The sequence below is a fragment of the Boleophthalmus pectinirostris genome, unplaced genomic scaffold (genome assembly GCF_026225935.1).
Source record: "Boleophthalmus pectinirostris isolate CB_2022bp ecotype Guang Dong unplaced genomic scaffold, ASM2622593v1 HiC_scaffold_17, whole genome shotgun sequence".
NCBI classification, from domain to species: Eukaryota; Metazoa; Chordata; class Actinopteri; order Gobiiformes; family Gobiidae; genus Boleophthalmus; species Boleophthalmus pectinirostris.
Window position 1 is genome coordinate 15,858,520 of NW_026571115.1, and position 72,089 is coordinate 15,930,608.

At 37.5% G+C, this 72,089-nt stretch overlaps 1 protein-coding gene across 1 annotated transcript; it reads left to right on the forward strand.

Moving 5' to 3' along the window:
- The first annotated feature begins 4,472 nt into the window (after positions 1–4,472).
- hs3st2 (heparan sulfate (glucosamine) 3-O-sulfotransferase 2) lies at positions 4,473–35,831 on the forward strand. Its single transcript, XM_020934701.1, has 2 exons — positions 4,473–4,957; positions 35,213–35,831. The coding sequence occupies exons 1-2, from the start codon at positions 4,473–4,475 to the stop codon at positions 35,829–35,831; spliced, it is 1,104 nt and encodes a 367-aa protein (XP_020790360.1).
- Positions 35,832–72,089: the final 36,258 nt, after the last annotated feature.

The following is a 72,089-nucleotide window of genomic DNA, read 5'->3' on the forward strand; positions in this document are numbered from 1 at the left end:
CACCACAGTCGTCTGAGAGAGAGGTCTCACGCTGATCCTGGCCTTTACCCCAGTGTCTGCTTTTGTTTGGCTGTATTCTGTACGCTGTGAATCAGATACGAAAACAAGAGGAGGGGGGAGAGGACATGTTCTTGTTTAGAGTGTCTGAAGTGTCGCCTCGAACCAAGATGTGGATATGTATTTCTCACTTGTGGAGAGCTTGGAGTGGAGCTGCTACTCCACAATTTGATGCGTCGTGCAAAGTTTTAAAATTTTCTAGTTGTCTCCTTTTTGTGGAAGTTGCAGCTTTGAAATGAAAAAGGTGAATAGGGTATTAAAATTTTTGAACTGAAAGCTAAAATACATTTAAAGATCATATATTACGCTAAATTTACTGCTGTGAAATTTAAGCCATATTATAATGATGTTAGCTCCTTACAAACATACCTGGAGTTGTGTTTTGTTTCATTCACACATGTCTAATTAATCCTTTATCTGTTTGTGTGACAGTCTACATCTCCAAAGCACAAAATGCTGTGTTCCACCTTGTGATATAAGTCCAGATCTTGAGATACCCTATGATTTATAACATGAAGAGAGTGAGTTGTGACCATGTAAATTTCCACCTCGCATAATTTCAAATGCCATTTTTTCACATCTTATCCACCACACAAATTAATCAGTTACTCAAATGTCAACTTTTGCATATGTGAACAAACTCAGGGAACTTCATGTCTTGACCCTACATCCTGCTCCCATGATGTGTAAATGGAAAAGTTCTATGTATGCACCAGAATCAAAAGAAGAATCGTAGGTGTTTCATTACTCAGACGACCACATGTGAGTTTGCTTATTCGGCCAGGTTTTGATCGGCTTAAAAAGTGAACAAGATCTGAATCCCTGAGGCCAACAGTGTGTGATGGGCGAGTGGGGCGAGCCAGACTGCAGCTGCCAGTTCTGCTGTGCTTAATACATGGGCAAACAGATAAAACGCTGGTTAATTGGCACAAAGCAGCAAGTGGCCAATCTGAGTCAACAACACCGAGCGAGATGTGATGCGTGTTTGATAGGAGTCTAATTTGACACGGAAAAGGTTCAGTGGGAGGTGTTTCCGTCAAAAGAAAAAAATGTAATAGTTTTCTAAGTAATACCTCCAGAAATACAGGCAACAAGCTGTATAATGTTGTGTTTTATTGTTATTACTCGGAGTTGCTCTTTCAAGTTGAAAGAGGGGAGAGCTGTGACCTGTAATCAGTAGGTAGAATTATGTAACGATATTGAAAAATGTAATTTAAATGTATTTCACATTTTGCACTGGCCAAGCATATGCCCATCTGGATCACCAGTGGTCAGAAATATACACAAGAGTATATATTATTTTTTATTAATGGTACACTATGTAACTTTTTTGCTGGAGCTCTGTCACCTGCTTGTTTATGGATATGTCATTGCTCTAAAAAGTTACACAATGCACATTTACACATTATGGTCATTTATACCATAGTCTGTCTTTTTGATCGTAGTGAATAGATATGAGAATGTTTACATAAATATGTGAGTCTTATGCAACCAAACTGCATGGGAGGAGCAGTGCAGTACTAACAGGTAATACATGCAGATAGGCCTTTGTACAATCCTATGAAATTTCATGTTACTAAAACTGTGGCAGAAATTGAGTGAAATTAATAAGAAAGGATCAGATCACATATAAAGATCTAAAACATAAAATCAGCTATTGTCAGTTCAAAAGAAAACTTCTTTTAATGTCCCAAAGTCCTCAACACGGCATCCACAGCCAAGTGAAACCATACACGACTGCATTTTATAAGTACTATTCATCATGATCCAAAGATGGACAATGTACTTTTGAGTGTATGCTTTAATTATGAATGCTGAGTGTTGTTTGCTCTTTGTCCTGAGTGTTTGAAAGTATACTTGTGCATGTAGGTCTGGTATAGCAATCGGTGTGAGCTCTCTGCGGTAGTGTTTCCCTATTGAAGAAGTCGCTGTTTGTTCAGAGTGAAAAGGATGCGAGGGAGACAGATGAACACAAATGTAAGTGTGATTCACAGCATGAGCACGTCTGTCGATCTGTGTGAGCCGACTGAAGCAAAGCCTTCTCACTGCATAAGGAGCTAACAAGAGCCTGTGTGGAATATATAGAACAACATACAGTAAATTTAAAGGAGACAACCGAAGCCATACATGACCCAAATGTTAACGTTACTAAGGGGGTTTCACGCCCATGTTACAACATTTTCAGATTTATGTTGTTTTCTCATCACAAACATGCCTGGATATGTGTTTTGTTTTATTCACATGTTTAATACACAAATCCTGCATATTTAGACTGAGTTCGTCTCTCAGATAGAAAACACTTCATTTTGTGATGCCATGTGGTAAACCAGTAGCCAGGCTGGTGCCACCTAGTGCTTCCGCTCAGTTTCATTGCTCCCCAACAATTAGGTCAGGAATCAGAATACACTAGATGGTTTGCAAAAACCCCAGAAGTGCGAGTTCGGGCACCAGCCAATCAGCGACGAGTCATACATTCTGGGTTGGCAACGATTCCCAAGATCGAGGATTTAAAGCCGGAACAAAGAAAATGTTTGGCAAAGTTTATCAAGGGGAAAGACGTTATTGCCCTTCTTCCTACGGAATTTGGGAAAAGCTCAATATATACCAGTTAGCCCCATTAGCGGTGCATTACATTCTTCACATGTGACCAAATAGCAGTAATTGGTTAAATGAAAAAAAAGTACTCGCCTCCCATCAAGCAAACGAATCCTAATGCTGCAATGTCAAACAGTTTCTGCGAAGTGAAAGCCTGATGAATCAGGCTAGTATGTCAGGAAGAGCTCCACTGTTTATTTATTTATTTATTTTTTTATTCCATACATACTTCACTAGAATTATTTTGATCATTTCAGCCCTGTAATTTTAGTTGCTATTAATTAAAAGGTAAATGGTACTGAAAAATTTGTGAATGAAACATGTTTTTGATGAGGTAGAAACATTCTAACATAAAAGCTCACAAGAATCCATATGGACCTTTAATATACATGCGGGATGTAAATAATCCAATACAAGGCAAATGCATTTTAGCCCTGCAACAGTATCTAAAACAAACCCAGTTACATTTTGTTATAAAAACTGATCAGATGAGTTTGATGAAGCTTAAAATAGGTTATATTTTATTGCCCCCGAAGGGAAATTCATCACCACAGCAAAAACGATTTCTAAAAATGTACTTTCAGAAAGGTACTTCTTATGCTAACCACATATGTAACAGTGCACATAATCTTACATTGTATAATACACGTAAATGTTAACGAGAAAAAATACATTCTTTTCTGTGTCCTGTGCTCTTGAAATCCCTTGTGAACTACTCATTCACTACAACTACAATGGGTGTCCTTGCAGTCCAGTGCCCACTTCCCAGTGTCCACAAAGAACCATGCATAGCAACCACAAAATCATTAGTTGTGTAGTCTGGATGTTAATAGCTTTTGAAAGTAATACACATAATATTAAATTACATAATATCATTTTTATGACATTAACACAAATAGCTGTGCATCCATCATTGCATATTTAGTTTTATGTTATTTTTACAATTGATTATAGATATTGGTGGAAAAAAATTATAAAATAATATAAAAATCCATCAAGTAGTTCTACCAAAATTAATACTTTTGGTATATTTCACTCTGAATAGAACTGCAGTCTATTATTAGAATACATTCCTTACTATTCCTTAAACATCCCACATTTCCACCTTTCCATAACATTTTATTTTCTATAATTGTTAATTTTTGTTTATTTCCTCAATTACTTTAAAGTTTGTTTTTATTTTTACTATACACTCGGAGAGCTTGTATGTCTCGTCAACACTCAAGAGTCATTTCATATTTCTGAAGGAAAACTCAGATCCTCTCTGTCTATTGCGCGTAAAACATATTCCAGCAGTGACGCAGAAATCCCCCCAAACCTTCAGAATCTGTTTGGTACGTGAGATATTATATAACAGATAGTCCAAGAGTCATGACATTTGGAGGTCTTGGGGCTTTGAAAACCTTGGCTTGTCTACATACATTTGCAAAAGCGCAGATCTGCTCGTTTAAATCCAATTTATTCTGTCGAGTGTGAAATATTCAAGATGCCCTTTAAAATAGAATTTGCAGAAAAGATTATGAAATATGACGTCAGTAACGATACTGTTGCAGGCAAGCGTCTTTTTATGACTTTATAATCGTGCGCTGTTTGGATCATGTGTTTTGGAGCAATATTTTGAGTCTAAATACGATTCATCTATAGGGTCTGGATGCAGTTTGAAGTTTATAATGTTATAGAGGAATTACGCGCGCGCTTCCCCACTTCACCAATGTGTGTGACTTGAGCGCCTTTATCATTGGCAGACCGTAACCAGAGCAGAGCACAGAGCAGCGCGCGCTCCGATGGAACAACATGCAGCACTTTGAACCAATGGAGACATGGCACATAGGCTCCTCACCTCTCCAAACAGATTCAGCGCCAGATTTGTCTTCATTTTCACGATTTCGCTCTCTTGCACATATTTATGCTACAGTGTCATCTTCTGTCGCGGAACAATCATGACCAACCAGGCTTACGAGGACAAGCGGTGCGTAACGAGCAAGAACGCGGGAGGCAAGAAACTTCTTGGGAAAGTGGAGGAGGGCTGCACCTCGGCTTTCGTGGATGTTAAAGAGGCGCAGCGAGACGCGGCTGGAACTAGCTCTACCGGGAGTCACTGGAGCGAAGGGAAGTTGAATAAAAACATAAGCATGGCGCAAAAGTACGGGAATAAGAAGCTGCCGAACGCGCTCATAGTCGGCGTGAAGAAAGGGGGCACGAGAGCGGTGCTGGAGTTTATCCGGATCCACCCAGATGTGCGCGCGCTGGGCACAGAGCCACACTTCTTTGACCGGAACTATGACCGAGGACTGGACTGGTACAGGTGAGCACAGAACACGCACGGGGCTGTTACTGTCTCTTTTTGAACGCATGATTAGCCCCAAACCCGTGCAAGAGGTATCCGTGTTACTTCTTATTGTAGTGATTTCATATAGGCTGAAGATACATTTAAAGGAAATACTATGGCTGCTATTAATCCCTACTGCTGCTTAAAACTTTTTTAGAAACAATAATGAGCAATATAAGAGCAGCAGCAATAACAAGATAACCCAATAATTAGATCTGACTTTTTGGCCTGCACAAAAGAAACCTGATTATCAAAAACACCTGACAAGAGCAGTTAAATCAACAGATTTTTATAGCAACTGTTGTATTTAAAAGGCAAATTATATTAAATATTCTCTTTCATGTGTATCTTTGGTGAATTAGATTGCTCTTTTTGCATAATTTTCCTTGACAAAACCAACACAGGGGTGATCTATCAGGAAAAGAAAAAAAAAACTACTCCTTTTACTATTCACATCAGATGTAACTGTACTAATGATCCAATATTTCATGTGCATGTTAACATATTCACTGTCCCTTTGAAACTAAAGTCACAAATGAAGTACAATGAAATGCTGGTATTAGGCACGTCTCACAGTAAAAGTCAGTGAGTTCACCTGTTTCTCTACAGCAGAAGGTGCAGACCACTGAAAACATCACACAGATGCAAACTAATGGTTAGAGTCGCATGGCATTTCTTACTCTGCATTTTAATATTTTTAGCATTTGTGGCATAAATACTGTAACTAGGCAGCTGTACTCATCCCCATGAAGCATGCTGTAATGACATACATACACATTCATGTATGCAAAGTTTGTCATGTTTCAGATAAAAGCTGTGAGCAGAGCTTTGTGGTGCTGAACAGACAGCTCTTACACAATCAGACTCAGTGCACAGTGGCTATAGTGAATATTAGCATTTTATAGACCATATCACAGACTGGCTTGTTGCTGCCTGTATTTTAGGCACATGGCGCTATAATGTTGGCTTAGACATAGGTCCGAGTCTAAGTTTTAAGGCCCTATATTATGTACAATTGATTCTTGTGAGCTTTAAGTCATGTTAGAATGTTGTTACCTCGTCAAAAACATACCTGGAGTTGTGTTGTGCTTAATTTCATTCACACATGTTTGAGTAAGCCTTTATTATTAGTCTCTCTACTTCTTGCTCAGAGCAATCTGTTCAACCTTGTGATGTCATGAAGCAGTAGCTTTCAAGTCAACAGCTGTCTTTTATCTTTAGTTTTGTAGAGATCGGCAATTCCAGGGCTGAAAGTATCCAAATGATTCTAGTGAAAGTGCATGAAGTTAAAAACACAGTGGAGCACTTCCACATGACATCATCATCAAGTGGAACAGTGTGTTTTATGCTTCAGAGAGGAACTCAGCCTAAATATGCAAGATCTGTGTGTTAATCATGTGTGAATGAAACAAAACACAACTTCAGGAATGATGAGGTAAACAATGTAATATAAATCAGAAAATAACATAATATGGACCCTTTAAAACTGTAACTACAGGTTTAAAGTGGTGATGTTTCTTGTTTTAAGTTTTTATGATCATGGTCCAGGTTTGGTTCAAGTTTTAGCTATGGTCCAGCCTCATTAGGTTTAGGCTTTTCATGCCCACTAATTTGGTATTTGATGTGAGAAGTTTTATTCTCACTTTACACAAATAACAAAGGATTGGTATATAACAATTAGATCAATTGTTCTTTTTCAGAGTGTTAGCCTTTTAATTTGTATATTTGCTCCATTCCCCAAGATGGTAAAAATCTGTTTAAAGGGTCCATATTATGCTATTTTCTAATCTACTACATGTTATATAATGTTGTTTCGTCATCAAAAACATTCCTGGAGTTGTGTTTTGTTTAATGCACACACATTTAACACAAAAAAACTGCATGTTTAGGCTGTGTTCTTCTCTCAAACAAAAAAATGCTCTGTTCCACCTTGTGATGCCATGTAGTAATACAGGAAGTGCTCCACTGTGTTTTTAAACTCCATACACCTTTGTAGAATAAACTGTGAATGAACCAAAACACAACTCCAGGCATGTTAAATGTACATGATGTAGGACCTTTAAACAGTTTTAATCTAAATCAGTCACTTGGCATAAGCATAAGAACACGCCATAATAGTTTTCCATGGTCCATCTTTTGCAAAAAATAGTTTCCGTACCATATTTTGCACTTTACTGTATGTTCATCATAATATAATACAAGAAAGATTACTCACTTTTATAGATGATATTTCCAGTCTAACTTTCACTCCAACTTTGGTGCGGGGGCCATTACATTGTTAGCACTGACACTGAGCGGAGCACTAGTCAACGCCCTGAGAAACAAGAGGAAGTGATGAAGTCCAGTCTAGACCCTCAGCATATATAATGAATAGCATTTGTCAGTCATTTCATATTGAATGTAGAAATGAATAGAAATGGCATCAAATGACTTTTTGTATATCCCAAGGCACAAAAAAAAAAAAAAAAAATTATGATCGGTAAAAGGGGCATAAGGGGTCAGAACTGAATCAGCCAATTTCACAGTTTGTACAATTTGCCTTAAATGGGGTGTTTTTTTAAATACACAATTCCTGTAAAATATGTAAATGCACTTAGGTCAGCTATGGTTTTATTGGGTAATAGAAATAAGGTTTATTGATTGGAACATATTGTGGAATTTTACACAAACATAAAATTTTACACAAATATATGTAAAATAAATCTAATAAAAATAACTCAAATATGAAATAAATAGTAAATTGCACTGTCTAATCCTCATTGCGATTCATTAATCCCACTCTTCTCTTGCATCCCCAGTGCTTCCTTTGTTACAGATGCACCAGTGAGAGTTGCTTAATTGAATTGTAGAGCTTCCAAAGCGGCCATTTTACAAACAGTTGTTCCTTATTATACTGTTCTCAGCACAGATTTAATTAAATGAGATGAACCATATCAACAAACAAGGGCACACTTGTTTTTAAGCTCAGAGCTAAAGCCAGTCATTAAACTACTTCTGCAGCTCATAAAGAGATCTGAAAAATGCACTGGGAATTCTTATTTAGTGCTCTGATTAGTGAGTGCAAGTACAGGACCATAAGCAGCTGTAGTGTTGGGCGTACAAAATCAATATCGCTTCTTATTAGGACTGGGCGGTATGATTGGAAAGAGACTTTTTTCCCTTGTGGTGATCAGTCACAATTTCTGATTTGGTTTTATTTCATTTAGTTATTCATTTTAGTTATTTCTCTTTAACGGTGCAGTATGTAACTTCTAAAGTAGAGGCAAAGGAGAAATTCTAAAGTGGAGGGTCCGCTACTTGTTTGTCTCCATGGAGATGTTGTTTCTTTGCCTGGAATGTTCCACAGTAGGGCAGCAGTAGCTCAGTTGGTAGAGCATTCATCCACTGATCTGAAGACTGGCGATATGAATTTCACTCTTGACATAAACATCATGGGTGTTGAGCGGTCAGAGCCACTGATCCACAGGTTGGCTGGTGTGATTCCAGCTCCCACAGATAAATGCTGTTGTTGTGTCCTTGGGCAAGACACTTAACCCACCTTCCACACCACTGTCTGCGTTCACTAATGTGCTGTCTAGTGGTTCCTTATTGGAAAAGTGGAAAAGTGAAGGTGGAAAAGCGCTATGGAAAAATGTGACCATTAAACATGTCTCTCTTGTATTTGTTCAATTAGAGATGTTTTATAGCTCAAAAATACATTAAAAACATGAATTCTTACCAGGTGCTTTCTTTTCCATAGATCTGACCATTAACCTGTCTCCATTGTAATGTTTATTTCCATACTGTGGAATAATCATGGCAAAACAATAATATCTTATATGGACAAGCAGGTGGCAGACCCTCTACCAGAAAAGTTACACAGTGCACCTTTAAATGAGTCAAGAACATAAACAGTACAGCCTTTTAGTCAGTCAAACACACACACAAAAAAATATCAAAATTTGTTCTTCCAAAATCTGTTCTCCTCTCCATATCCTTTACTTTTACTGTAACAAATTTGGCTGATAAGACCATATGAACTAAAAAGCCACAAGCAGTTAGACTGTGATTCTGTAAAACTTGATTAACAAAAAGAAAATTCATCTACAGTCATTGTGATTACAGTTTTTTTTTTTTACAGATTTGTATCACCTTTTTTTTTGGGCGGGGTGCATCTTTCAAAGGAAAATGATCAGCAAAATGATTCTGGTGAAATTGTCCTTACTTAACAGTCAGAATATCTCCAAAACAACTGCATTTCTTGTGGGTGTTAGTGTTGGTCAGTATCTTGTGAAATGTGTGATAAAAATGTGTCAGAATATACAATACAACATCCCACAGGTGGTGATCCTGCTATGTTTTACATAATAGGTTTACAATGCTGGCTGTTCTCAGACAGTTGATTGAGTGATGTTGGTTATGTAAGTGTGGGCCTCTGTATTATTTGTCACAATGTTTGGACACCTGCCGCGTACCAGATAACAACTGTCCATAGAGATTAAATGTGAATATTTGGCTCTATCAGTGTGTGGCAATGCTTCAGCGAGAAATGAGAAACTGCTTGAAGAAGATTTCATTTCAATCTAATCAAAAAAGCACTCTCTAAAACTCAAGTGGTAACCTCAAGAAAAATGGACTTAAACACATTTTCAGGAGTCTGTCATCAGTATGTTCATGGTCCTCTTTAGGAGTTTGATTTTCAACAAAAACGTGAGAGGGACAAACTGAAAAACTGTTGGCTAATGCAGGTTTCTGGTTGTAAAATAATTTGAGAGGGGCTTGTTTAACAGTAAAAATCAACTCATCTGTTGTAATTCCAGCTAAGTCAGATTGTGTTAAAGTCTGTCTTGAGTAACAGAGCTTCAAGATGGGGGAGAGCCTACAGTTAGCATCACAGCCCCAGGGAGTGTTGATGACGTCAGCTGCAGAGTATCAGTTGAATACTGGAAGCAGCCAAGAGGTGGCACACGTCCTCAGCATGTTCACTGACCAGAGCTGAGCGAGAATTCAGTCACACTGTCCCGAGACTCTCTTGAGAAATTCAGAATAAGAAAAAAAAGCATTAGAATACATTATGCATTTTCTGTTCAACAGCCCTCTCTGACCACATTTAAAACACTCTTTTCTCTGAAATCAACCTCAAGCAGGTCACAGAGCCACGCTAATGTGTTTGTGTTTGCAAACACAAAAACCCAATTCACCCCTGAGTATGATAAATATGAGTTATGTCACTTTTTCTGCAGGGTGTGTCACCTGCTGGTTTCCATAGAAATATTATAGATTTGCCTAAAATGTGTCATTATATGGGAAAAAATGTGAACAGTTACAAGTCATATCTGTGGAGAGACAGCCACTCACAGCAAGAATGTGTGTGTTTTAATGTATGAGCAATAAAACACATATAATTTAATAGGAAAGTTTAATGCCATACTGTGAAACATTCCAGCAACTTTTCTGTGGCAGCCCTCAACTAGCTAGACCTGATTGTATGTAAATGCATTGCCTAGAATGTTCCACATTATGGCATTACACATATCATGTATTTATTCAGTTACAGGTGTTTATAGTGCAGAAATACATTAAAAACACACACATTACAGTGAGTGGAGTTGGCTCTTCACATACAAAGCAATAACATCTTCATGGAGACAAACTGGTGGTGGACCCGGCACCAGAAAAGTTACTCGCACCTTTAAATTAACTGTTTATTATTATAGCTTACAACATTCAAGGTAGCATCCAAATTTCACTAGTAGAAGTGGTAATAGTTAAGACTAAGAGGTAGGATTAACATACACACATATATATTTTGTACAATAGTCACGAAGTAAAAAATATTATGATCTGCATGTACTTTTGACAGTGCCGTCTCCTTTTTTTCTATGAACTTTCATATGCACACACGGTAAGCCCAGAGTTTTTAATCAGCAGGCAAGTTCACAAGTGAAAAGGTGTCTGGACTCCTGCTGAGTGGACTGTATATGAGAAATATCAAAGCAACAAGCGTTTTGACAGAGCTAGAGGTTAGACGCAGTATTCTGTACTATACTGCTAGGCCCATAGCTCACTTTAGATCAGGCCACAAGTTAAAAGAGGAGGAAGAGAGGCCTTCACTGCATCACAAACTTCTTCCTCATGCATAATTCATTCACTGAACTCCTCAACAGCATGTAATGAGCAACAGAGCCTCGTGTGGTGGTCACCGTGATAAACGACTTAAAACATTAATCGACTACGCACATTATTTCCTGTTAATTGAGTAATTAATTTCAGCAGCAGGCTTTATTATATTAACCTTGGGAATTAAATCATGGGACAGAATGGTATTACGTCCCAGAAAATTGCTCTTGTGTTTTTGACTATCAATGAAGTGCACATGCTGGATACAGGGTCACATTTTCTTGTTTATATTTGTATAGAGAATTCTGTATTCGTGCTGCTACATCTATTAGTAGCACAGAAGTTATGCTTTAGTGAAATTTTTACTGTGACTGATTTGTTTAAAACATGTGCAAGTTGAAGTACACGGAGAGCACACCACCAAAACACTGACTTGTTAAAAACTGACCTTTTGTACTACAGGTACACTGTGTAATTTTTCTCCTAGGGGTCTGCTACATGTCTGAAGAAGTCATTGCTTGGCCTGGAATATTCCAGAGTATAGCTTTCAACATCCTATCTACCCTGCATTTATTCAGTTGCAGGTGTTGCTGAAAGGCCCTATATTATGCTGAATTTATTCTTGTGTGCTTTAAAGGGACAGTCTGGAATTTTGGACATAGGACCTCATTTCCTAGTGACCCAGAGTGTTGGAGACGTGTGGAGACACTTTTTAAAATATTCCATCCAGTCCTTGTATTTGCAGAGGTCACTGGTGCTAGGCTAGCGCATGTCAACAGTCATAGTTAGCCTGCTACTAAAAACACCCTCTTACTCACTCCATAAAACACCCAAAGCAAATCTATTATTACACCAGACTATCGATGTAAATGTCTGTGTTGATAGAATAATGTTTGAAAAAAAAAACTAATCTTGTATCGCATGAATTGTCTCATGTTGAGGGACTATTTTCTCCGCAGCAGCAGAATTTTACTTTGCCAGTAAGATAGGTGCTGTCCGCCCCTGCCAAGCTTTCTATCAGGAAGTACAACTCACTGCTGCTGCTATGCAGACATAAATCCTTCAAATGCAAGATTGGTTTTACTTCTAAACTTATTCTATCAACACAGAGATTCACATGGACACTCTGAAGTAATAATAAATTTGCCTCGGGTGCTTTGTGGCGTGGGTAAGACTGTTTTTAGTGGCAGGCTAACAGTGGCCATTGACATGCGCTAGCCTAGCACCAGTGACCTCTGCAGATACAAGGACTAGATGGAATACTTAAAAACTCTGAGGTCCTATGTCAAAATTTGCAGACTGTCTCTTTAGGTCATGCTAGAATATTGTTACCTCATCAAAAACATACCTGGAGTTTTTTTTTTTTTTTTTTCATTGACTCATGTTTGAGTAACCCTGCATTATTAGTCCATCTACATCTCCAAAGTTCAAAATGCTCTGTTCCACCTTGTTATGTCATGTAGTGGTAGTTTTCAAGTTAACAGCTACTTTTTACTTTTAGTTTAGTAAAATCATCCAAATGTTGCGTATGGACAAAACACATTGGAGCACTTCCTGTATTACCACATGACATCCATAAGAGTGTGTTAAGTTTGACAAAAAATAACTCAGCCTACATATGCAGGGACTGTGTGTTTAACATGTGTGAATGAAACAAAACGCAACTCCAGGTCTGTTTGTGATGAGGAAACAACATGACAACATAGATCAGAATCATAATATGGGCCGTTTAACATTCATTGAAAAACAATTTTTACTGTAAGACGGGCCACCTCCTGTCCTGTTAGTGTCATCTGTTTGTTTCCATGGAGACAGGTTAGTTTTTTGTCATACTATGAAACACACAGATAAGGAGGTGGCAGAATCTCTACCAGAAAAATTACGCAAAGCAACTTTAATGACTTTGGCGAACCAATGATCCTTACAATATTTTTCCTAATATAAACATCATATATCTTTGTAACTGAATAAAATGTATTTAAAATTAAAGCAAAAAACCCCTCAACCTCTTTTTGCACCAGGCCAACCAAATCTTAGCGTGACCATTGCCCTGCTCTGTTACATTACACATATGGCACATCATTTAGACCAGAAGAAAATGGTTCATTACTGCCCCTTCTATCCCCTCTCATCTTCCCTTTTATTCTCCATGTCAAAGCCAAACTGTTTTCCTCCCATTCCACCAAATCATGCAGATCAAACAAAACCATGTCTCTGCTACACACCATCAAGACTTTAAAGGGCATCGCTCCTCTATTGATTTCACATATGTCAGGAACACTTCCCGTTGAAGCCTTGTGAGCAGTGTTGAAATTGTTTGAGAATATGCCTCTCCTCTGCTCTACATTAATTGGCTTTGGGAGGCAGGGAGCTCAGGAACAGTATCATCAGAATAAAAGGTTGATGAGGACGAAAAGTTGGAAGAGAAAAGTGCACATTACAGCGCCAGACACGACCCGGGCCTTATACTCTGAAATATTAATGAGCTGTCTTCACTGCACTGCTGCTTCAAGACATGTTAACATTAATTACCAAACAACTCTCTCTTCTCTCCCTGTGAAATCGGCTCTTTTATCATGGTTAGGGCTCATATTATGCAAAATTGACTGTTATGAGCTGTTATATTGTTGTTCCCTAATCAAATACATACCTGGAGTTGTATTTTGCTACATTCGTGCTTGTTTTATTAACTCATGAATCTGAAGTTGTCTTCTCGGAGCACTCAAAAATGCTCCATTCGCATTTTGCTCAGATTGTTGCATCACAGGTAAAATTCCTGTGCAGTTTTTAATACACAAATGTAATTTCTGGACTCACATTGCAGACACTGAAGGAGCTCCAATGCCTGTGTTTTCCAAATATAGACATTATTTTAAGTTAAAAAAATATACTAAAAACTACCTAAGGCGAGCAAAGGCATGTTTAAAAGTTAATTAAATCCATGAAAATCTATAATATTGTATTCTTTAAAGTACAATATGCAAGTTTTATTTTTGATGGTCTGCTACATGCTTGTCTCCACGATGATGCTTTGCCAAGAATGTTCCACATCTTAGCATTAAACATATCTATCTCCATGCAGTCAAGAATATGGTGCCAGCAAGTCATGTTACAGGTCTGATCTGTGGAGAGGCAGCTCCCAGTACAAATGCATGTTTTTAAGGTATTTTTGGCAGCCAAACACATGCGATTTAATAAATACAGGATAAATTTCACGATATAATATTCAAAGAAAAGCAGTAATTTCTCAATATAGAGACAAGTAGCAGACTTCCACTAGAAAGGGTTGAGAGTATACCTTAAAATCTTACATTACAAAACTGTAAAATGATAATAAGATTTACCCAAACCGGTTGCAAAGTTTGTGATGATGACTTAAATGGCCAGGAATTATATGTCACCTTTTTAGTGTCAAGATTCTCATTGTGATTCAGGAAATAGCCTGTAGCCAGCGAGCCTTAGCGCACATTTAGAGATTGTCAGCTTGTTAACTTCCTCCCCAAGTGAACCCTTGTATCCCCGCTGACCGTAGATCAAATGCTGTCTGAGTTTCTCCTCCCACTCTCCCCCCATTAAAGTCCTTTTGTAGTTTTTGTCAAGTTTGAGTCCAGAAGTGGAACTGCTGGTGTGTGGGCTGTCCCGAGTTCGACTGTCCTTAGCTGTCACTGAAGTTTAAGATTAACAGAAAAGACTGTTTGTGCCTACTGAAAGCTGAAGGCTGCCCACTGCAATACTCATTGTGGGTCAGTTTATGAATCAGTTTATGTTCATTCTTTATTAAAGGACCCATATTACTCTATTTACTGATCTATGTTGTAATGTTTCTTCATCAAAAATATACCCAAAGTTGTGTTTTGTTTCATTCACACATGATTAAGACACAATCAGTTCTTCTCTCAAAAGGAAAACACTCTGTCCCACTGTGTTTTTAAACTCCATACACCTTCACTAGAATCGTTTGGATATTTTCAGTCCTGGATTTGCCGATCTCTCCCAAACAGAACATAAAAGATAGCTGTCAACTTGAAAAGTACCGCATCTTGACATCATAAGGAGGAGCATTTTTTGAGCTTTGGAGATGTAGACAAACTAACAAAACACAACTCCAGGTATGTTTTTGAGGAGGTAACAACATCATAACACTGCTAAAAGCTTAAAAGAGCTCATTTTGCATAATATAGTATGTTTAAAGTGCAGTTATCATAAAGTGGTACCTACATTTTTAAGCTTTCTGTCAAAAAGCTCTCTTATATGTGGCTCTACAGACATGTTGTCTTTTGAACAATATTAGAAACACAGAGGCAGAGCTGTAGCATTGATGGTGTGACAGCAGCTCAGATGTGTGAAGACACGCAACTGCAGACACTGTTGTGTTTTGAAAAAGGAATACAAGATAAATATATTTTCACCAGCAAAATAGTATCAAAAATCTCACCTTTAGTTGAATTTCTAAGGTCTTTATATGTGGTTTTTGATTGTTCTGAGTGTAGTTAGGCTTCAAGCTGCCATACTTGGAAAAGAAAGGGACATTTAAATCAAATATTTCAACATGATTCTTATTGTCTTATTGGCCAAATACAAGCCCAGCTACAAACATGCGAAACATATCACTGAGTTTTCCTTAATCACCAGTAGAGTTTTGCAGATCCGGACCTTTGTGAATGGAGATTTTAAGAAGCTAAATACTAAACTGATTCTATTTTGACACTATAATGTAATGTTTTACTCATACTCACTCAGGATCTTATCAGGATGTTGCACAACTCTCATGTTTAAATTTTATATTGCTCTTTGGAATGGACTGTATCTCTTTAGAAGTTTTGTACATCTGACCACAACATTAAAGTGCCTATGACAGGGCTGCATGATTCTCAAATGTTTTATTTATTAATTTGGTGGGATTATGTATATAAATTAGAGCTTCATACCAATGAAGTAAGCAACTTGAAAAATATGTTGAAAATGACTCAAAGTAGAAAGTTCTAAAACATACTGGTGGTACTTTGGAGAATTCTGTCCAAAGTTTGGCATAATTTACATGTAAGAAACACACAATTATTTCAACAAAATAAAGAAATTTATATTTGTCAGATAGTAATGTGTTGCTAAGGAACAGTCATGGAATTTCTTAGTTTGATGTTACCATTTTTAACCAGGAAGTAACATTTTAAACCTAAAAAATGGCCATATTGGGAAAATTAGTGTGAAGGTTTTTTTTTTTGTTTTTTTTTGTTTGTTTGTTTGTTTTTCAAAAATCTTAAATATAATGATCTTATCTGTGTTCTAGTAAAATGAGTACTCTAACCTGTCATAGGCACTTTACATTTTTGATGTTCAGTCCCAAGATCAGTACATCAGTTTATGCAACTCCCCTTTTCTATTACCATTATAGCTTTCCTCTCCTCAAATGTAACTGTAAATGTCTGTATATTATGTAGATGTCATCTAAACAGTAAAAGACCATCATCATATTTCAGATACATCAGCATGTTGTAAATAAATGACTCCGGGGGCAGCTAAAAGTAGCGATTAGCTTCATGTACGTCCTGTGCATTGTTCAAAAGCCTGAGCTCATTATATCTGTTCTAATGGCACAGTGGGAGGTGACAGCGGTATGCTAAGTCTCATGGCCCCAGCACTTATACTTTTCATAGTGACTGTGGTTGGAAATCAGACCAATATGCTCCCTGCCTGTTCTCTCTATTGTCAAAGCCATTTAGTGCTAATTTGATTAAACACAGTGTAATATGTGATAATTAGAAGGTCGAGTGGTTCATTTCTTGTTTAGTGCACTAATAGAACCAATAGTTTTCATGAGCATCGTTTAAAATTTCAGTACAATTTTATTCAATGTGATTAAATCTGGTTTTATTGGATACTTCCATGTTTTCTCCCCCCACGCTTTTTAATTACGTAGTTCCCAATCTTGTATCATTCTTACAGGCTCCTATTACACTATTTGCAGATCTATGTTATAATGTTAGTTCCTCATCACAGACTTACCTGGAGTTGTGTTTTGTTCATGCATGTTTAACACACAAACCTTGTATATTTAGGATCTCTCAAACACAAAACACAATGTCATGCATTAATACAGGAAGTGCTCCTCTGTGTTTTTAAACTTCACACCCCTTTACTAGAATCATTTTGATGATTTCAGTCCTGCAAGTTTCAATCTCAACTGAACATTACATCAAAGGTAGATGTTAACTTGATAATTACAGCTTTGTGACATCACAAGGTGGAACAGAGCATTTTTAGCCTTGGAGACATAGACAGCCTAATAATGCGGTGTTACTCAACATGTGTAAATGAAGCAAAACACAACTCCAGGTATGTTTTTGATGAGGTAAAAGCATCATAACATGGCTCAAAGTTCACGAAAGTCAATTTTACACATTATAGGGACTTTAATCAGCAATTCATTTTTCATGCTTTATTAAGGCTAGTGAGTATAAAGTGGTACAGATAAATCTTACAGAAAAAGTGGCAAATCTAGCACTAGTGGCAGTTATGTATTGTTGATGGCTTAGGACAGGGCCTGTTCTGTTAAAAGTGATTTGTAAAATAAATAGGCAGCAGCAGCAGTAGCCCATGCATTTAAACCATGTAAATTACCACCACCTGGGAACATGTTTTGGATAATTTCTCATCATAAACATTGTAGTCGGATGAATGCATGCAGTTTATGTAATGGGCCCTCCACTGGAACACATAAGTTAGTCATTTTCACACAATATAAGCAGTGGCACATTTTGTTCATTGTAACAGGTATTGTGTGGATTTAAGCATAACTCTGAGTTGGGAAATGGTCCGAGAGAGATTCATTATAAGCTCTGCATGATTAACGCCTGGTAGGTAAAGCAGCTCCACAGTTCACATATTAAAGCCTGTATGGGGCAGGCAGCACCATGATTATAATGAACGAAAAGGCAGGGATGATAATGACAACGTGAGTTAGAAAAGAACATTTTCAGGCATGGAATGGGTAAGGAAAACTTTGTGAAAATCAACTTCAGAAATACTGCTGTAGCTTCTTGTTCAGTACCCAATTACTCCTAAGTGTTAATTACTAGGTACTTAAAATAGCAATTGTTGTTACAGTCACGAACACTATATAGGGCCCGGTAACAACCTTAGACTTTACTGATCCATAAGGGAAATTACACAGTAGCTCACAGTAGCAAAAACAGCAAGAGACTAGTGTCAAATAAGGCATCATTATATTAATGTATATGTACAAGTACAGATAAATTTAATTTGAAATAAATAAGTAATACAATAAATAAATAAAGCTTGGTTTGTTCTTAGCACACTTACTACTACGGGTGTGATGAGACTCAATTTAAAAACATAAGACTCATGATTCTGTCCATGAGAATGAGACATGTTGAGATTTTGACATAATTTATAATAAATACATCGATTCAGTTCACAATTTTGGCCTAACAATTCTTGCTGTTACAGTGGCCATGCTTCTTGGAAAAGCTACAGGTGTAACTCAACAAAGTTTACCCTTTTTGTCCAATTCAAATGTAAAAACAAGGGGCAAGAATCTCACTAGATATTTTTTCTCATGTGTGTACAATCTTTTGGCAATTTTAGCTCATGAGATCTTCTGGCACAAGTTCTTGTCCCATCCCTACTATATACCTTAGTTAGATCAGTTATTGTGGTTGTCTACTGCACTGTGCTTTCAACATCAACTAAACTAGATGTTGTAATGGCATTTATATTTAGATGAGATTTGGTAGTCCTGCTTTAGTTTTGCTTCAGTGCTTTATTTAGGCATGTTTAAGATGTTTTTAAGGCCTGATGGAGTGCTCATTTAGAGTAAACCTACTGTAGACATGGATTAGTCTTGATTTAGACCTGACAGTCCTAGTTCTATCAGCAACCAATTCAACAAAACTAACTTAGATTTAAGTAACTAGTAGTTTGTGGATTTATAGAGATAAAACATAATACTTATGTGCAATTTAATTATCTGGTCCCCAGACTGAAGCCCCCCAAAAAGATTTAGCCCCCTGGAAAATCAAATATAATAAACAAAGATCCCCCTATGTACTTGCAATAAATAAATACTAGGCATCTGTGGCATTTACAGTGGTAATAACTTAATTACTACTGACACCAAACAAATTAAATACTTATACTTCAATAAATAATTATTTTTGGACCATGCCTTTTAACATTTTGTGCAGTTTTCAAATAAACCACAGTTACCTAGTTCTGTTTGTCCTATTCTATTTTACTCTCCTCAGGAAGGAAGTTCAACGTACCTGTGATTCAGAATCTATATTACAGTGACATAAGTGCATTGATTGTTCAGAAGAAGATGGTTCAAAGTTGACCTGTCTTAGGTCCAGTGTTCCGAATCTATGGTAAACCTGAGATACAGTGTTTAAGAAGACATTATAGTCAGGGCTATGGACACTTTTCAGTGCAGCTTCCTGAAAAGACCAAAAGAAAGTTTGACCTACAGTTGACCCATAATGACCAAAGCGTCTCTCCACCCACTGCTTTTCATCTGAGTCGTATTTTTACTTGAAAAGACTGTACGGATCATGACCGGAATAAAAACTCCAAAATCCTTCTTTACAGCTCCCCTGCAAGACATCATTAGGACGGCCATATACTTCTCGACAGACTGAAGGGTAAAAGAGCAACTGTTGTAGGAAAGTTTTAATATCAAAATCTTGTCAAAATATACCGTGACACCAGGAAGACAGCCAGGCAAATCTATAAGGACAATATATCCACGAATTATGATTATCACTATTAAACATGATGGGTTAAATGAAGACACAAGTGTGTTTAACTTGAAAATGATATCTTATTAGGGAAAGTTTGGACAGGCCCAGATGCCACCCACTAAACTCAATGCTTTTGAATGCTGGTACTTTATTCCCTTAGGATCACTGATCATCTCTTCTTGCCACAAGTCGTTTGGCTTATGTGCATGACTTCACTACCAAATACAGCTTGTGCAAGTATGCTGCTGAATTTATTTTGTTGATAGTCAAGGGCATGTAACCTGCAACAACCTAAAGGTGCACTAGTGGGAGTGTGAAGCTAACTGAAAGCACTACTCTGTTAGAAGCTTTGCTGCTCAAGTTAGAGTTAATATGGACATTACTTTAACACAGTCTGACCAGAAAGAGCTGACTTGGTTGGAACTACAACATGTGAGCTGAATTGTGCTGTTAAACAAGTCTCTCACACATAAAAATACAATCACAAGTGAGCCAGTTAGCCAACTGTTAGTCACTCTCACATTTTGTTGAAAATCAAACACTTGAACAGGACCACTAAAGCCCGTATTGATCACAGGCTCCTGAAACTGTGTTGTTTAAATCCATTTTGGATTTTTTCTTGAGCTTTCAGAATATCTTAAATCTCTTAAATGCTTTTTTTTTTGTCTGTGTTTGCTAATGTGTGCATTGTGCCACCATGGCAGTAGGAGAAATTCAATTTGTCAACTGGACAAAAGTTTATTTTGGTCAAATATGTTTTGCAGCTCATCCAAGCTGCTTTTTCAGTTCTGGTCAAAATGCATTTGTCAGAATTTTGACTGAGGGGAGGACTGAAGGGAGGAGCTGACTACATTGAAACTGCTCTGAAACTAACACAACTTGTTTACAATTTCTAATAGTTAGCTAGGCCTATTGAACTTGCACTGAGTGTGGGATCATATTAGCATAATCATTCAGGGCCATAATGGAGCTTTCACACCTTTGGGCCTGACCCAGCTACCCCTATTGTTTTCTTTGATTTAGGTTTTAGGATGGAGTTGTAAATAGAAGACAAAAGATGTCTGAGGTTTCCATGTCTGAGGTTTCTGTTCAAAAAAGAATTCTCTTTCTACTTTGTGTACTCTACAATCAGTGCAAGTTCAATAGGTCTATCTAACTAACAGAAACTATAAACAATTAGGTGTGTTAGGTTCAGAGTAGTTTCAGTGTAGTTAGCTCCTCCCTTCAGGCAGATAAAAGGCAGTGTCCACCAGCGTCTGACCAGAACTGAAGAAGCAGCTTGGATGAGCTGTGAAATGTATTCGACCAAAATCAACATTTGTCCAGATGACAAATTGAATTTCTACTTTTGCCATGAATTCTACCTGGACGACTGAGGGATTTTACACTCATTGTGCCACCATGGTAACTGCTGAACATTCTTCCAATAGAGATGCACCAGAGGCACGATGTCAAGTAAGGCATAAAACATCTATCTTGCATTTATTCAGTTAAAGGTGTTTATTGTTGAAAAACATAAACTTTTTGTGTGCTTCCAAAGGGGACAAATAAATGTAATGCCCTACTGTGGAATTTTTCATATACACAAGCAGGAGACAGACCCTCCACCAAAAAAGTTACCAACGTTTAAATATCTGTGACTGCGAGGAGAGGGCGCATACTTTGGCCCTAAAGTTTTGCCCAGTTTTAGGTAGACGTTATGTGCTCATGAGTCAACATGTTTGACTGTTACGGCGCTGGGGGCTTGAGCTGGTTTAAAATTGTATGTTCTGGGAGTCTGCAGACACACTGTTGATGCAGCACAGTGTAGAATGAATGGACAAACTTTTCTATTGCTCCAAGGAATCAAACACTGTGTTCTGATTATTCTATTGTCAGTGATTCTCTTTACACTGCATATATTAAGTTGTACAAAAGAAGTTGCTGTAAACATGGTAAATAGTGGTATCTTGTTGTGCAGTGGTATCCATTTGTTATATATTGATCAAAATATAGGTCTTTCTTAAAGATATTATATTACACAAAACTGACTCTTGTGAACTTTAACCTATGTTCTAATCTAGTGTCCTCTTCAAAAATATATATGTAGTTGTGTTTTATTTCATTCAGACATGTTTGAGTAACCCTTTAATTTTTGTCTGTCTACATGGCCAAAGCTCAAAATGCTCTGTTCCACCTTGTGATGTCATGAGGTGGTAGTTTACAGCTTTTCCAGGGCTGTAATTATCCAAATGATTCTACTGAAGGTGTATGGAGTTTAAAAAGACAGTGGACAACTTCCTTTTGTGTTTTCCAGTTTAGAAAAAAGACTTCAGCCTATATGCAGAATTTCTGTGTGAATGAAACAAAACACAACGCTGGATATGTTTTTGATGAGGAAACATTATAACATAGATCATAAAATAGCATTATACTGGCCCTTTAAGCTGCAAACTTTAATGATGATTCATCCAATGGAAAAGTTTGACATTGTTTTACAGTGTAGTTTCATGTCCTTCTTTGACCCCATGGAGTATAAAGAACTAGCAGACTCTGCATTTAACAGGAAGTCCTTAGCTCATGTTTGTGGCGTATACTTCATAATGATAATGCAGTGCCCAAAGGGAGAGTGAACCTCAGTGCAGACAAACAGTGAAGCCCTTGTGGGTCATTCAGGGTCAACACCAAAAGCTCAGGAGATATCGGCGCTGAGCAGCTCATTAATGAAGTGCCTGAGTGACATTCTTCACCGCGTCGACCTTAACTACCTGCAGATAAGAGGCCCACTCGCAACTTTTGTTTTGCTCCCTCTTTTAAAGTTAACGATGGACGCTACATCAAGGCACTGCGCACTTTCCTGCAGCATAAAACAACAAATATAAAATGGTTCACCTAGACCCCTAACTTTGAGAGACTAAAACTTGAGTCAGCTTATGTTCCTGCAGTGGATATCAAGTCGTAGCTCATTAGTTTGGATACTTGTGCTCTGAAAAGAAGCTGTTCCAAACCACATTACACTAGACTTGGATACAAACTATTTTACAGTGTTATTTATATTTATACACATATAGTTCTACACAGTTTTTAGATTACTAACAATATACAATATAGATGGAAACTAGTTTTGAGGTTTATCTGTTTAAGGGCAGTAACTTGATTAAGACAGCTCTTGATACTAAAATGTAGGTAGAAAGAAAGAAAATCAAGGTTGGAAAACTTGACTTTTTTCATAGCTTTTAACTATGTTATTGTTGTTTCCTCTTTATTTACATTTTTGAAGTTGTATTGAGCATAATTTGTGCATGTTTGAGTTATCTGTTTTCACAATGTCATTGTTCCTATTAACCCCCTGTTTTTATTGCCACCTGTATACACCCAACGCTCTGTACTTACTTCGTTCTACAATTTTATTTTTATTGATCAGTGATAGCATCGTCTGTTTATTTTGGTACATATGACAAAGAAATCCACTAAGAAATCCACGTTATGTGCAGCTATCCATCAGAGGTGCTGACAACTTCACAGCGTTTTGTTGTAAGGATGTTTAGGGCAACATCAAGTCACATTGGGAACAGTAGTTTTCTAACATGGAAATCAGCCAACTTGTGTTGTTTTGTTTTTTTTTTTTTGTTTTTTTATGAAGTCATGTTATCAATATTGAGATTTAAAATGTCCGTACATACATGATCCACGTATGTTCCACAGGTGTCATAACTGTATATCAGGCACAAGCACAATATGTCTCCTTTAAAGCTGTATTATCCCACTTTTCTTTTATAAAGGAGAAAACAAATCCCCCATTGAGTATATTGTCAAAGCAGCCCGTTGAGATAAAATCAGTGAGCTGTGCGCTGTCTGTATACAACTGTAAACATTTTAGCAATCACAAGCTCATAAAGAGGCTATACAGTGCTTTGCAATGCGAGCGGATTAGCTGCATGTGTACGGTTGTGGTCAGTCCTTCTGTACTTTTCTTTCTGCCAAGCTGTTCTAAAACTGTGCCCAAAATATATGTATGTAAATACTATACAATTAAAAGTGTTTGTGATGGTTAATAACTAGTTAGAAAACTGTAAATACTCTCTACTTCCTCCAGCTGATGAATGAGGAGGATGGACTGCTATGTTACTATATTTGTTTCTATGTTGCTGCTGCCAAACTTTGAATTTCCTTCTGGATCAATAAAGTATCTTATCTATTTATCTATCTTCTCTTTTCACAGATTTCAAATCAAATGTTATTAGGAGAATGTGGTTGATAAGAATTGATTCCATAGCCAGATTATGTGAAAAAAGTTTAATAACATCAGGATGTTTCATGTTACATCTTCACTAGCGGCCCAGGGAGACTCAGACATCAGTATTTATAGTTTATGATAATGAGTACAATGGGTGTGTGTACACATAACCCTTGGTAAAGAGAATATACATATAAGGTAAAAGTACATATATGAAACTCGTGGCTGCTTTATGTGCTCAAATAGAACAGGGAGTACTAGAAGTCAGTTGTATATCACTTAACGAAAACATTGGAAGCTCCAATATATGGAAAGCATCTTTATATGGAAAGCACTGTTGTAAATTTAATATGCAACTAGAGAGGAGCAGAGAAAGATTTCATCCTTACATCAGCTAACTTTCAATTAATGAGTCAATCAATTTAAATTTGTCAGTTAATCGGTACATTTTTGAGCATTTTTGTAGTAAAAATTTAATCAAATTTATAATAGAGAAGGCTAGAGGGGCTAAGTTATAGGCCTACATATATTTACACAATTTATCATGATTGAATATTTTAAGGCCCTTTTATCTCTTCTCCAAAAGTAAAACCACACTGATGTAATTACTGTCATCAGATTTAGATCCTGGAGCCAACTGTTCAGTTAAAAGTTCTGTTTAACCGTCTTGAACAAATTGTCTCTCACCCACGCGCTCACACTCTAACAGGTCTCTGCTACAGTAGTGGACAGATCCACTCACACCTAACTTAATTTCCTCAATGTGATTAAAATGTCAGAGTGAAGCCTGTAATGTGATCTGACTTCAACTTTCACTAAGAATCAAGAAGAAGACTGCCCATTTAGCTACAGTGTATTTAGCACTGTGAAACCTCCAATAAATCATAGACCCTGGGCAAATAAGGTGTGCAAGCTGTGCTGATTAAATACATTTAAAAACGCCTGGCTCAGATGTCTGCTCATTGATAAATCGCTAAATTTCATGAATATGTTTAGAATAAGACTACGCAGTAATTTTCAAACTTTTCACTCTACAGTAAGTATACTAGTCGAACATAATTGGCTTTCCATGTTACTCCTTTATACAGTAGATCCTATTCTACACAACATTGACTCTTCTGAGCTTTAAGCCATGTAAGAATGATATTACCTCATTCAAAACATACCTGCAGTTCTGTTTTGTTTTATTCACACATGTTTGAGTTATTACATCTCCAAGGGCCTGTTTACACGAGAACATTGCTTTTAAAAACAACAAAATATTTTATCGGAAGTGCCTTTCATTTAAACGGTGACGCTGTTTTTTGGGCTTAAAAATACAAAAATCTGATACCACCTTCCAGAGCAGAAAAGTTGCATATGTTCCGCCTCTGCTGTAGCGTTTCCGTCTGCACTGCCCAAGACACAAAACTCTGGTCAGATCTGCCCACGTCGTGTATGCATTTACGTCACATACTTACAGTACATAGAAACAAACTTGTCAGATGGCATGCATACCCAATCAAATTCCACACACTTTTGGGTCACCGTATGCATGCAGATTTGGTCCAGAAAACGCTTGTCTAAACACGGAATAAAAAGTGAAAACGCCACTTTTACTTCTGTTCAGACCGTCATCATATAAACGTAGCCCAAAGCTCAAAATGCTCTGTTCCACATCGTCATGTCATGTAGTTGTAGTTTTCAGCCGCTAACTTTTACCTTGGCGACACTGGCGATTCCAGAGCTGAAATCTACCAAATCTAATCCAAATCTAGTGAAGATGTATGGAGTTTCAAAACACAGGGGAGCACTTCCTGTATTACCACATGACATCACAAGGTGTTTTCTATTTGAGAGAGGAACTCAAAGCCTAAATATGCAGGTGGTGTATGAGTGAAATAAAACATATACAACTCCAGGTATGTTTTTAATAAGGAAACAAAATTGTAACAGATCAGAAAAAAGTGTAATAGAGGACTTTTTAAATTTTTGTATTAAAGGCCTATTATACTTGAGTTTTAGTTTAGATTTGTGGTACATTGTAAAAGTTCCTATTTGTGGAAAGAAACTGAGATTCAGTGATAATGGTGTTTTATTTGAAAAAGCATTTTGAAAGCAATTGAGAGGGACAGACAATTTTATCCAATCAAAGACTTTGTTGGATGGGAACCATGAGGGAACAACTGCCAGCAACTAGACAATTGTTTTTCTATCATGGTTCAAAAATCAAAATGAGAGACAAGACTGAGTGAACTGAGTGACAGTAAATTCTAAAACAAGTTCTATTACACTCATGGTTCAAAATGGGGTTAAGGCCCTTTAATGTAAGGATTACAAATCATAATATTAAAGGGCCTATATTATGCTATTTTCTGATTTAAGATGTAATCTTATTTTTTCATCAAAAACATACCTGGAGTTGTGTTTTGTTTCATTCATACATGTTTACCACACAAACTCTCCAAATTTAGGCTGAGTTCTTCCCTCAGGTTGAAGTTCCACCTTGTGATGTCATGTGGAAATACATGACATCTCCACTGTGTTTTTTAAACTCGATACATCTTCACTGGAATCATTTGGGTCATTTCAGCCCTGGAATTGCCAATCTCTGAACTAAAGGTAAAAGGTAAAAAGTAGCTGTTAACTTGAAAACTACTACTACATGACATCACAAGGTGGAACAGAGCATTTTGAGCTTTGGAGATGTAGACAGACTAATAATAGTTACTCAAACATGTGTGAATGAAACTAAACACAACTCCATGTTTTTGAGGAGGTAACAATATGGCTTACAAGAATCAGTTTTTTGTAATATAGGACTTTTAAACAAGAATCAAATCAGCATAAAATAAGGCTCAAATTAGAGACCAAGACGAGGCTTTTTTAATTTAAGAGTAAATTTGAAAATCAATTAGGCATATCTTCGAGAAAAAAAAAAAAAAAAAAAGAAAGAAAGAAAGAAAGAATGAATGAATTAAAAAGCCAGCGGCTCAATAACAGAAATTATTAACCATGGCAACAGGACAAAAACAGATGAAATACTGATAAAATCTCTGACTACAATTTTAAATTCATATTTCCAATCATTTGTCTATGCACATTTGAAGTCAAACACAATGTTGCTCTGATCAGACCGCTGCTGGCTGCTCCCGACAGCTGTCATATGGTTGGTCATGTTTCTGTCTTGGCTCTGGTCCCTCTCCTCTCTCACAAATGAGCAGTTAAATGAGCCTCTGCAGCCTGGCCTCTTCCACCGCACGTGTTTATTAAAATGCACTTCTTATTCCTCTCCTCTTTGATTGAAAACACACATGTGGTCATTATAGTAGCTGGAAATCTGCCCATTACGTGTAGCTGACCTGTGGTTGCTCGTTCAGTTGTAAATGAGGGGAGAACACAGTATAATGGCAGCCCATGTTCTCGTTTGACCCAAAAGGTTCTTTTAATTTATGGATATGTGAACACTTGCTATATTTCGGCTGCTCTGAGTGTCTCTTCTGTAATTTGATACGTTAGATCTTGATCCCTATATTTCAATTACTGTGCACACTTCAAACTGTTTACAATGCTAATTCTGTAAGTTACAGGTCATATCTCTGGAGAGGCAACCTTGCCCCCAGTCAGAATGCCTGTTTTCTAGATATTTTTAACTATAAAACCACCGAACAGAATAAATGTAAGGTAGAGCTATTTAATGTCATACTCTGGAATTTTCCAGGTAGAGCAATGACATCTCCATAGAAACAAGCAGGTGATGGACCCTCTACTAGAAAAGGTACACAATACACCTTTAAAATCACAATACAAACAAATCATCATGAAATTAACATTACAGGAGAAGAGTGCAGAGTAAAAACCTTTCAGCTTTCAAGAAATATATTTTGAAATGAATTAGGTAATGCCAGCAGGTTACTTATAGACCTCCATAATATGTTGGGAACATTGCAAAAAGCAACATTGTTCTTATCACACTTTTTTTTTCAAACCTTATGTTTGAAACATACAAATGTTCACATTGATACAAAACCGAAGGATCATTATTTTGTGCAATTTTAAGTAGACTTGAAAATGACTTTTGAATTGAAACATTTTCAAAAACAGTGACTACCTCTGAAACCTTTTCTGCCTTTAACCGCTCCTGGATGAATGAGGGGGTTACACAGTAGAAGAACTCGACAAAACATGGTTGGCTGTTGACTTTTCCAGCCCTCCTGAGAGCAGTTTTATCTACAATGGAGGATAGCAAGTGCAAGTGGGCAAATGGTAAAATGCCGAGCTCACAACCACCAAGAGCAAATGCTGAGGTGTTAAAGGTCCTGTGTTACACAAAATGTATTCTTCTGAGCTTTAAACCATGTTATAATGTTGTTACCTCATCCAAGACATACCTGGAGTTGTATTTTGTTTGAGTAATCCTATCTATCTAATCTTATTTTATTGAAGGTATATGGAGTTAAAAACACACACAGAAGAGCACTCTTTGCATTACCACGACATCACAAGGTGGAACAGCGTGTTTTCTGTTTTCTCTGTGCAGAACTACATATGCAGAATTTGTGTATTAATTTTTTTGAATGAAACAAAACACAACTCCAGGTATGATTGTGATGAGGAAACAACATTATAATGTATAAAATATACATTTTAAAGAGGTAGCAGCCAATTAGGAATCAGAGCTCACCGCGCACTAATTAAATACAACATTAAACCAGTGTAGTTAGATCTGAAAGAGAACCCAAGATGAGACTACTGGCTGCATGTTTTCCTGTATATCTCACGCTTGTTGGCTTGGTTACAGTCCGTTAAACAATCCGTTTGAATGCACAGCGGCCGGTGGGACATTAGACACGCTTAAATGGGCTACAAGGAGGATCTGGAGGTACAGGGCTAATCTCATCACAAATGAGTGCACTGAGAACAGAAGAGCCACTGTTTATTTTGCAGTTGAAAACTGAATATTACTTGGAAGGGGGTATTTTCATTTACAACACCTGGCATTGTGGTAAGTGTTGTTCAAATGAGACAGCAATATCCTTGTAGAAGTGCAAATGAACAAGAAGTAGCAATGTCAAAAAGGAAAAAAAAAAAAAAATCACATTTGATATGGGGGAATCATGAGCACCAGGGTCTATTATCAGTTTGTACAATGTGGTTTAAAGAAAGAAAAAAGTAAAAAATATCTGGTGAAGGCTTGTTCCTGAAACCGAGTGGCAACCAATAAGAATATCTTTGCCATGCAGTATTAATTAATGCATTTATTTATTTCTTTGTTTATTGATTGATTATTTATTTATATTTTTTATGGTTATAGTAGTGTTGAAATTGAGTGTCAAGCTGTTTCCTTTTTAATCATAATTAGGGTTATGTTAGAAGTAGGAGTTAGGGTTAGTTAGGGCTAGGGTAGGGTTTGAGGGTTAGAATTAGAAGGTTAGAGGGTTAGGGTCAGTTAGGGTTGGTTAGGGTTTGGATAGGTTTAGAGGGTAGGGTTTGTTAGGGATAGGATTAGGGTTAGTTAGGGTTACAGTTGGGTTAGAAGGTTAGGGTAGGGGGAGTTTGGGTTAGTTAGGGTTAAAGGTTGTATCGAGGAGTTTTTTTTGTTTCAAATTGTCAATGAAAGTTCAGACTAGCATTTATAGAGATGCAGCAACCAAACTATGAAGAAAAAAAGAATGAAAATTCATCAACTGTGGACGTGGTGGAGCCAGCTAAACATCAGCCAATAGAAAACGAGGCTACTTCTATCTATGTCAATCAAACTACCTACATTTCGAGCGTAACTGACTCGCCGGCGCACTGGGATCACGCAGTTTACATTCGCCTTTCATGCGTTCCACTTATGCAAGACGCAGTTTCCTCAACTAAAGCAGCGGTTCTTAGCGGCTTTTACGAACTGTAGCTTCCTCGCAGTTAGTACAAAGTTCGTTGCAACGGTGGTGATTCCAGGACCAGTTCACCGCAAATAAAGTCAGTTTTTGAGGTCGCTGGAAGAAGAAGAGAAGGGGAAAAGGAGCGAAACCAAACTAAGGTGATTCTTGGAGATTTCTTCCAGCGATGGTGCGCCCTGAAGCAGACAAAGGATCTAAAGACTGACACGATGGTCTCTAAATTACTTCTGGACAGGTCACTTCAACAGCAATTCGTGCAGCAATTCTGAAGTGCACCAGCTGTAAACAAGCATGATTTCTAGCGTAAGGAGGAGGCGTTTCTACTTAGGGAGCTGTGGAGGAGGGGGGGGCACAACATTTGAAAAAGGTCAAACACTCGCTGTATTTCTCTTTCCTTGGGAAATCCTCTGTACAACCTTTAAGGTAGGGTTAGAGGGTTAGGGTCAGTTAGGGTTGGCTAGGGTTTGGATAGTGTTAGAGAGTTAGAGGGTAGGGTTTGTTAGGGATAGGATTAGAGTTGGGGTTAGTTAGGGTTAGGTTTGGGTTAGAGGGTTTGGGGTTAGGGTTAATTAAGGATAGGGTTAGGTTTAGGTTAGAGGGTTAGGGTAAGGGGAGTTAGGTTTACTTAGGGTTAAGGTAAGGTTTGAGGGTAGAGGGTTAGTTAGAGTTAGGACTTGGTTAGGGGGTAAGGGTAGAGTTAGGGGCTTAGGAGTTAGGGTTAGTCAGGCACAGGGTTAGGTTAGGGTTAGAGGGTTAGGGTAGAGTTAGAGGGTTAAAGTGTTAGGGTTAGGTTTGGGTTAAGTTAGGGTTAGAGGTTAGGGTTAGCTTTGTCTTAGAGGGTTAGGGTTGGGGGAGTGGTTAGGGTTAGAGGGTTATTTAGAGTTAAGGTTAGGATTAGGGTTAAGAATGTTCGAAAAAGTACATAAAATGACAAGTATTAAGTATGAATTTAGATATTAGACTCCAGTGGTGCTGCTCTATTACACAACTCTGACTTTTCATGAGAATTCAAAAAAAGAACAGCGAGTGTTTATTAGGCTGTGAGGTGTTAGCATCCTGAAATAGGTTGATAGGAACAACCCTCAACAGGTCGGGGAAGTGTTTTCATACACACCACATTAACAAAGTGATGAACTGGGGAGAAAAAATAAAGAATAAAAACAAAGAATGTGTATTTATTTTTTGCGTCGAAGTGTCATGGGTCTATTATGCATTTTGTGGTATACTGAACAAAGAGTATTTAGTTTTGTTTTTTTTCCCAAGAATAATTTTAAAGGTTTGTTCAAAGTTATTGCACTTACCTTATGCATTCTGAGCATCCAAATTATTCATTGCAATTAATTTATAAGCATTGTTCAATAATTACATACACAGCTTTCTTTTTTTGACCTCAATAGCAATTTATACATTATATCTGTACTCTGGAAAGACACATTTTACTCAACTACATGGGAAAAAAATCTGGTAATTTAACATGTTTCACTTACAAACATTTAAAAAGAAGAACTGTGCAAGACTCAGACTGAAATAGTTGCAGATATGTTTATTTCTGTAGCAGATAATCGCCCACAATCTAATGCAATACCTAGTTTAGGCTACACTAGCAGGCATGCATGTCTTAATTTCACTATACAGGCAGACTTGGGAAAGGCAAGGCTCCTCTGTAGACAGCAATGAAGCTCAGAGCAGTACAACAGTCTACACAAAATTGTAAGATTGTTCTGATAAATCCCAACACAAGAGAAGTAGATATGTCTTACCTGGATTTTTATTGGCGTCTCTCCACAGTGGCCTCATCATTATTCCTCTCTGGTGCTGGCTCCTCTTAGAAACTGTCATGTAATTTAGCAGCGTTCAGATTCCCAGGGAGTAAACAACCACAACAGCTGTAGAAATCAATAAACTGACGAAGGTTAGCCCATGTAACTTCCTGCTATAGAAAGACACGGACAGTCCAAGTCTTCTAATGTGAATAGATTGGCCCTGACAGTTTGACCTGTATCTTCTTGTGTAATGGGTGTATATATATTTTTACATTGCATTTTCTTCGCCTTCAGATTTTCTTTTATTTAAAGGCCCTATATTACGCAAAATTGATTCTTGTGAGCTTGAAGTCGTGTTAGAATGTTGTTATCTTATCAAAAACAGCTGGAATTGTGTTTTGTTTCATTCACACGTGTTTGAGTAATCTTTTATTATTAGTTTGTTTACATCTCAAAAAATGATAACACTCTTTTCAACCCAAGTCATGAAGCGGTAGTTTTCAACATAACAGCTTTTACCTCTTCTTTAGTAGAGATTAGATATAACAGGGCTGAAATCATCCAAGTGATTTGAGTGAGTATGGAGTTTAAAAACACAGTGGAACATCTCCTGTCACAAGGTACAGTGTTTTCTGTTTGAGAGAAGAACTTGGCCTAAATATGCAGGGTTTGTGTGAATGAAACAAAACAAAACACAACTCCAGGTATGTTTTTGATGAGGACACAACATTATAACCCCGTAAATAGCGTAATATGGGCCATTTAAGGAGTTAGTTGTTATTGTTCATTAAAACTGAACACAATATGTTCAAATTATGTTTTTATTATTTGTTAGTGTGGTGAGGATTTGGGAGATAGGACATTAAAGGTGCACTATGTAAGTTTTCCTGTGGTACCTGCTTGTCTCATGAAGATAATTTTGCCTGGAAGATTCCACATTGTTTGTTGTCACCTGCTTGTCTCCATGGAGATGGTGAAATGTTATACCATTCTGTGGAACATTCCAGTCAAAACAACAACATTATTTTGGACCCTCTGCCTAAAAACTACATAATGTACCCTTGAGTTAAAGTGTTTTCAGTTTTCAGCAGAAATAGCCATGCATAGACAAACCAAACTATAACCTCTGGTATGTTTTTTGATTAAATAACTTTTTTGTGTAATAGAAAGCTCAAAATGTACTTTATCCTTATTGTGTCTTGTTTTTGAAGATATATTTTCATATTCAGTTTTGTCTAAGGCAAGCAGCAATCAAAAACAGGACTTTAAGCACTTGTGTTTAGAGTGATACTTTTTTCCTCTCATCTTTCCAATTTCTACCAACAACAGTGATGAAAATGTATCACTCCAACAAGTTAAAGCATACGTTTCTTTGAATTCAACACACTCAGATAAAGAAATATGTGTGTGTGTTGCAGCTGAAAAGGTGCTGTTCTCATAAAAGATTAATAGTTGTGTTGTGGCCCTAAGGCAGTGCCACAGACTCAGCATTCATAAGTGTAGCTAAATGGATCAATACAGCCGGGACTTTAGAGGTAACCTATGGCTACCCCTACCTCCAGAAAGAAAGCCCTGATAAAGGTTAGCTTTTTAATCGAAGCATTCCCACAGTCATAATAAAGAAACAGCGCTATTTAATCACCACTGTTGTGCACTGGAAATAGAGAGGAATGTAATCTACAACAGCATATGGACAAAACTGCTGCTACTAAAATGCACTGGCCCTATCTCGCAATAAGGATTTTATAGTTTGGTTTCAGAGGAAAACAGAAATACATAAAACAGAGAAACTGTCTGAACCTCCTAATGGATTAAAGACATAGCGGGGGCCTTAATCTTTTTTCACTTAGATAATGATACATCACACTGGGGTGTTCTATATGGATGTATATGGAGGACTGTTCAGGGGTTACCATGGTGACATAATGCACACATTAGCAAATACTGACAAAAAAGTCTGAAACTCGTGAAAAAATACAAAATGGATTTGAAAAACACATTTTCAGGAGACTATGATCAATATGAGCATCCATGGTCCTGCTTAGAGTTTGATTTTCAACAAAAAGATGAGAATGATTACCTGAAAAACTGTTGGCTAATGCTATCTAGCTTGTGACTGTAATTTTATGCGTGAGAGATGTTTCAATCAGCTCACCTGTACTTCTAGCAAAACCAGATTTTTGTTAAAAGAATGCTCAGATTAAAGTCAAACTTGAGTAACAGAGCTTCAGACAGAGCAGAGCCTCCAGTTAGCATCACGCCAACAGGGAACATCAATGATATCAGCTGCAAAGTATCAGTTGCATTGAAGTGAGATTAGCCATAATGTCTTCACCATTAAGTACAGGGAGACTTCATCATAAACTGAATGAGGCAAAAACACAATTTACACAGTTTGGAAATACGGAGGATGTATATATCAGAAATACAGCCATTACATTTATCGAGTTGGCAGAAACAGGAAGTGCTTATTAATCATGTTTATTGAATTGGAGTGCCACAGCCGAGTGACACATTACAATGAACAGGGAAAACGCACATGACAAATGTGACAAATCGGAACATTTGGCAGTGGTATACAAAGCTATCAACGTTGCTGCAAGATTATTATTATTATTATAATGATGATGTATATGCTGGGGTACAATCTTTCAGTTTCTCAAGTACCCTTAAGGTGTTATTGTGAAGATAAATGTACCTTTTATACAGTATAATGCAATACAAGTGTAGGAGGGTTCAGTTTTGCGTCAGTTCACAGGCTTAATACCACATGAAGTTGTAATCTGTAATAAAACTAAATTATGTCGTTTGTGCTTAAATGTAAATACAAATGTTTGGACACATCTTCTTATTACATTTGTTGTTTTTTTTCTTTATTTTAACTCTTTTCTACATTTTATATACCTACAGAAGACAGCAAATATGTGAAGTAAGATATATGGAATTATGTTGCAAAGGGGAAAAGTTAAATAATGTAAAACAAATGTAAAAAAAAATATAAATAATTAAAATAAATAAAGTGTTGTAAGTTGTAATGAAATGCATATACTCCCACTTGCACCACTTATTTTGCAAAAAATAAAAAATAAATGTTTAATTAAATGCAATACCTTTTTAACGATGATCATATTCTTTATATTTTTCTAATTATTAAACATGTGAGAGACTGGTGCAATGTGAATTATATGTACAATATTGTAGTCTAATTGTTAATGTAATTTTGCAATATATTTTTTCATTGCTGTGATTGGTTGATTACTCTCAAGGGGCAGGGAGCAGGAGGGAGTGTCCTCAGAGGGACTGAAACATTGTACTAATAACAGTGAACCAAGAGAGAGACAGTGTGCGGGAGTCTTCTTGAAAATATTTTCAGCGAGGTATAAATCATCATCTTATACCACCAAGACCTAGGGTAAAACCACCTAAGTTCATCTATAAGTTATTCATCACATTCTGTTATTGTTTAAATTCAAACTTTTCTTGCAAAGTTGTGTTATTTTTCTCACTGACTCTTTGTCTCTCTTCCCCAGGGGCCTAATGCCGAGAACGCTGGACAGCCAGATCACACTAGAGAAAACTCCCAGCTACTTTGTCACCAGGGAAGCTCCAAGAAGAATCTCCAGTATGTCCCACCAGACCAAGCTCATCGTCGTGGTCAGAAACCCGGTCACCAGAGCCATCTCGGACTACACCCAGACCCTGTCCAAAAAACCCAACCTCCCCACATTCGAAGAGCTTGCCTTCAAGAACAAAAGCCTGGGAATCGTCGACACAACCTGGAATGCCATTCGGATTGGGATGTACATCATCCATTTGGAAAACTGGCTGCAGTATTTCCGACCCTCCCAGATGCACTTTGTGAGTGGGGAGCGACTAATCACAGATCCAGCTGGAGAAATGGGGCGTGTCCAGGACTTTTTAGGACTGAAAAGGATAATTTCGGATAAACATTTCTATTTTAATCGTACCAAAGGATTCCCATGTCTTAAGAAGCCGGAGAGTAGCAGCCAGCCGAGGTGTCTGGGAAAATCAAAGGGCAGGACTCATGTTCAGATAGATCAGGAAGTCATCGAGCAACTCCAGGACTTCTATAGACCATTTAATATAAAGTTTTATGAGACCGTGGGTCAAGATTTCAAATGGGATTAAAGGCCATACCACACAGACCACCTCATGGACCTTAGCAAAAGTATAAACTATTTAGATTATATGAAAATAATGGTGTAATATAATATGAGAGAGAGATATATGTGAAGAGTAAAGATATATTGAACTGGCCATTCTAAATCTTAAGTGCCATTTCATTAAACTTCTATTTGTGTTATTACAATCAACATGTGAATCTAAGTGCTGCGGACAAGACTACTGCATTCAATGGTTGCCAAATAGCTGTGTCAAATTTCTCCAATGTAAAGGAGTAATTTGATGTATTATGGCAGAAGTTCCCTTTCATTTTTTTTACCAACTTGACAAATATTATATTGTATTACTTGTACAAGTGACAGTAGCTCAATTGGTAGAGTGCGAGTCCACTGATCTGAAGATTGGCGGTGCGATTCCAGCTCCCACAGATGAATGCTGTTGCTGTGTCCTTCGGCAAGACACTTAACCCTCTTGTTCCCAGTGTCTGCTTACACTGGTGTATGAAAAGCGCTTTGCCTAGAAGGTGGAAAAGCGCTAGAAAAATGTGACCATTTACATTTATTTACTACTTCGTCAAAATTCAGAGTTGATGCTGCGTTCCAGTTGTCCTCAAAGTTGAAAACTCTTTGACAGTCTCACAAACAATGAGCAATGCACTGTAATATACAAACCAAGCTATAAAAACTAAGAGAGTGTTCAAATCAGACAAAATACAAGTTTGCTTTCGTTGACATTGACTGCATAAAGATGTATAGGTGCACTGCGTAACTGTGTAACTGTGTAACATTCCTAGTGTAGGGTCCACCCCCTGTCTCCATGAAAATGTTATCTCTGTGTATAAAATGTTCCACAGTATAGCTTAAACGTATCTATCACAAGGGAGACAAGCCTGTAACACCACTATGCTACATTACAATTCAGATCTGTGGAGAGTCGCCTCTATTCACAGAAGGAGTTCATGTATTTTTGACCAAAAGAAACACCCATTATGAACAAATGCAAGATTGATATGTTTAATTCCACATCATGGGACATTCCAGGCAAAGCAATAACATCTCCATGGAGACAAGTAGCAGACCTTGCATCAGAAAAGTTGCGCAGTGCACCTTTAACATAACAGCACTACTACAGAGGATCAATAGTAGCATGGGGCACATTTACAGCAGATGGACAGTAGGGGGCAACTAAAGAGAAAATAACAAGTATAAACAATATAATAACTGTTGCATTTCTTCCACTAAAAGCCATATTGGATTTCTTTACTCTGACTGTGTAATGTTCTCAGAATTGTCGGAAGGGTGTTTCACACGTTTATAAGTCGTAACTCAGAAAATCCAACTTTCATGGACAACTGGAATGCACAGGAACATTAGTAAGTGCATCTGCTTAAAAGTGGTTGGATATTGGCTTCAGTTTTTTCCACAAAGTACAATTATTCATCATTTGACAGCTTTGTTGTTCTAGCGTTTACTTTTGCATCCATCTTCTGGCTACCCTTCCGACATAAATGTGTATAATGCTAATATTTCACTCCAGTCACATCCTCCGCCTGTCACTTAACGTCAACAAAGCCTAAATGTTTATTGAGGAGATTGCTTATTTATTCATGATTCCTCCTCAAAAGGATCCACTGGCTTTACTGTTGAGACAAACCACAGCAAGTCAAATGAATATTAAAATCTACCTGTCAATTACCTAGTGGGAATGGGAGAATTATTTTTTGCACACTGTCAATGGAAGCACAAAAGAAACTGGATAAATGTGATGAACTACATTTTTATGTGATTAAATACCAGAGGTGTGAAGAGAAATACATTTTTTACTAAAAATAGTACCACTGAAGAAATTACTCCAGTAAGAGTAAAAAAGTAAGATTAATTGGAACAAACCTTAAATAATGCACAGATTCAGATATGTTTAAAATAAGACAAAGAACATGAGAAAAAACTAAATCAGTAAAGGAGTCGTATAAGAAAAACAAATCTTTAAAGGTTTCTAGTGGAGGGTCCACCACCTGCTTGTCTCCATGGAAATGTTCTTGCTTTGCCTGGAATATTTCACAGTATAGATTAAACCAAACTATGAGAAAAGCAGGTTACAGCATGACACATGAGAATCCCCCCTTAGCCAGGCTGGCGCCACCTAGTGCCTCCACTCAATTTCATTTCTCTCCAGTGACTAGGTCAGGAATTGGAATACACTAGACAGTTTGCAAGAACTCCGGAAGTCCAGGCACCAGCCAATCAGTGAAGTGCCATATATTCTGTGTTGGCAACGATTCCCATGATCGAGGATTTAAAGCCGGAACAAAGAGAATGTTTGGTGAATTTTATCAAAGGGAAAGACGTTATTGCCCTTCTTCCTATGGGATTTGGGAAAAGCTTAATATACCAGTTAGCCCTGTTAGTGGTGCATTACATACGTCACGACCAAATAGCAGCGATTGGTTAAATGAAAAAACGTACCCACTACCATCAAGCAAACAAATTCTAATGCTGCGAGGTCAGATGCTTTCCACGAAGTGAAACTGGCTGATGAATCAAGTCCCCCCTACTTACAGAAGGAATTACTGCATTGTATATATGTTGAATGTCATATCATGAAACATTCTAGGCAAAGCAATTAAATCTTCATGGAGACAAGGTGGTGGACCCTCCACTAGAAAAGTTGTGCAGTGCACCTTTAAATGATTTAATATTGTCAAATTAAAGTCTTTGCAATAGACTTAGAATGGGAAGAGTAACCAAAGCTTAAGAGTACTGTTACATGGTAAAATATATAACTGAGAAATACCATTTTAGTTACTCAATAAATGTAACCAACCTGCCTCTGTTAAAAAACAAAATAAAGATTTTTGACTCATTGCTGCTTTGCGCGTGTTACTTTGATGTAGCATACAACATTTTGAAAAGTAAAATATTTGAGTAACCCTGTGAAAGTACAACACAATTTTTAGCAGAAAAACACACATTACTTTCAATTGAGTGTGAGGACTAATAAAAAGGAATAAAACATCAAATCTCAAAACAAACAGCCTGGTTGAATGCTGAAGGCTAAATCCATTCTTTTCACCTATCTGAGCACTGATCTCATTACTTTCTGAAACACCTTTACAGACGAATTCCACCACGGTTTTCCTCTGAACGTGTCTCTACGCTAAGAACAAGATTAACCTCTCCAGATTGCAGCCTAAAGCCAATCAAAGATGTCATTAATAATTTCCACTCAAGTCTTCAACATAAAAGACATGGGCGAGTGAATGTTAATTTTATGGATCTGTGACGTGCATGTCAATTTTGCACATCGTTTCAAGTTAGCATGGTCCCAAAAGCCTCTGTTCAGTCTTCAGTCGTGCTTGAAGGGCCCATATTGCACTATATATTATCATTTATAACTTTGTTTCCTCATCACAAACATACCTGGAGTTGTGTTTTGTTTTATTCACACATTTTTAACACACAAATCCTGTATATTTAAGATGAGTTCTTCTCTCAGACAGAAAACACTCCTTGTGATGTCATGTGGTGATACAGGAAGAGCTCCACTGTGTTTTTAAACTCCATACATCTTCGACTAAATGATTTGGATAATTTCAGCCCAGGAATTGCCCATTTCTACTGAACTAAATGTTAGTAAATTACCACTACATGACATCACAAGGTGGAACAGAGCATTTTGAGCTTTGATGATGTAGACAGACTAGTAATAAAGGGTTACTTAGACATGCGTGAATGAAACAAAACACAACTCCAGGTCTGTTTTGGAAGAGGAAACAGCATTATAACATGGCTTAAAGCTTGTGTAATACAGGACCTTTAAATACATTTTTCAGACTATCTTACAACTTATTTGTCTGTGTTTGCTAATGTGTACATTGTGACACCATAGTAACTGCTGAACATTCCTCCAATAGAGATTCAGAACAACCCGAGCGTGATGTTACTCGAAAGTATACAACAATACAACAAGTTACATTTACACATAGATCACATGGAAACTCAACTTGAACTAGACTAGGAAAAAAACAAATCTACAATAGATGAAACAGGGCTCAAGACAGAACAAAATATTGACAAGCGTGACTGTTAAAGTAAATTTGGTTGACCTTTGACGTGTGCTTCACGATTATGTAACCCAGAACGGCCCTGCCCCACCGTCCTCACACTGTGCTGTCTGCCGCTGCGCTTTCAGAGCCGGCGCATCATTTAAACTTGAACTCTGGGTAAATCTGTGGAGGATAATGAGCACGTCCTGTTACCGCTGTGGACAATGAGAATGAGAACGCCACACTCGCCTTGGAAGGGTTTGGAACATGGCACCACTTGAGATGGATCACTCATTAAAAACTAAAATGGAAAATCTTTTGTATAGAATATTAAAAGGCTTCACATAACGGGCAAAGCATACAGTGCAGGTACCTTTACTCCACTTTAGCTTCACTTCACTCTTTTCCCTCATATAATCACCTCAGGGATTTATTCTTGCCATTTTAATTCGTCATGTTCCATTCTTTTGAGAAATTTACATGTGTGCTACTGATACTTTGCAATGACGTAATGCTGAGGGTGTTCTACGTGTATCTCTATGGTGGGATGTTCAGCAGTTACCATGGAGACACAATGCACACATCAGCAAACTCAGACCTGTTATAGTTTAGCTTTATGGTCAGAACTTAAGTAATAGTGCTTTCGGTAAAGAAGTGCCTCTCAATAGTGACTCTCAAACAAACTTCTAAGCACATGACATTTTAAAGGTGCAGTATGTAACTTTTCTGGTGAGGGATACACCACCTGTTTACCTCCACTGAAATGTTGCGTTGTCTGGATTGTTTCCCTGTATAGTATTAAACTTATCTTTACTCAGTTTATTCAATTACAGGTGTTGCTAAAATTATTGCTAAAATGACACCGTCCCCTGCTAAAATATACCTTGAAAAACATGAATTCTCACTGTGTTTACAGGGTCACCTCTCCACAGATGCGTCTCTGCCTCTGTAAATAAATAAATGAATAAATGCCATAATGTGAAATCTTCCAGGGACTCGATGGAGAGAAGAAAGAAATGTTAAACCTCATGCATCCAGAATTGTGTATTATTTAAGTTATGTACAGTCATCTGAAGGTTAGTGGTCCCAGCTTTTTTCTGCTCATGCTCCCACTATGAACTTCAGCAAGACATTTTTTCCTTCACAAACCCCAGGGCAGTTTGGCTAAGGTCCAGGAAGTAGATATAAAATGGGGTATTTTATCTTATTAAAGGTCGTACATTACATAAAATGGATTCTTGTGAGCTTTAAACCATGTTATAATGCTCTTACTTCATCAAAAAACATACCTGGAGTGGCGTTTTGTTTCATACATGCTTGAGTAATCCTGCATTATTAGGCTGTCTCCAAAGCTCAAAATGCTTCGTTCGACCTTGTGATGTTGTAGTTAACTTTTTTTTTCTGTAGAGATTGGCGATTCTAAGGCTGAAGTTTTTTTTTAACCATGTGTGAATGAAACAAAACACAACTCTAGGTATGTTTTTGATGAGTAACAGTAACAATATTATAACATAGCTCTGAAAATAGAGTAATATGAGCCCTTTAATCTTATCTGAAGGTTAGAGGTTCCAGGTCTTTCTGCTCATACTCCCATTGTGAACTTTAGCAAGGGACCTTTTTCATCAAAAACCTCCAGGGCAGTTTGGCTAAGGTGTGGGGAGTTGAAACTGGGTACTATATCTTAAGAAGTCTGTAAAGTCCAAGTTAAATCCAAGTCATCATCATTATTATTAATAAGGTTTACATATAAGCCTTCAGTGAACTTAAAACCACATACTCTCTCCTTGTTGTAAACATGTACCGACCGCTGGTGCATTCAAACTGTCTTTTTGTGATATCGCCCATTAATTTTTGATTAAGCTGCCAGCGCTGTCTGCTGCTGCCTGCTACACAGTGACGAGCCGGTTTAGCAATAAGCTCAACTTTATCTGTGCTCACTTAATTATAACTTTCCTTGGAGAACGCTTACGGCTGGATGACACGGTGCTGACACTAAACTCCTCATACCACTGCCACCACCACACTATCACTTTGCACAGGCTATGTCAACACTATTGGAACATAATGGCTTATTTTCTATCAGATTTCAGAGCTGTGGAGTTAAAATTGCTTTGTGGTGTGAAAAAGCAATGCAAAATAGAGTTAACAAATACAACTTCACCTCCCCTCATCTCAGGGACTACAAGTATATTAAAGGTCCTACATTACTGTTACAATATTGACTCTCTTTAGACTTTACTTTAAATTTCATTATAATGTTGTTACCTCCTCAAAAACAGACCATGAGTTGTGTTTTGTTTCATTCGCGCACACACATTTTGAGGAACACTTTATTATTAGTCTGGCTACATCTCCAAAGCTCAAAATGCTCTGTTCCACATTGTGATGTCATGTAGTGGTAGTTTTCAAGTGTGTATGTATGTATGTTTTTGATGAGGAAACAACATTATAACATAGATCAGAAAATAGTGCAGTAAAGGCCTTTTAAAAATGATCAGATGCCCTTTCTGGCACAACTCTGTGTATTTCTCCAGACTTGCAACTTGTGAAATTCATTACTTATTGCATTCACCTCTATTCTGATTCATTAATGTGAAACTGTGTTTGAATTCTGCCAAACCAGGCCAGATGATTTGTATGCATTGCCTTTCGACTCCTGGCACTCCTGGAATGAAAGCTGTTTATTTATGTCTGTAATGTAGCTACGGTTTGTTAGCAAAAGGACACTGCCTTCACCACAAACTGTCTGGCTGACCATTGTAACCTTCAAAAGCAAATACCAAAGAAGATGGTCCAAATGTCATGAACTTTTGCCGACCGAGGTGAAATCTACGTCTGTCTCTCATTAGCAGCAGCTACAATACAAACTGAGATGAATCATTAAAGAATCCACTGCTTTTAATCTGCAGCTTTATTAAAAGGGAATGCTAAAGCAGCCCTGAGATGTTTTGCACTAAGCCCAAACGCACTCGCAAACTTTTCAAACTCAGTACCATTGAGGAAAGATCAGAAAATGTTCAGCTTTTTAACTATGGTATTTAATGAACTGAAATTATCTCATCGAAACCAGAAGAAAAAACAGGTCTGATAGAGTTTTTAAATATGCAAGATTAAACCTGGTCTGAAAGGACTAAAAGGAGACCAAAGCAAGAGAAGAACAGTCCAAAGATAGACTCTATATAAATGGACATGGCTAACCCACTAGCCATCGCGTTCTAAATAGGAAGTGCCCACGGGCACGCTTCCGGCTCCATCCACTCCAGGTCTAATTAACTTTGTATTGAAAAAACGTCACCCCTCTTTCCTTAACTGCTGCTGTCAGACTCCTCATTTTGGTCTTAAATGTTAACTTGTTCTACATAATCCTGGTGTTTTATTTCACTATTTTGTCCATAAACTCGGCTTAAAAATTCACCCCTGTAACCTCTGGAGTTGGAGTATGGGTGATGTAACATTGGTCCGTTAGTCCAATTCTTCATACAGTATATGGTGAAACTAATAAAATAAAATAATTAGAAAAAACAGCACAATAACTTTGCTCACTCTTATGTTGAACCATGACCTGTCTGGTATGGTCACTTATAGCAGTTCCCACATGGTTCTCATCCAACAACATCTTCTGAAATATTCTCTGTCCCAAGCTGCTGCTTCTTATGGTTTCAGAAATATGAACAAGAAAACATAAAAGTCAGATATACAGGCCCTTTAACATGCTGTAGAAGTTTGTTTACTTTGACTGTGTGGAAACAGAGAACTGTGCAGTCACAAATAAACTAGCATAGGTTTAAAAAGTATTTGAGAAACTTCCACAATGATAAGTTGAATTTCTGACAAGTACCTATACACCTACATGTCCTTTCTAATGAGATAAATCTGTGGAGGATAATGAGCATGTCCCAGTTACTGTGGACAGAGAGCACCACTCTCGTCTTGGAAGAGTTTGAAACATGGCAGTTTTGTGCTAGAAGGATCACTCATTAAAAACCAAAATGATTGCCTCTACCTGTATCAGTGTATTAAAACAAAACATTATTACTTTTTGTGAGTTATATACAAAAATAGTTGATTTGAATCTGAAGCTGCAGATATATTGTAAATGTAACTGTTAAAGTCACAATAAAATTGCTGTGTGAATCTAAGTATAAAGATTTATTAGATTTATTAAATGTATTTAGACTTATTGTCCATGAACCAGATAGTGTGCTGCTAACATTTATAACTCATGAATAAGTAGGATGCTAGGAGTGTGTTCAGATAGTGAAAAATAACTTTGGACCACTGCAAATGTGTTTATATAGTGTAAATTAATCAGTTTCTACTTTTACTCGTCTTCCTGTTGTGTGAACCTAATTTGAACCCAAACTGCTAATTGAAAAACATCCATATTAAAATCCTAATTACTAACATTAGCATATACATTATGTTGGCCCCTGCTGCCTCACCTTCTCCCGGTGCACCTGAGCACGTGCTTGTTCCCTTCTCAAAGGTCAAGTGTAGGGCAGGTCTCCAGGCTCACAGTGGGGTAATTAGACAGAGCTGTGGAAGATGCACTGCCCCACTCGGGACACTACAGCACCATCACCCCAGGGCTCCACAATGTGCTGCTCTGTGCAACATAAAGCAAAGTCAGGACTCATGACATCAGGGAAAACGAGGGATTCGATGGAGGAGATGCAGGATGTCATTCAATGGGAGACAATAGATCAGACATAAAATCTATATGAAGCTTCTATTGCAAAAGATTGAGATATTATGACATTTTTCAGTGTTAACTTGAGCTGTAACTTTTTGGTGAACTGGACAGTTTTCATCAGCTATGCTTCCATCAACTGTTGTTAGATTTTGGACCGAGTTATACCTTCAGCAGCTTGATCCAGATAAGAATAGCTCAACACTTGCTTGTTAACAGGTAAAGTGCAAATGCAATCTTTTAGCTTACATTTGCTCTTAAAATGAGACCGCTGTGTGCCTCTAATTATAAAGATTTTGTATTGTCTACAAATCAGGAAGTAGCGTTGGTGCACTGTTAGCCTGCTAGTTGTTATTAGCACATAGACTGTATATATAAATAGACATAGCTAACCTGCTAGCTGTTGTGTTCCAAATAGAAAGTGAGCGCGGATGTCCTTCTAACTTCATCGAATCTGGCTCCAATTCACATTCTATTCAAAAACAGTTGCCCTCTGTTTGTAACTGCTTCTGTCAGGCTCATCATTTTGGTCTTAAAATGTTTGTATTAACCCACTCTGCATGATCCTGGTGTTTTTCCTGGCTCCAAATTTGCCCCTCTAACCACTAGCCTTGATATGCTTCATTTGGCTGGAACTGAAGGCTATTAGTCCAGTGTCTGTGTTAGTATTATTGTGATGCCATAGGAATTTATTTTAACTTTTTACCTTTTTAAGACAGGTACAGCGCATATGAAGATTTATTTTCAAACACATTTCTTTTCAATAATATTTCACATAGGCCTATGTATTTTCTCCTGTATCGTTTCATCTCTGAGAAGCAAAACACCTGAGGAATAAAACTACTCTCAGAATTGACTGAAGCAAATATTGGATGAACCGATAACCCTGTCAGCTGAGCCGCGCACTGCTGATGCTGCTCAGATGAAGAATCAGATAGCGGGGGCTTCAACACTGTAAAGCACAGATCATGTTTGAACAGGATGTGTCAGCCGTGTACTGACAAACCTGCTTCAATCAAAGGTGCACTAGGTAACTTCTCTGGGTCCAAAACCTGCTTGTCTCCATGGAGATGTGACACCACCAGGCCAAGTTACAGCTCAGATCTGTGGAGACACAAGCCAGCTCATAGTAAAAACACATTTATTTCAAGATATTTTAGAGCATTAAAAACACGAATGAACAAACACTGTTTATTTTGGTGACTGTTCTGCAATTTAAATTCACAAACTGCCTCTTTGGGCTGAATTTGGCAAGCCCTGGAACTTGGATGAATGACAAAATTGTAGTTTTTGTTGGTCATTACAATGTTGTTGGCAAGACTTGCAGAGTGGAGGAGGAATCTAAAATACCATCAGACCAGGTATATCTAATAATATGACTAAAGAGAATTAGCTTGCACTTATTAAATTACAGGTGTTTTTATTGCAAAATGTACATTAAAAAACATACCATATTATGTCAATGTTATTGCCACTACACAGATCTGACATGTAACTTGGCCTGGAGCCTTTTTTCTGCTTGTCTCTATAGATTAGTCTTATTCATACTGTGGAACATTCAAGGCAAAGCAGTACATATGGCAACAAGCATGTGGCACGCCCTCCACCAGAAAAGTTACATTATGCCCCTTTAACATTAAAAAGATTCATTTTAGTTGCAATTTAAGACTGCCCGCAAATACTGCCTGCAAATACTAAACTACAGCTCAAGAGACAAGATAGGGACTATTTTGCTCTCTATGCGAAGAATACTGCATATCTTTGGCATTACCTTCACATTGTTGAAAATACACCGTGCGCAGCCTCCCAGTGGACCAGCAGACACTGGCATACAAAACACTGGCGCATGTATCTGACTTTAGAACAGGACAGGGGAGCAGAGACTGGGCCTAAGGGAATCCTGGAGGTAAAGGCACATTCTCTGCGATAACAGCACCTTGTCCATGAAGAGAGCTGATAAACTAACTGAGGCCAAGTCTATACTGCCAATAATTAAGTTCCCACTCAACTCAGGAAGTCTGGCCCCAAGCACTGCAATGACCACGCAAACTTACTACACTTTTGTCATTCATCCAAACCCCAGTGCTCGCCAAATGCAGACAGAAGAAGCAGTTTGTGAATTTAAATTCCCAAATGATGAAAAAAATAAACAGCATGTCATATTGTAGTGTGCTGGGAGCTGAATTTTAATAGCACGAAGACTCATTTAAGCTTGATTTATGGGCACAAACTTTAAACCGCTTGTGGATAGAAAAATGTTTACTCTGTGAGAGAATGTATATAGGTACACAAATCAGGCATGGCATTATGAAAGAGAGGCGGAAAACAAGAAAACAAGACATACACAATTTCATAGCATCTGACTGAGATACTCAATACTGGCTGCAAGTGAAGATTTTGTTTACAAACTTGATGGAAATTCAAAGAGAGTTGTTTCACTTGACAAAAAGTATATGGTTTTCATAGTTGTCTATTTCTATTTTTAAAGTAGCTATAATTAAAGATGGCTAAATATTTAACACTATGCAAATTATCTGTGAGCGAGTCCACCACGTGCTAGTCTCTATGAATATATTATGGCTTTGTCTGGAATTTTCCACAGTATGGCATTATGCATATTTAGCTTCATTTAGAATGTGTATTCCTATTACCTTGAACAACTTATGAGGTTGGACTCACCTCTCCACAGATCTGCCCTGTAGCTTGGCCTGGTGGCACCACTGGCCTGTCTCTATGGAGACAGATAAGTGTACCATACTCTGGAACATTCCAGACTGATATATAACATATCCATGGACACAACTGGGTGGCGGAAAACTTATATAGTGCACCTTCATAATGCTATAAGCCTGTTTAAAGGCCCCATATATACCATCTGAAACCATCTGACCTCGCGGTGTTAGAGTTAGTTCACTCGACAGTAGGAGGGTACTTTAACCCTTTAACCAATCGCTGCTATTTGGTCGTGACGTATGTAATGTGCCGCTAATGGGGCTATATTAAGCTTTTCCCAAATCCCGTAGGAAGAAGGGGCAATGCCAAAGGTCTTTCCCCTTGATAAAATTCACCCAACATTTTCTTTGTTCCAGCTTTAAATCCTCAATCTCAGGAATTGTTGCTAAAGCAAAATGTATGGCTTTGTCTATAACCATCTTGACCGCTTTGTTTACCGTTTTGCTGTACCACAAAAAGGGTCATGGCTTCACAGCTCTTCGCTGATTGGTGGGTGCATGGTCTACAACTTTCAATGTTCTTGACATTGTCGCTAGAGAAAAATTGAAATGAGCGAAGGCACTAGGTGACACCAAACTGGTTAATAATGTTGTTTCTTCATCAAAAACATATCTAGAGTTGTGTTTTGTTTAATTCACACATGTTTAACAGGCATATTCTGCATATTTAGGCTTAGAGTTCCTCTCTAAAACAGAAAAACAGAAAACACTCTGTTCTAACTTGTCATGTGGTAATACACTGAGTGCTCCACTGTGTTTTTAAACTCCATACACCTTCATTAGAATCATTTGGACAATTTCAGTCCTGGAATTGCCTATCTCCACTTGATTTAAATGTAGAAGGTAGCTGCAATCTTGAAAACTAGCACTTCATGACATCACAAGGTGGAGCAGATTATTTTGAGTTTTGGGGATGTGGACAGCCCAATTACACAGGTTTACTAAAACATGTGTGAATGAAACACAACACAAATCCACGTATGCTTCTGAGGAGGTAACAACATTATAACATGACTTAAAGCTCACAAGAGTCAATTTTGTGTAATATAGGACCTTTAATTTTGGCCTTTCTGAATAGTGGTAAATGGGTGTATTAGTCTATCTGCAGTATATCAACTAAAGCATGTTCATTATTTGTAACGATTGCTGCTGCGACCTAAAAGTCAACAAACAAATAACCCCCACAGCGTTGATGTAGAGTCATTGCCAACAGTGCTCCTTAATGTGCTGGTAAACCACACAGAATCAAACAGTGTAATTGTGCAGCTAATGGCCTCCCCTCAGACTGGGAGATGGTGATGAGTGCAAACGCAAAGCTGCTGAGATTGCCTGTGCCTGTTTGCGAGGAAAATGATCATAGATTGTATTGGAGCTTTGCAATTGTTCAGCGCTGCTTTCGTGTAATATGGCTTATCAGAGCATTCCCATTGTCATTACATCAACACTTTCGCTGAATACGGGCTCATGCACTTGGTATCAATATCTCTTATCTCACCCTACAGTTCACCAGATTAGGGAGACAATACACAATGCCTGTATTAGATTTTGAATAGATTTCTCATCATGGAGTATTATGTTTTATTAATAAGAACAAAGTGAAGCCTTAATCAAAGCATTCATATATTGGCTTTCTATTGTGATTATTGGTTGTCATGTTGGTATATACAAAGGGAAAACAAAACTTGACATGATTAGATTAAAGCATAAGAATACCAAGCACTTTAATGGCAAAACCTCCATTAAGGCGTTGGTTGTAACATGCAATGGTTTAAAGTCCCTATATTATGCAAAATGTACTCTTTGAGCTTTAAACCATCTGATAATGCTGGTACCTCATTAAAAACAAAAGTTGTTGTTGTGTTTTATTTAATTCACATATGTTTAAGTTATCTTTTAATAATAGTCTTGCTACATCTCCAAAGCTCAAAATGCTCTGTTCCACCTTGTGATGTCATGTAGTGGTAGTTTTCAAGTTTTTAGCTTTTTTTTTTTTAGAAGACATTAGTAGTTCCTGAGCTGAAGTTATCCAGATGATTCTAGTGAAGCTGTATGGAGAACTTCCTGTATTACTACATTACATCACAAGTTAGAACCTTGTTCCATTTGAGAAAAGAACACAACCTAATGTGCAGGATTAATGTCTTAAACATGTGTGAATGAAACAAAACAAAAACTACTACTATATTTTTGATGAAGAATCAACATTACAACAGATCAGAATATAGTGTAATATGGGCCATTTAATGTCCAATGACCTAAAGTACAGCATTGTAGTTCTGGAGTACATTCTCTAATTAAAGAAACACATTGCCACAAATCGTCAAAAATATTTTTAATAATTGCATATTAAAGGTGCTCTAGCTAATTTTAATGTTTAAAATGTGAAAAACAAAGTAGTTCATTTTAAACAGTTTGCAGCAATCCAAATGTTTTTTTTTTTTGTTTGTTTTTTAGCTTACCTAATCCATTCTGAGTATCCTAATCATTCACCACAATGAGAGTGTGGAGTTTACAATCCTCACAAGGTATCACACTTCCTATTTCGCAAAGAGAAAAACACTCAAAACTCACAATTATAAATGCAGACAGCAGGTATCTGCCTCATTTTCACCGTATGAGCTGCTTTTACAATTACGTTATTTTCAAGATTTCCTCATCACAAACATACCTGGAGCTGTGTTTAGTTTCATTCACCTATTTCACACACAAACCCTGCATGAGAGTTGTTCCACCTTGTGATGTCATGTGGTTATACAAATCCTATGTTTTTAAACTGCATACATCTTCACTAGAATCAGCCAGATTCTTTGGAATTACCCAACATTACTGAACAAAGGATAAAAAGTGGTCTGACTTACAGTAAGTCAGACCTGTTCCCGGTGCATGTTGGACTCCGCCAGGGCTGCCCTTTGTCACCGGTTCTGTTTATTGTATATTGGGACAGAATTTCTAGGCGCAGTCAGGGGCCGCTGGGGGTCCTGTTTTTCATCTCTCCTGTTTGCAGATGATGTTGTTCTGATGGCTTCATCGAACCAGGACCTGCAATGTGCAATGGGGCAGTTTGCAGCCAAGTCTGAAGCGGCTGGGATGAGGATCAGCTCTTCCAAGTCCGAGGCCATGGTTCTCGACCGAAAAAAGGTGGTTTGCCCTCTCCAGGTGGGTGGAGAGTCCCTGCCTCAAGTGGAGGAGTTCAAGTATCTCGGGGTCTTATTCAAAAGTGAGGCGAGGATGGAGCGTGAGATTAACAGGCAGATTGGTGCAGCATCGGCAGTGATGCAGGGTGGCTGGGCGCTCCTTTAGAGATAGCTCAGAGTAGAGCTGCTGCTCCTTCACGTCAAGAGGAGCCAGCTGAGGTGGCTTGAGCATCTGTTTTGGATGCCTCCTGGGCGCCTCCCTCTGGAAGTGTTCCGGGCATTTCCCACCGGGAGGAGGCCCCGGGGAAGACCCAGGACGTGCTGGAGGGACTATGTCTCTTAGCTGGCCTGTGAACGCCTCAGGATCCCCCCGGAAGAGCTTGAGGAAGTGTCTGGGGTAAAGGAAGTCTGGGAGTCCCTGCTTAGACTGCAGCCCCCATGACCCGGCCCTGGATAAGTGGAAGAAATTGAATGGATGGATTAAAAGTAGCTGTTAACTTGAAAACTACCATTTGTTGACATCACAAGGTGGAACAGAGCATTTAGATCTTTGGAGATGTAGATTAAAAACGGTTACTCAAACATGTGTGTATGAAGCAAAACAACTCCAGGTATGTTTTTGATGAGGAAGGAACATTATAACATGGCTTAAAGCTAACAAGAGTCAATTGTGTGGGTGAAGGTGCATTTGTGAAGTGATTCATTGTGGAAAAAGTCTCAAAAAGTGAATTCCTTTGTTTTACAGTGTATATTTTCCTGAATTGGTAGACACATATTTTTAGACGTACTCAGTTTGGGTAAAGCCTGCAGCAGACAAACAAGCACTCCTCCACTTGTCATCTTTTGGGTAAATTAGATGAAATAAGCCACAAAAAGTTCAACTCATACGAATACTTCAAAATTCAAGAAAAATACAGTTTTTAGTGAAAGAGACAGTAATGGTAGATACGCGTCAGCTCAATACAAAGACAACAAAAGCAGCCATCTGAAGAGTTTGACAATTTTCAAGTTGAAAAATATTATAAATGTTTGCAGACAAAACTAGGACTTTTACATCAAGCTCCAATTCCACTGCCAATGTCTCAAAGTGCTTTCCAAGTGCTGTTTTCATTTCATCAACAGGATTTCTTTAGACAATTTTAGTCCTTTTAAATTGGGCCAGTTGTGTGTTGTGAGTTTTGTAAGTTCAGAAGATATTTTTGATAGATTGAAATAGACATATAAACTTTTCTTTCATAATCTAAAATAAGACACAAAATAAATAACATGCTTGAACTTGTGCTTATAGTGCATAAGTAAATAAGTTAAGGTTATTTATATAGCACTTTTCACAGACATAGGTCCCAAAGTGCTTCACAAACAAAAGATAAATTTATATATAGACATAAATAGTTGGAGTGCTGTGATGTTGTTGCCCTAGATTTTTCGAGCGTTGTGTTGATTTTAAATATATTCCCACATTCAGTGTTAGTGTGATGAGGTGTCAAACTAGAACTTGTAATTCTGTTTGTTTTGCCACATTCAAAATCGTTGCTCAACTTTGAAACGGTTTTCCTCCCCATTATGTCAATGCAATTTCTATAAAAAAAATGTGTTTTTGTTGAATGCCATAACACTCCAATTACAGTGATTTTAGTTTCATTTGGAAAGTTGTTTGTAAAGTAGAATGTGTGAAACTGATTTACACTTTAATTAAAACTAGATTATAAGGCCAGAGCAACTAAAATGTAGTAATGTAGCTTGGTAAACTTGGCACAAACAATGAATGAGTTGTGTAATTTTTCTGGTGGAGGGTCCGTCAAATGTTTTCTCCGTGGAGATGTTATTGCTTTGTCTGGGATGTTCCACAGTATGACATAACAAAGCTATATCTTACATTTGTTAAATTAAATGTGCTTTTATAGCTCAAAAATACTCCAAAAAACAGGCATTCTGACTGTGAGCGGGGTCGCCTCTCCACAGATCTGACCTGTAACTTGGTCTAGTTTGGTCTCCATGATGATAGAAAGGCTTAATACTGTACTATGAAACATTCCAGACAACACAATAACATCTCCATGGAGAAAAGCATTTGACAGATCCTCCACCAGAAAATGCAAACACAATGCACCTTTAATTTTTTGTGACCTGTCAGATCACTTCTGGACAGAGGTGGGTAGAGTAGCCAAAAACTGTACTTGGGTTACTTCAACTTAATATCACTCAAGTAGATGTACAAAGTAGTGGTGTAGGAATTACTCAAGTAAGAGCAAAAAGCATTTGGGAAAATTACTACTACAAGTAAGAGTAACTGTCGGGACATCTCATTTATAATTTGAAGTGCATGTAATCAGAAAAATAAGACATTTAGTCAGTCTACCTGTCAATCACACAATCACAATAAAACATTAAATCATGCACAAAATCTAGTGTTTTCAAAACAAAATTATAATACCTGAAGGACAAAGAAACACAAATAAAAAGTAATACTGTCCACATAAAGCTTTTGTCACTAGATTTACTCACAGTGGGAGAGTAACAAAAGTCTTTACGCAAATACAGTACTGTTACTGCAATAAAAATATTACTCACATAGGAGTAAAAGTATGCTGCTGGAGGAGTTTTCTGAAAAGTACAATTTAAGTTAAGAGTCCCCTGTGTCCTATGTGTCTTTTATTTATGTTTTATAAATTAAAGATTATGTTTTTTACCTTTTTTATTTATTGGTATTTTTGCTCTTATTTGATTTTAATTGCTTTATTGTCTTAAGAAAAACTAGTGGAGTTAAATAGAGCTTTATTAATATATTATATTGTTTTATCTGTATTATGTAGCACTTTGAAAACTCTTTTCATTATGAACTGTGCTATATAAATAAAGTGGATTTGATTAAATTGAGCCATATCCACCTCTGCTTATGAATGGTATATTACTATATTATTAGTACTAACATTAGCTTTCCATGATGAATACAGCCCAGAGAGTCTTCGTGCCTTGTTAAATGTTCAGAAAATGTACAGTAGCCTTTGGAATGACCCAGGTCTCAGTCATGGTTTCTGCACTGAGGGGAAGTTGAAGCTCTTTTGCCAAATACTCCAAAGACAAACGTACGTGTCAGGAGAGTGGCCGGGCTCAGTTTATCATGTAAAGGTCACACAGACTGCAGCTGGAGGACCTGATGACACGCCAACCAGACTGACTGAGCCCATAGAGTAGAGTCCTGCTATGGATTTTCTCTTCACACTTCACTTCCCCATTGCAGACAATGTTTTAGAAAAACACTATAAACTATGATACAAGTCCAGGTGATGTGGCTGTCAGTGATAGTGCTGTTTATTCATTACAGAGATTTAAATGTTTTTATGTTATATTATATTATGCCATTTTCTAATCTACTATGTTATTTCCACATCCAAAATATACCCAGAGTTGTGTTTTGCTTCATTTTCACATTTAACATACAAACCCGATGTATTTAGGCTGAGCTCTTTCTCAAACAAAAAACTTTCTATTCCACACTGTGATGTCATGTGGTAATACAGGAAGTGCTCTTTAAAAAAAAACAAAAAAAACACACACCTTCTCCAGAATCATTTTGATAATCTCTTCTGAACAAAAGGTAAATGGCTGTGAACTTCAGGGTTACTCAAACATGTGTGAATGAAACAAAACACAACTCCAGGTATGTTTTTGATGAGGTAACACTATAACGTAGCGTACAGCTCGCACCAGTTTATTTTGCGTAATATAGGACCTTTAAGCTTAGAATTTGTGTTGCATTTTAATGAAAAATCTTGGACTTGTATTTTGTTTCATATGAAAAAAAAAAAAAAAAAGATGTTCATTTAGCCTCTCTCTCCAAAGCCCCGAATGCTTGCTCTTCAAGGAAATGGTATTCCATGAAGCTCCTCCATGTTTTTAAAGTTGATATTCACATCTATTATATCATACCAGTTTTCATAATTTTGCATTATTTCAGAGCTCAACTTACCACTGCTATACAAATCTTAGCATTTCGAGTGCAATAGCAGATTTTATCCGTTGGCTTGATACCAATAGTTCTAGTCATAATTTACCAGATTCACACCAAAATACAAAGTACTAATGTTCTTCCTGTTTTATTTTTTTCCTTGTGTAAGCTCAAGTTTTTCTACTGTGATGTTTGTAATGAAGGTATGTGAACATTCTTGGTTAAATAACATAACATCTTAACTTAACGTCTCCAAAATGTTTCTACAGTTGCAAAATAAAACAACCTAACAATGTAGGTATACAGCTCGGCCTCTTGTCTAATATGTATAATGATTGAACACCATTATGGTTTATTCTATTGATACTTTGCAATGACATCACTCTGGTGGTGTTGTACATGTATCTCTATTTGCAGAATATTCAACAGTTACTATTGTGACACAATATACACATTAGCAAAAACTGCCCAAAGTGTTTTAATAGTCTGAAAACTCAAGAAGAAATACTAAATGGATTTGAACTCCACATTTTCAGGAGCCTGTGAGCGTTCAGGGTCCTGTTTAGGTGATATTCAACAAAAAAGGTGAGAGTGACTAACTGAAAAACTGCTAGTTGTCTTGTCAGTGTAATTTTACATGTGAGAAAAAGCACATCTCACCTGTTGTAGTTCCAACCAAGTCAGCCCTTTCTGGTCAGATTGTGTTAAAATAGTCTAACTTGTGTAACAGAGCTTCTAACAGAGCAATGCTTTCAGTTAGCTTCACACCCCCAGGGAATATGGATGACGTCAATAAAGCCAAACCACATTATTCTCAATCATCTTCTTGCAGAATTTAGTTTATGAGTATTTACAGCAACGCTAAATCATCACCACCATTGAATAAACTGGTACAAGTACAGTGTATCTCTGTGCGTGTCTCTGTGTATCATTTAAACCAGATCAGAGCGTGGTTATGCACAGTTGGGGTTACCAAATGTCACTGAATCAGCAGAGTCTGCAATCAGCAGCCTTCAAACAGAATCCTCTCCACACTGTACTATTTGATCATCTCAGACAATTGATCTTTAGTGTTCAAAGCAGATTTACGCTCCAGGCTACACTCAGCAGCATTTCTAACAACGATCCGTGAAGTGTGTGATTTTAATATCAAGTCAAATGCAAATAAACATGCTCCTCCAGGTTTACAGTACAGAATATGCAGGATACAGGAGTGTTTTTGTACAATTGTGATGTGGTTCAGTGCAGCCTGATCTAAAATGGACAATGATTTGGATGCAGGGTTGTACCATGGACTATATAAAGAAGCTGACTATGGGAGTGTGACATTGTCCATAGCGTCCTGTACCAGTCAAATTAAGCAAATTGAGGCAAACTGCTATGAGGGTGTGTGTGTGTATATATATATATATATATATATATATATATATATATATATATATATATATATATATATATATATATATATATACATACATATACATACATGTTTTATATTATAAAACATAGTTTTTTACTGTAACCAGTGTAACCTCTCCACAGATCTGAACTGTCACTTGGCCTAGTGGTCTTACTTTCTTATTTAATCCAATTCTGTGGTACATCCTAGGCAATATATAGTAGTGGCATGCAATTAATAAAATCTAAAATCATTGTGTGTAAAAAGTTGTTATTAAATAGTTTTGAATTATCTCCAAATAATCTTGTTTTCCCTACACTTCTGTCTGTTGGAAACATGGTTGTAGTCAGACTGCAGCGACCACAGTTTCAAACATCCCATTAACTTGTGTTGTTTTGCCCTTCTACAGAGACCTGGAGGCACTTGTTGAGAGCGCAGCTTTCAACATGCGCTCTTACAAGAGAGCCGGCTCAACAGTGCTAAATTAACCCCATAACATCATCTGTGGACATAATTGGACATGTGGCGCAATTCCAAATTAGTGCGCATGCTAACTTTTAACTTTTAAGTGTCTGCAAATAAATCACTTTTAACAACAAGTCATTGTTTGTAGTTTTGCATGTGTAATGATTAGATTTAGTTAGAAATACAGGCAGTCATTTAATGAAACAGTGAACTAGTTTCAGGGCTAGTCTGTGTGAAATGTAAGACCTGGACAGAGCAGTGAGGAGCCTGTCTCATCTGTGTGTTTATGAAGGAGCGACAGTGTCAGTAGAATAATAACACTATGATGACACATGTGTGGATGAACATGTGTCTGTTCTGGACCTGCTCTGCTTCAGGGAAATACAGGACATTTCTTTAGATGTGCTTTTGATTTAGATCTGTGAGAGGTGAGTGTGATCACGCTGTTTTAACACAAGGCTATGTTTAAGGGGATGTTTGTGACACATTATAAGTGAGGCTGTATTATAAGTGCACCTTTCTGACTAGTTCACTGTTGTTGTTAGTATCGCTTCATGAATGTACATATTTAATTAATTAATTATGAATTAATTAATCACAGCATTTATATAGCTCCTTTCAAGACACCCAAAGTGCTTTACCGTTCATTGTTCATTCACTCCACACATGGGGCAGACTGACAGAAGCAAGGCTGCCAATCTGCGCGACCACCAAATAGACCCACAAATAGCCCGTTTGTACAAACAGGGTGTCACATACAGTATAATATATAAACATTAATAAACTATGTAGCTCTAGGTCTCTCTAATTTGACTCCAAAATGGCTCACTATATTTGCATTTAATGTCAGTAAAATAAATATACTAATTTGCAGTGTGGTATGTATAAAAAGTGGCGTTATTAAATTGTTTTCGAATAAAAATTATTGTCCACCCCAAGTCTGCTTGCCTACCCATAAAAGTAACTGCATATACCTTTACATTTATTGAATGAGATTAGTCCTTTATTTGAGCATGCACCAATAGCAAATTAGTTTTTAAAAAGATTAAATTTTTTCAAGATCATTTAAAAACAATGATGACATAATGTTGCCACTTTCATAAATTAAGATCTTAGAAGAGTCTCATTAAGTTTTGTACAAAAACAAAATGGGTCGGACGAGGGGCGTGAAAATCACAACTAAATGTGTTAGATGTGTTTGATGTGAAGAAATAACACAAAGAAATTTCACTCTCACCTTTGCTCTTTTAGTAGGATTCGCAGAAGTATTGTTTAATAATAGAATAATAAGTGAAAAGCCTGTGGGACAGAGGTATCAGTAGAAGAGATCCCATGTGACTGCTGAAGGTCTGATTGAATGGAGGCACAGATTTTCAGACATGTTTTTGTGAGGCCGCCTCAGGGCAATAACAGGCATTTGCACTATAGAACCATGACCGCCTACCCCCTGGTTCTGGAAGTTTTTTTATTTTATTTTATTTATCATTCACAATATATCTGAAATGCAAAAGCAACTGATCAGCAACTCTCAACTGAATTTGAGAGTTCTGTAAATCTGAAATTTGCTCAAATATCAAAATTTTCAAAGAGACCTTTGATACGCTCAGAAATCCCTAGCCTGAGCTTTGGTGTTGATTGGTCTTAAATAACAGTGTAGTGTCGGTGGCAGATGCAGTGTGAATTTGACTGCATATTTATGTGTACAGAGGAACAATCACAGGCCCAGATCTGAAGATGGCAGATCTCCATCAGCTCCACACACAAGCTGCTCATTTGCACTTGCTTCACACTGATTGCTGAGAGCTGAGGCTGCTGCTGACACTGGCCTGATACTTGAATCTTTAAGAGTTGTGTCCTCACTGGTGATTGGCGCCTCTCCCGTTGAGAAGGGGGCGGGGTCTCTGGTCCTTTTTCAGGGGGCTGATCTCTCCATGTGGTCTGAGTTCAAGACGATATGACCAAAAGAGGAGCTATGAGGGAAGAGGATGCAACAAGCTTTACCGTGCCAACGATTCAAGGTTTGTGTGTGTGTTGTGTCTTGCCAAAGAGCACAACATGAGTGGTCATAGCACAAACTGGCCCACATAACCTTCTGCGCCCAATGTCAGTCCAACAGTCACTCAATATTTCAAGGTGGACTAACTTTTCTGGTGGGGGCTCTGGTTTACCTGGCCAGCCAGAACCAAGTTTTGACAAAACTTTACAAAGATGAGTGGATCTGGAGCCGTGCCCTGACTTCCAGATTTCAAAGGTGTGATTGACAGGTAGACTGACCAATCAGAGAGATTCATGCTCTGTTCACATCAAAGACAAACATGAGTACTTACAATAAATAAAGGAGAAAAAACAACATAAAGGACTGGGAAACAGCATGGGTTTTCTCTGAATCAACAATCAAAGCACCAAACTATTACTTTCTCAGGTAAAAGAAGTTATACCGTAAAATACCAAATAATAGCCGGGGAGTTCATATGTTTCAGTCACTAAGAGAATATAGGCTATCCATTCTGAGTCACACAACCAGTCTTGTAAAGGCAGGACTGAACTGAAATCAAACTGCTACTATGCAGACTGTAAATATCACGCTCTCTTTGGTGTCACTGCTTACTAATCTAGAAAAAAATGGGAAATGGGACTCTGCGTTTATTTGGAACTGATGGTTATTTATCAAAATATACACCTGCACCCAGCGTTTAAAGGGGACCTGGCGGTTAATTGAAACCCAGCTATTTTTTGGTATTTTACAGTATATTTTGTTCTGAATTTCAAGAGGAGATGTGTTCCTCATTTGATTGACGCATGCTACAAATTAGAATCTGCTGTTGGACCGTTTGGACGGAGCTTTTTCACCCTTTGTTAGGATTCCTGTTTTTTTCCTTTTGTGCTATCTTCCCCTCCTTGTGTGTCTGGAGCTGGGCGGAGAATCTGGCACCACCCTCACCTCTGGATCCACCCACTACTCACCTTCAGCACATTCTCCAATTAGGCTACACCTCTGCAGTATTTAAGACTGGTTCAAACATCCACACATCACCAGATCAACAGTTTATCCTAGGCGATACAATCTATTAGCTCCAGTTTTGGTTCTCGAATTTTTGCCTGTGTTCCAGTCCTTAGTTTTCCTTTTTTCTTCTTTTTCCTCAGACCTGGTTTTTGCACTCTGCTTCCTTGGATTCTCACCCCAGTCTCCAACTCAGCTCCCAGCAACCTGCACATTTTTTATTATCAATAAATCCTGTTAATTTTTGGACTTTTTGCCTGTCTCATTTGATCCACCAGTCTTTACAACATCCTCTATTGTCCGATTCCAGACCCGTCTGGATTCTAACAGAATGTGGAAGGGACTGGCTGGTCAGGCAAGGGTCTTTTGCTTGTGATGATAGTATCATTGCTATGCCTGCTAAGTCTCCACGCATAATGGCAACCTTAAAGTTGTCCAGGCTGGCAGGTGAGATCACCTAAGTAAGAGGTTAGATCTGTGGAGAGGTGACCTCGGTCAACAAATGCATATTCTACAAGCTGAGTGGACTGAACTCCAAACTGCACTTTAAAACCTGACTGATCAAAGATGTCAGGAACAGTCTGACAGCTCTGACCTGACTGACTCTAGTGGAAAACAGCAGTATCAGACCACTAAACAGGTGTAGTTCTATGAAGCTGTGTTAATCAAAAATAATATTGATAAAATTGACAAAATATATATTCTTTTTTGCCATTTCAATTTAACAATGGCAATGTGATTAAAGCTCTTTTTGCATGTGTTTTAGAGACCATAGAAAACATATATTAAAATAGCCAACACTGATTCTAACAATGCAGATTAGTTATTCATTGCAGCCCTATAACCCAGAACTCAACCAGGACAAGAGAGACTGCAGCTTCAGTCCCAACCTTCTCACAGTCTCTTCCTTAAACCATACTACTCTATACAGCAAATACACTGGCATTAGTCCTGCATTTTTATCCTCCTTGTTAAACTTTTTTACACTATCACTACATATAGGTCATCCACTGACTTACGCATCTATAGGCTCAGAATCCTATATTCACTATCACTGCACACAACTCTTCAAACTGTCCCTCTAAAACATTACAATATCAAACATAGCAACAACTATCAGTGAAGAATTCGCATTTCCATTCTTAGAAGATTAGAATACATTTAATTTCCATCGTTTTGATTAAACTAAAGATCAGAAAACCACACATTTTCTCCTCTGTCAGATCTGTCAGAAGATTCAAACTAATAACCCCAGGCCAGCGTGTGTAAGGCAGCTCTGCAGGATCCAATAGACAATCAATATGAAGTGCCTCTGCAGTGATTGGACAAACAAAAACAGCGGTAGAGAGATGTGTGTGCCTTCACTGTTGTAGAAGAATAAGGATTTGTCATCTTAAAGCTCTGTTACATGGGAACTGTTAGATATTATCTGTGGATAGGGCCTCGCAACGTTTCTTTTATGAATCATAATGCTAGTGGAGGTAGAGACTGCTCGCTATAGTGCAGAGGATAACATTTTTATGATTTATTTCAGTGTTATTTCAAATTCATTTATATGATTGAAATTGTTAGAGACCATTTCTTAGATGTTATTGCTTTCTCCCGCAACAAATTACTGTTGAGATCTGTAAAAAAAAAAAAAAAAAAAAGCTTTATAATTCATTTTTCATTCACTACAAACCTGAGGAAAGTTACACAAAGCACCTTTAAATCTTTTCCTTATCCTTTTTGTTCATATTCTTAGACTATTATTACCATTGCCACAGGAATTAACAATATAAAACAAAACATCTTATCTTCTAAAAGGTGAAAATACCTCAAAATGGTGCCTTTACATGGAAGCTGAAACCATAAATAGCAGCGCAATGGCATTAGAAGCATGTGTGTCCTGTTTCCTCATAAACCTTTAAATAAATAAATTGCTGCAATTAGAAACAAAGCCCTGTGTGCGTTTAGCCCCAGAGCTTGGACATATTTTATAGGCTCATCCATTGTGCAAACAGAAAATAGATACTGCATTAACATAAGTGGCCCACATGGTCTCAGCACAGCAATTACATAGGGCCACCAATGCATACAAATGTCCCCGTTTACGTGTTTATTTCAAGAACCATTTTAATCAATGAATGAAGTAATAAATATACTAATCGGATGACAGATGAAGCCAACCTTTATCAACTGACACCTGTTTGAGTATGTTTCTATTTGCATTTGATGTAATTGAACGTAAATATTGTTTCAGAGCCACTGGTTAGAGCTCGTTCAGTTGAATAGTTTATATAATAATGAGGTTAATAAACAAAGCTAAGGCAGATATTTAAAACCAACCTCCAATGCTCATATTTATCACAGGCTCCTGAAAATGTGTTGTGTAAATTCTGTATTTTTTCAATATTTTTTTTTTATTTTTAGTGAGTTTGTGAAAAAATCTTTAAAACTTTTTTTTTTTTTTTTTTTTTTTGGAGGTATTTGCTAATATGTGCACTGTGTCTCCATAGTAACCACCAGTACACATACATGTAGGAGATCACAGGTTTCACATCGACCATCTACTGGTAGAAAAAATTAAAAAATAAATAAACTTAAAGATGGTAACTTAAATGCAAAACGATCCATTGTATTTTTTTTCCAATGTTAAAACTCTAAACCACGTGCTTTTGTTGACAGAGGATTGACTATATAGACCATGTCAAATGACTTAGTTCAACTGACTCAGTTTAATCTGCAAATTATTAAATCTTGATGGGATAAAATGTACCTTTCATAGAAGGTTTTAGTAAGAGACTCAGAAAGCGAGTGCTGAACTTTAGCGTGACATTCTTTATGTTTATTGCCAAACTCAAGTATTTCCAACATTCATTCATTTTAATATTGAAAAAAAAAAAGGCTAAAATATCATAACCATAATGTTGAGCCTGATTTTCCTGTTGCTTAAAGTTACATAGTGCACCTTTCAGTGGACATGTCCAGAAAAATGATGACAAACAGTGGAGCATACTGTATATTCTCATGCTTTTGCTAAGAATAAAAAACATATAGAAACATTTCTCTGTCACCTCCACATCATTCATTCTTGTTATGAATGATAATGAATGTGGAGAACTCTATCGCACCCTTTTGTTATGGTGATCATCATAAAAAAAGCAAATATACACTACTTTTTTTCTGAATTATTCTTTTGTTTTCTTCTGGGAAACAACATAATAAAAGCAGAGGTGATTTATGACATAATAAGGCAGTGGGAGAGTAGACTAAATGCGGGTTCGCATGAGATAGATATCTTATAAGACAAGACGCCAAGAGTGAAATATTTAAACTAACTTCCAACTTGGCCGTACACTAAGAAATCACCCCCCAAAGCTCCCATTTATAAAGTATTTTTAGGTGATGACAGCCAATTGTGGGATATTCTTCTTCTTCTTCATTAAAAGGTTCACTTTGGGGTCTGGATCTGACAGCGGCACCAAGCTCTAATGCCATATAACACAGTCCCCTGCCACTGCGCCCTCAAATTAAGATTCATTACGAAGCAGGACAACACTGCGCTACAATAGGGAATGATAGGCCTATAGACCAGTGGCACAGATGATGCTCTGTCTCACTTTGCTTATGGAGCTTTTATATTACACTCATATTTTAGCTTCAGCACTGGAGGTGAGGAATGGGATGTCAAAAAGGCAGTGGTGCAGAGTAATAACATACTTTTACTTAAATATTTTTGCAAGAAACATTTCCAAAGCAAAGCCGACCTTATATATATTGTTTAAAACTTTTCTCTTGCTTTTCTGCCAGCCCCATTGACCACCAAGTATCTCACAGTCATAATACCATATCCGGGAATGGTGGCTGAACCTAAGAACTTGATCACTGAACTGGTTACTGGGCGAACAGGGTAACCACTGAACCACTGAGTCCTCTTTTCTAATGAAGATAACATTTCACCATTCCGTTATATCTTGTTCATTGACCTCTCCAACTCACACAACTATTTGAAGTGTGTCTGGGTGTATTGATTTAAAACTTTTCTTTTAGTTTTCAAACAATAATTAACTTAATTGCCTTACAACCAGACAGTTGGCGGTTCAATCTTTGTAGTAGCAATCATATTTTTGGTGTGTTGTTGGACAGGACATTCCGCTTGCATGTGCATGAATGTGAGAATTTGTGATTTGTCAGAGAGGCTATTGTTACAGATTGGCAACCATGTCAGCCCTGTCACTTTTCTTACCGCCACCAAGTGCGAGTGTGTAAAAAAGAAGAGTAGAGGAGTACAATATTAGGAAAACAGTGATGTACAAATCCAATGCATTAGTACTAGACATAGCAGTAACATAATCAAGTCAAAGGTTATTAGAAATGTTTAGTTTTGTATTGTGTGTTCCCATTGTCTGTACTTACTCTATTCACACATCTGGAAATTGCTCAAGAGCTGTATATGTAGAATCAGTCACAAGTCTGTCACGATGAGACTAAAGGTTCCAGGTGAGTCCCTCTCACAGTTACAGTGAGCTGCTTCATGACTGACACAACAGACACTTTGTCACTGCGGCATCTGGAAGTGAACAGGTGCATGTCAAACACAGCACAGTGCCACAGAGCAGCAGTTAATAGGGATTCTTCTGAGGTGTTCCTTCTTTTTTCATTGTTAATATTTAATACTGTTATATATCATAGTCTGAATGTTTGCACTACAGTTAGATAGTCCTGAAAAAAATGTTTTTTGCACACAGGATTACTCATAAATGAAAGAGCATACTATTGATACTTCACGGTTTTTAAGTCAAGATCATGTAGAGCAGGTTAATACTTGCATTTTAAGACCAAAATGAGAACTCTGACAGCAGCAGTTACAAAGAGAGAGGCAACTGTTTTTCATTGTGAAGTGAATTAGAGTCGATGGAGCCAAAAGTGTGCCCATGTTCAGCTACCATGGTCTATGTGCGAAGGTGGTCAAAAAGGTTCAAGTTTGTCTGAAAACAAGAAAAAATACAAAATGGATAAAAAAATAAATAAAAAATTAAAATTCAGAAGCCTGTAATCAATGTGAGCGTTCATGGTCCTGTTTAGGTGTTTGATTTTTAAGAAAAAGGCGAAAAACTATAGTTGTGATTGTAATTTTATGTGAGCGACTTGTTTAACAACACAAAGTATTTTACCTGTTGTAGTTCTAGTTAAGGCAGTTTATTGGTTAAGGCAGTTCTTTATGGTAGACTGTGATAAAATAAAGCTCAGGTCTAAAAAAAATCTCAAACAGAGTAGTGCCTGCAAATAGCACCTCAGCCCAGCATTGATAACATCAGCTGTAAGTAGGGGTGTAACAATATCCCGCTTTTTTTCCATCCTTAAAATGAAAGGTAACTGTTTCTATAAAATATGTCAGTCCTTCCAAGCAAATTTTTATCATTTTAAATACATTTTTTTTGAAAAATCATGTACCTTCATCAACAGTTCATATGCTATCTGTTGAATACATTTTTATATCAGATGCATTAACTTGAATTTTTGGCCTTGCTGTATATTTCTGCTTGACCGAGCCCTTATGTCTAATATGAAATGAACATTTTCACCTATACAGTTAATTATTCCACTGTGTCCTTCCTACATACAAACATATTACTAATCATTTTTCTGCTTGGAGACAATACAAAAACACATGGAGATTCTCTTTGGTCGTGGCCGGTGTGACCTTGAGTGGTGCTGCCCTCTCTGAGCTGAGCTTCTGTGGCTGAAGGCAGGAATATAATAATTCAGTGCGTTTTGTCTTGGAAATGTTTTTTATTCTGACATTACGGTGAAGGACAAAATCTGTTTGGAGAGAGTTATCAGGTCCAATCCAGCCGCCTCTCAGTTTTCTACAGAAGCACCATTCATCACCAGCAGATTGTTACATATATCTGGTGCCGACACGGGCCATTCCTCTTAATTCTGAAGCCTGGCAGCCTGTTGATTAGTGGCTGCCATCGCTGGGATTTGTGACAATGGGCCCTGTTGAGTCCTGGATCAACATTATGGATGGTCATGGAGGAAAGTCTGTCAGTCTCCAGGGGCGTAAAAGTTGAGAGTAAAACTTAAAGGTCTCATATTACACTATTCTCTAATCTATGTGATAATGTTGTTTCCTCAACATAAACATATCTAGCGTTGTGTCAGTTGTGTCATTTTGTTTCAATATGTTTAACACACAAATCAAGCATATTGAGGCTGGGTTCTTTTCTCTGCTAAACCCTGTGATGTCATGTGGTAATACAGGAAGCACGTCTTTTTGAAGCTGTTAAGTTGCAAACTACCACTACATGACATCACAAGCATTTTGAGCTTTGGAGATGTAGACAGACCAATAAAGTAGCATTACTCAAACATGTGTGAATGAAACAAAACTCATCTCTAGCTAGGTTTTTGATGAGGTAACAATATTATAACATGGCTTAAAGCTCACATGAGTCAATTTATTGAAATATTGGCCATAAATCCCTGTATTAACTATTCTAGTTTTCAAATGCAAATGGTAGGCTGGGTAAACACTTGGCAAATTGACTAAAGAAAAGGCTCAAATTTAAAGGTGCACTGCGTAACAATTAAATGTGGAGCGTCCGCCACCAGCTTGTCTCTATGGAAATATTATTGCTCTGTCTAGAATGTTCCAGAAATATAGACTAAACCTATATGCCACCTCTATGTTACATTACAATTCAGATCTGTATATAGAGTCGCTCCTCGTGTGCCAAAAAGTAAAGTTCTGTAACAAATCACACATCCCAAAATAAAATGTAATTAATTATTTTCCTGTATTTGGTAACATTTTGAAATACTTGCTGCTGTACAGTTTACCCAATCAATCAAAGCACAGAATTGCAATCTATTGCAATGAAAGGGTCTTAGGATCAAAAGCAATGAGGTGCTGACTGTTTAATAAAACTGGAGCTTACACTGCACTCCGACTTTAACTATGATTCATTACTGTCACTGAGTCTGCTATGAAAATAAAAGGGGTGCCAGAGGACTTGTCTGCTGGATTCTTGCCACAGTAAATTGCTGTAAATTGCCTCCGCGTTACATGTAAAGATTTTTTTTTTATTCACACTTGTATTTTGTGACCAATTAAAATCCATGAAAATAAGGGGAATAAGGTCCCAGTGCCTTGTTGCTGGGGTTGGGCGTTTATATACTCACGGCGGTATGTGATATTTAATAATGCATTAATACTTTTTTTTTTTTTTGTCCTTACAGGGTAATTATTGAGGTAGACTGCCTCAGAGTCATGGGTGACATTTTCTCCAGAGCAGCCCAATGTTCATGTGTCTGCAGGGCTTCATCAGAGCTGTGAAATGAACTATTCATGACTCTTAACACTAAATACTTTAAGAGAACGGGCATCCATTTCTATTTTGGGGGTCCACATGTTTCAGTTCTGCCTCTAGAGACACTGCTTTTGAGTTGTTTTGAACTGGTATTTGCATAATATCTGAAAATCTTTACAGCAATGTATCTTTGTGCACTTTGTGGTAGAGGGTTTGCCACCTTTTTGTTTCCATGGAGATGTCATTGCTCTCCTGGAATATTCCACAGTATGTAAGCATATTGTTTGGAGCAAAAATAATTATGAGTTAGATTAAATGCCATCCTCTGGAAAATGAACAACGGTAAATAGTCCTATATTATATAGTCATTTTCCACCTTCAAGGCACTCGAAACACTGGGCTAAGTGTCTTGCCCAACGACACAGCATTCATCTGTAGGATCTAGAATCACACTGCCAAACTGTTGATCGGTGTATCTGGCCACTCTACCATTGCTGCTTATGTCGAGAGTGGGATTCAAGCCGCCAACCTTCTGATCAGTGGTGAAACACACAACCCAACTGAGCTACTGTCGCCCCTGTACATTCAGTCAAAGTAATAGCAGCTCCTTGGACATAAACAGGGAACTGACCCCCAATGTGACCAAGTTACATTGTGCACTGTCAAACAGCTACAATAATTATAGGCAACCTACTTTCAACTTTTTAATTACACAAAAAGCCATACTTGGTAAGGCATCTGTCAAACGTAGAACATATTTTCAAACAGAAACTCCACATTTTACAAGAACTCAGATCTTAATATTTGCAGTAAAATTAGTAACAATTTCACTGAAAGGTAAGGAACGTGAAGCAGTCTTTTAGATTCGGCGGGCTTGCACATTAACAAAGATGTTTCAAGGATGCGGCACAACTCCCAAACAGAATACACAAGTAGCTCCCCCTCACTCGGGAGGCAATTTGCTCATGTTTTTGTCCGTGATAGTTGACATTGAGAAAAATACATAAACATACTTTTTGTTCACCCTTTAAACATTGAATATTCTGCTGGTGCAAGCTTTTAGAAAAATCCCTTTGAAACTCCAGTAGGACTAATTTTGTTCTCATGCTTTAAATATGTCATATGTTATTAACAGATTGATGACTTAGGAACTAAAACGATATATAAAAAAAAAAAAGCTTTATTAAAGATCTTATTTTATACACAATTGACTGTTGAGAACTTTAAGCCATAATGTAACCTTCTCAAAAACATACCTGGAGATATGTTTTGTTCACATGTTTGTCTCCAAAGCTCAGAATGCCGAGTTTCACCTTATGATGTCATGAAGAGGTAGTTTTCAAATTAACAGCTACCTTTCAGCTGTAGATTGTCAATTCCAGGGCTGAAATGATACAAATGATTCTCAAGAAAGTGTCTGGAGTTTAAAAACACAGCGGAGCACTTCCTGTATTACCACTAGAGCTGGGCACATTAAAACGTAAATTTTTCGTTAACTAATTCATTCTTTATCGCTGACAATTACTTTAATGCAGTTAATGCAGTTTTTATTTATTTTTTTATTTTTTTTATTGTAAACATCTGTTGCTCACTGGCTTTTATTTTGAAGAAGTCCACCTCAAGCCAGCCTAGAATTGCTTACTGCTGCAGCGCTCACAGAAAACTGAGAGAAAGAAAGCGGGATAAACAAACATGGAGAAGGGTAAGGAACTTTTACATGGCCATTTTCCTTTTAAAGTTCTTCCAGACGGCGCAGTCAACACAGCCAAAGTCATTTGTAACACTGCTACGCTGCATTGTCTTATCACTTATAGACTTTCACGAGCCTGAAATATCACCTAAATGCAACACACTCGGCTGATGCCGGCAAACCATTCAGTAAAACAAGTGGAGAGAGGCTTCAGCCAAAGCAAACTTTCTATTTTAAAAGTCAGGGGAACCAACAAGAGCAGTGTCTTCAGTCACCATCACATCCTCAGGGAATGTTGATGACATCAATAAAATGAAATATGATTAAATGAAAAAGTAAAATTATGAATAATCCATTTTTTATCACAGGCTCCATTTATGGCTGGTCAGCTTGACTTTTGTCTTCAGCATCTCAACATTTACACACCAGTTCTGATTGGGTTTAATCCTGCAAATCAGGCTAGGTAAGAACAAATATCATTACAAAGTGCATACAGTAAATATAACTTGATTGGCAGGAAAATTAGTTTAGTTTTAGATAAATATGTATGTGTCTAATTATTTTGGTGAAATATGCTTAAAGACAGGGGTTGGGCAGAAAATATTGTGGAGGACCAAAATGCTTAACTCAGTTCTGCATAATATTAATTTTATTTCTTTATTTTAAAAAAAAAAGCAGTAAATAGCATTGTTTTGACAAGCTGGTGAGACTAGTAAGAGTTTATGTTATGACTAAGCAATGAAAAAGCAAGGCTGACTTACAAAAAATGTCATTAAAAACACTTCTAAAATAAAAGCAATGCAGCTTTAGTCCATGCATTAGCTAAAAATAAGCTTGAGCTGATAAAATATTTTGTAATTCCAAATGATCTTAAACGGGCCGGTCAACCAAAGGGCTGTGTGTGGCCCCGGAGCTCTACAATGTCCAGGTCTGATGAAAGCTATAAGATTAGAACAATTATGCAAATTTCAGTTAATTGTCAATCTGGTAATCTTTTTGTTAAGGTAAACTTTATTGTCCTAGTAACCAAATTAGTTTCACTGTCTTATTTGTCTGCATTTGACCCATCTGTTTTCATCCCTGTTTTCAGCGTGTGACACGACACAAACTGTTGTCTGAGCAAAACACCCCATTGGAGTTGGTTGGAACAGGAAGAATTATAGGAATTACAATTTATTATAATATTATAATATTTTTGTATAAAATTACAATAAACTTGATTGATTCTGTACTGTGTTTTTATTGTTTGAGAGAAGAACTCTTCTAAATGTGCAGAGTTTGTGTGTTAAACATGTGTGAATGAAACAAAACACGACTCAGAATGAGAGTATGTTTGTGATGAGGAAACAACATTACAACATAGATCAGAAAATAGTGTAATATGAGCCCTTTAATAATGCCGCAGTATGCCCTTGTGTATTTCTTTATTTTGGACTCCCCCTTTAGATGCATCATATCTATTCCAAGGGGGTCCTGAAAAAATAAAATGTATCAATCACCATGGGTACAATGAGGTAATGCCGCTGGGTCAAGTCATAGGTCAGATCTGTGGAAAGGCAACTCCACTCACAGCAAGAAGGTATCATTTTCTTTTTTTATTATTATTATTTGTGTCTGTGTGTGTATAGAAAACAAAACACACAAGCATGCATGGATGTTGAGGATTATTTAGGTTATACAACAGTATTTTGTTCTAAAATGTAGAGTTGTCGGGGCCTGTATTCAAACATGATCTACAAGTCCTGGCTGAAATAACAGAAAAAGTACTATTGACTTGCAGAGGAATATGTTTAGTCATATTTTATCTCTCTTTGATGTGACAGGTGACAGTAAAATAAATGGACACACGCTTAATGTGTTGGCCAATAATGAGCAGAATGTCATTACACCCGCGGGATCGTTTTATATCTCAACAACAGAGCACATTTACATTTAAATGCCTTCTGGCTACAGCTATGACTGAAAACGTGCTGATAGGCAGCTGTAAGGATTGCCACATGCATACTGATCAGGACCAAGACTTGCACAGTGAGTCATCATTAGGGGGCGCTAGTGTATGAGGGGCCAAAATATAGAGACATTTTTCAATCGTGTAAGCAAGCCTTTCACAATCATTACAATATCAACTTATCACTCAGTATATAATTTGGAGCTCAGTATTTATCGTGTATTTTCTTTGCAATAATGAGGAGAATTTAGCAATTTTATATAACACGATCAGGTTTGAGCTGTAGAGAGTTAAATCAAAATCAAAGTCAAATCAAAACTTTTTATAACACGACAGTCTCCACATGTTATCACATTTTAGCCAGTTGGAATAATTAATTGGAATACATTAAAATGCATAAAAAAAAATCTCATATGCATATTACAGATATATTTAGTACAGATGTTGATAGTTGTGCACCATGCTGTGGCATGTGAATAATCCGAGTGGCAGTGAAGTGGCAAAGGCCCCATGTCAAATTTCACTTAGGGCCCCCTGAAGTTTAGATCCGGTTCTGGTTGAATAAATAACTTGTATGCCTGAATATTGACTCATTCTGCCATTTATTTGTTGCAGCTCAGGCCTTTTAATCTTACACTATATTTAAAAATTGTTTTACTGGGATTATTCCTCTTTTTATCAATGGCATCAAGTAATTTCAACATTACTTTATATTATATTTCTCTGTACCAAGACATTGTGCTTCAAAAAAAAAAAAAAAAAAAAAGTTATTGTGACCTATGTCTAAGATAGAAAAAGAAATAGTTTTACATCTGTCTGCTGTCAGTGTCTAGTTACATTTTTAAGTGTGAGTGAATTTCATCTCATATATTCAAACCAATGAGAGATACCATTGTAACTGGGAAGAACAGGCTGTGTGCTATCAATTCACCAGTGACAATTTGACTTGAATCACATGGCCCTGACCTGTGGGGTGCCTCAGGGGTCAATCCTGGGCCCCCTGTTGTTCAATCTCTACATGCTGCCATTAGGCCAGTTAATAAGCAGCAATAACGTGTCCTACCACAATTATGCAGATGACACTCAGATCTACGTCTCTCTGGCAGCAGGAGACTATGGACCAGTGGAGTCACTTGGTCACTGCATCCAACAGATCAGTGTGTGGATGCAAAACAACTTTCTCCAGCTAAACTCTGACAAGACTGAAGTCATAGTGTTTGGTCCACAGAAACAAAGGGACAGTGTCAGCAGTCACCTCCAGTCTCTCTCTCTAAAACCTTCAAATCAGGCAAGAAATCTAGGGGTAATAATGAACTCAGACTTGAGCTTTAACAGCCACATCAAATCAATAACATCTGCAGCCTTTTACCATCTAAAAAACATAGCAAAAATCAAAGGTTTACTGTCTAAATCAGACTTGGAGAAACTTATCCATGCGTTTGTCTCCAGTAGATTAGACTACTGTAATGGTCTGCTCACTGGTCTCTCCAAACGAGCTGTGAGACGCTGCAGAACATCCAGAACGCTGCAGCTCAGGTCCTTACTCGAACTAGGAAGTAGGAGCACATAAGTCCTGTGCTCAGGTCTCTGCACTGGCTTCCTGTGCCTCAGAGAATAGACTTTAAAGCAGCTCTGCTTGTGTACAAGTCTCTCCATGGCCGAGCACCAAAGTACATCTGTGACATGTTAGTGTCATATGAACCACCTCGCACTCTGAGGACCTCAGGGACCGGCCTCCTGCTGGTGCCCAGAGTCAGGACTAAACAAGGGGAGTCAGCGTTTCAGGTTCATGCAGCTAAAACCTGGAACAGTCTTCCTGAACATGTGAGACAGGCCTCTTCTGTGACGCTGTTTTAAATCCAGACTCAAAACATTTCTGTTTAACTGTGCATATAACTGAAAGGTTTTCATTC

Bases quoted from the DNA above. Each gene is read 5' to 3' on its own strand.
- hs3st2 (XM_020934701.1), top strand. From the start codon at position 4,473: ATGGCACATAGGCTCCTCACCTCTCCAAACAGATTCAGCGCCAGATTT. The intron at 4,958-35,212 runs GTGAGCACAGAA...TCTCTTCCCCAG, and splicing joins CGAGGACTGGACTGGTACAG to GGGCCTAATGCCGAGAACGC.